The sequence below is a fragment of the Toxotes jaculatrix genome, chromosome 1 (genome assembly GCF_017976425.1).
Source record: "Toxotes jaculatrix isolate fToxJac2 chromosome 1, fToxJac2.pri, whole genome shotgun sequence".
NCBI classification, from domain to species: domain Eukaryota; kingdom Metazoa; phylum Chordata; class Actinopteri; family Toxotidae; genus Toxotes; species Toxotes jaculatrix.
The window spans coordinates 18,279,009-18,351,097 of record NC_054394.1 but is presented as its reverse complement, the minus strand read 5'-3'; the positions used below and the strand labels follow the sequence as shown (position 1 = coordinate 18,351,097).

The window sequence follows — 72,089 nt, the reverse complement described above, 5'->3', positions numbered from 1 at the left end:
CTACATGTGCTCTTTGTCTGGTAGTTCTTCCTGACCTACAGGTCAATTTTCAATGTTGGCATGAACCACCAAGTTCCTCCAACTATTTTCCAGTCATCTTCTCAAATGAATACAGATTAGAGTTATGAACCAAAATGGGTGTTTCAGCATTCAGTGCCACCAATTATGCAGTGTTGAGACCCTCAGGATCTCTCTATGACCTTAACCACCTTGCTGACTTGAACAGATCAATTTGCTGCTGAGCAAGCTCATAGATTTTCAAAATAATGGCCACTAACTTCATCCATTCTGTCTCCAGTTATTATGTCAAACACACAGGAATTTAACTTAGAATAAGTAAGCCATAATTTTCTACTGTTACAACTGACAATTTTTTATGTTTATCATCTTTAACCTTTAAACTTTAATTTAATGCAAATCTAATTTGCATAATTCTCTAGGTCTAGAAACCAATAGCATCTTACACCACTGACAGTATATTAGCTCTGATGGCAGCAGCTGGAAAAATCTTTGAGACACTATTTTGTGAGCAATAAAAGCTGTATTGTCTGACAACACCATTATAGAGTCTTGACAATGACTGGAACCATACTATCAGGTAATAAAGCAAATAACATTTCTCCTTCTGAGCCTGCAGATGAAGCCTGAAGATGACACTTATCACAGTCTGGTGCTGAAGACTCAGGCAGCAGATGAGCATCCCTCTGTTCATTCAGTGGTCTTTTAAATGCGGTTTTGTTTCCCACAGCAATATTTCATCCATAGCAGCAAGAATCAGATTTTCTGTTAGCATGGTAAATAAAGTGATTTTACCCAACTGACGTATTTAATAAGTGTGCATTATTAAGCTTGACAGCAGTCCTGAGGCTAGAGATATGAAGTTGACGGTGCGTGCATTACATTGATTCTACTTTTGATCTTTTTATGTGGTCCTCAAAATGTGAGATAAACCATTCTATAACTGCCACTTCAACACGTTTTGTGCAGAGCCTGTGAAATGTTGTGCATGTGTGTGCGTGCATTGGTGTGTGTGTCTTTCTCAGGGGGATACATTATGGGAGGGCAATGCCACAAAACAATACAATTAATACTGTACATTGTACACATACTCCACAGTATGCCTTCTATAGCATTTATGCATAAATTAATATTGGACCTAGTTTAATTGGATTATAAAACCCTTATGTTTTGATTTTCTACCAGCTGAGTTCCACTGTTAATTTAGCTACACTAGCAGCGTGGCAATATCAGTCAGTTGGTCAGTCTGGATATTTTGTCTAGCTATTCATGGAGAATGTGGATTTATTCTAGGGATTTTACTGATCACATTTTTCCATTTGTGCCACCTTGAAGTTGACATTTTTATTTGTCCAGTACTATGGTTTATGGCCAAATACTTAAAAAATGATTGTATTCCCTTCAGCCACAATTTAACATTTAGCTCAAAGCAACCCTGTACAAAGCCTAGCCTTGTTTGTATTTTTCTCCATCTACAGCTCTTCTTTTACATCCCATTGTCAAAATAAGAAGATCTGTTTTTTCTAAGGTTGCCTCTCTGTGTTTTACTTGTGTGCTATGTTTTTTTCTTTTGTTGAGTTTTTACTTGTCTTATTACAGGACTCGGTTTGGGTGTGAAGAACAACATGTTAGGCTGCTAACCAACTCTCAGTTTTCTGAGGTAAGTACAGCTGCATCACTGCCATACATGTAATGGGAAACCTTTTCTGGCACAATTTTCACTCAGTGGGCTCATTGTCATTCACTGCTTGTTACTCAGCATCAAAGGTTTGACGCACACATGGATGACGTCACATAATAAACATTTCTCTGCACACATCAACGGGAACCAACTGATGAAAGAGAAAAGTGACCAGCTGTGCTTGCAGAGAAGGCAATCACAAAGGAGACTTTAACCGATGCAGGCCAGTATTGTCATCTGTTTTGTGAACTGGTCTTACAACAGTATTAAGTAAAGATGTTCAGTTTGTATTTACTATTTGCAGGGTGCCTTACCTAACATTGCTGGAGGAGTGCTGTAAACAATGTTTTCCTCTCCTCTTGTCCATACCCTGACATGATGACAGAGGCCTGTATGGTGTATAGTCAAACAAGGATACACAAATAAAACAGTTTGAAGAAGGTAAAAAAAATTCCTGTTTTTCCCATTCACATTTCCAACCAGTCTGCCACACACTAAGTTTATATTAAAACATGTGGTAGCTTATTTGCCCTCACAAATGAAATCCATCATCTCACTGTCGACCTTTACCAAAATAAATTTTATAGATTAAATAATTTGTGAAGATATGGTCAAGGATGTGCTCTACATGAAGATAAAATACAATAAATTAAAAAACTGCAGATCAAAATTATTTGTTTGTAGAACGTACCTGGATTTGATTTGCTCGTCTGCTGCAAGGACTAAAGTCTGTGCACAATCTTAAAATGATGAAATGGCATAGTTGGTTCATCATCAGGATCTATTTTGTTATCTTATCTTGTTTAAGCCGAGGAATGGCAAATGGCAGTTCAGATAAATTGCACAGAAAAGTTAACATTTTGGTCCTAAGTTAAATATGAGTAAAATGCAAAATTATTTAAATACTTTACAGTTTGTCTTCTACCCACTATTAAACTGTAGAAAGTGTCCAGGAGAGTTCAAAGAAGAGTTACAGTAGCCTATGATGCACTGTCACTAAAAGTTGCAGTACAACAATCAACTCGAAGTATTTTGCGATCTTCACATGACAGAATCCATTCATTTCAGGTCAGTGGGGAAAAACTGGCCTCAAAATAAAGCTGCTGTGCTGCTGACCAGCAAGGTTACCTGTGGTTTCCTTGCTTGCATGACTGAGTGGAAGTTGCAAACACTGGCAAAAAATGGAAGGTCAGATCGATAGGTCCAGCTTTTCTGGCAGTGAAACAGCTTATGGTTTTCCATTGTAGAAAGTCTTGAGAATGAAAACATATTACCACACATTATTCTTTGTACAATATTTAATGATGGAACATTTAACAGGGTTCCTTCGCACATTTATTCATTTATTCATTCATTCATTTAGTGTGTGCTATGATAAATATATATATATATATAAAGAAGGACTGGACTTTTGGCTGATCACTTTTTCACTGTCCAGCAAGTCTTTTTTGAGAAGAAATGTTAGAGAATGAGACCCTTGTTGCATAACACTGACTATAGAGAGGCACATTAGTAGAATTAAGTGGTGATTCAGTGAAAAAAGTAAAAAGATCTTCAATGATATTTAATACCCAGGCTTTTTAAATGAGAGGGGAATTGCTCTTATGCAAGGCTGAAATTCTAGCCTCAGTTTAGGTATTTTTGTACAAGGGAGAAAAGCAGAGGCACTGTGACATACAAACATTGTGTAACAGGGTCAGTATGCGCTGCTTAAATTACCCAGGATTTTTTTTTTAGGAATGTGGAGCACCAGATTGCTGTCGTCTTTCGGTCCACACACAGTATTTAGGAATAGAGCATCTTTCTCTGCAAATCCTTGAGATAAGCTTGTTTTAACTGACTGAACTTAATCAATACACTCCCACCGTTGTCCTGTTGCTTCTGTCTCACCTCTGGTGTAGATTTTTTCTTATTTCTTTAAAGCATTTTGTCCAAGAATGGGAGGATTATGCAGCAGCAGAGCCATAGGAATGCAAGAAATAGAAATTTGTATGGAACTGTTCAGTTAAATCTGAATAAGATTCATCCATATTTCTCCTGTCTTTGATATGCAATACATGATTATGTATAAGCAGTCCGCTTAAAGTACTTTCACCATTCAGTTTCTGCACTTATCTCTGCACACAGCATGGGATGGACTTACACGCTGGTGCAAGCACAAAGAGGATATATGTTAGACACCACTTTAATAACTTCCAACCTGCCAGGCTGGTTTTGTCTGTGCTGGCAGAGGCCTGTTATCAGTTGGACAGACTGTCAAGACAGACATCAAGTTTTCACACAATCAAACCTCCCCACTATACTATCTCTCCTAAACATCATGCACCAACCCTCACCGGTAGAATTAGATAGTGTTGCTGCCTACACAAACACTGACACACACACACCAGCACACATGCACAGAGAGATCAAATCAATGGCTACCTTCCTCCACACCAGGAAATGTTTTACAGTAGGTGGCCAATGGAGGAGTCCTCCCACTCACAGGATATTCAATTGCAAGCATGTGCAAATTCATCCTCTCTCTATCTCACTCATGTTCACATCAACTGCATTTACACACGCACCTTTGGGCAAATACTGCTTGTGTGCGCACACCCACACATGTCGACCCAACATAGAAACAGACACACAAACACTCCCTCTCTGTCACATAAAAACGCCTCATGGTTTGAGCCACACAGAAATACTCTAAAACCAGCTGGATTTATGAATGAACTGAGATGATATGAAAATGAGTAGACTTCCATTTTTTTTTTTTTTTTTAGTTTTCAAGATGTGCATTAAGTTACTCTTTAAAATACATCCAGATATATTTGCTTTACATCAGCTGACAAACCATTTATTAGTTGTGAGTCTGTCATGTCTTGAGGACAAGCAGTGAGTATTTTACAGTTAATGGAGCAAAACTGGAACATTTTTAGGGGAAGAAATAAATGGATTTTGTATTGGCAGTGATGGAGAGAAAGTAAACATATTTACTCAAGTGCCATACTTTTTTGTACCATTGTACCATTTTATGTTACTTTATACTTCTGCTCCACTACATTTCAGAGGCAAATACTATACTTTTTACTCCACTATGTTTATTTAATGGCAGTAGTTATAAACTGTGGTAGTGCTATTTCTGCTTAGGTAAAAATTCAGTGTATTTGTTCCACCAGTGGGTATTGGCATTCCTAATGAGATGAAAAAGGCAACTATAAACCATTTATACTTTAATATAAGATGTAGCATCTTGTGCTATATCTGTGACTGTCTACTGCTCCACATCCTTTCAAAATGAGACAGAATCAGGTAAGAAGCATGCAATTGACTGTGCAGTGAACATGAAGGAGTGCAACTGGGGGAGGGGGACAGAGAATATTAACCCAATAGCCTGAGTCCATCCCCTCCTCCAGGCCTCGTGCTAGACATCACCCAGAGAAATCTGCTCATTAGGACAGTGGGAAACACATATATCAAATGCAGATAGCTGTCAGTTCTCCTCTGGGAGAGTTCTCCGGCTGTGGTAGCAGAACAGAAAAGCTATGTGTCTTAGGGCCCTATGCTGTATATACATATTTACAGTCTATCCTATCTCTGTGCTGCACACCTTTTATAGGAAAAGTTTCTCCCATGGGTACAGGGTAGCTACACTGTATACTGCTACACCGCTGTTAAAACATTAATTTTATTAGCATTGGATTCTTAGGAGAGAGGGAAGATTGATGACTTTGAAGACACTATATTACTCTGTTGGGAAAGGTCATCATTGAATTTAAAAATGCTGTATTTCCTGAAGTCTACATTGCAAATCTTACATTTTTCATCACTCTAAATGTTTTCTGCCAAATGTAAAACTATGTTTTTTTCATTCTGGTGATGAACATGTAATGTAAGTGATGTCCATAAAGGCAATTTTTCAAGGTCATGGGATGAATTATTGTAACATCAAGGGTTAAAATCTTCTTCATCATCTTATAAATGACAGACACTCAGACTGTAAAATTGTTTGACTGTCTCCTAGAGATATAATAAATCATAGGCGGTATTAGTGTCCCTGGGGATGCAGGAAGTGGGTGACTATCCCTGGGAAGAGTGTGTTTGTGTGTGCTGTTTAATGGACTGACTGTCACACAGAAGAATACCTCTGAAACAGATGGTTACCTGAGTGGGAAAGGTCGGTGACAATCTTTCCTGCCCTTTTCTTTGCCCTTGTGTCATGTAGTTTTTTGAAGGGGGGAAGTTGGCAGCTACCACTCAGCAGTGCAGACAAAAACACTTAAGCTTGTCAGTGGAACAGGAGGTGGAAGAAAGCCTGACACTGATGGTGTGAGATCGTGGAAATTGGACCATGATTGGTTGTGAGACGTCAGGCTGACAGAGCATACATCTTCTGTGGGACCTTTTTGGGAGTGATGAATTGTTGACTGACTCATTGTTATTGCTGGCGATGAAACCTGCCACGGAGGGGTAGCCTGCAAGCTTGGAGCTTAATGGAATGGGTGGCTGTGAAAACAGTCAGAAGTGACATTTTCACTTGCTTCCACCTTCATTTTCAACAAATAGAAACATTTTAAAACAGTGATTTTTATTGAAAACCTGTAAGGATCTCTCCTATCTCTCCTAAGTATTTTGTCCTACAATGTTCCTGTTAAATTAATTATTCATGGGACACATTGGATATATTTAGTTCTTAATAGTATGTACTTTAGAGGCCACACTTTACACTTACACAGCACCTTTGTTAATGCCAATTAGTGAGACAGCCTTACTGCATGTGATGAAAGCCCTGCAGGTCTGAAACTGCCTTGCTAAATGTAATTAATAAAGCAAAAGAGAGAGCATACAGGTCAGCTTCATTACTTACTGAAGTGTAGTTTATCCCAGCACCTACGTTTAATGTGATAATGGATAAAACATAATTTCGCAGATTTCTGTTGTCTCTAAAAATCCTGATACCCACAGGCAACTGCAATAGCATGTCACAGAAAGAGAATCCAACTGTGTGTGCATATTTACTACCATAAAAGATAGGTTCAATTTTTTTCCTGTATGTTTTCACTATTAAATACAATACTCAACACATGCCATAATAATTGGTTGATTGATTTGGATAATTCAGACTGTTAATTAGCTTTGGATTAACTTGGAACAAGGACTGTGAATTTTGTTATTTACAGAGTAGTCATACGAGGAAGAAGACCCTTCACAGCTACTAAGGACAGCAATAATGATCACAGTGAAAAATACAAATCTTTCCTTTATACCAAACGGTCACACTGATCCTCCCTGCTCCTCCCTGAGAGAGCACTTACTATGAAACCTCCCTTTTTTGAAGCTCAAGCTATTTCCTGGTACATTGGCCAAACAACAAAATGCCACAGAAATATCTCGAATAGGTTGCATATCAAACTCAATATGTGCAAACAAACAAACATGTGCACATGTACATTCTGAGTATCTTAAAAGTGAGGATACAGTTAATGAAGTTTTCACTATTTTGGACCGATGAAAGACTGTGTGATTTTCAGTTCATGTTCTGAATTATTTCTTTGGGATGTTTTTCAAGTTTTTAGTTTGAATGAAATATATTCCTCAGGTCAGTATAACTAATTGGAAAAAAAAATCTATGTTTTGGAAGATTTTTAAAAGTTGGACTGTCAGTGTGTTATAGAATATATCACTATGTCAAGTATATCTTGTATTTTAGAAACATAATGAGCTGACTGAATTGTCTATTCTTTCAATAAATTATACAATTTACACAATTTCAATTACAGAATTAGTTAAAATTATGTATGAATTATTTTTTGATGAGTAAAATAAACCGAATCTGCTGCAGTGAATTTTTGGAGAGTGGGTCGTTGCAGTCGTTACCACCCAACACTAATTGCTCCAGGTGCGTTGCTGATTGTTGCGCCAGTAGTGCAAGGCTACACGAAGCTGCTTTCTAATGTAACCCCACATCTTCTGCTTACTTTAACTGTCTTTCAACCATTTTTTGTGCCTCATGTGACTTACAACTTGCTTGCATGTCACTGTGAAGAAACATGTATGCAGCACTTAACCTCTCAACTTCTGACGACTCCAACCTGTCAAGTGTTGACCCTCAGAGACTGCAGGAGCTGACTCACCGGTCCGTCAAAGTAAGCATAATAATCGTTTTGGGCGTGATGATCACTTTGGGAAATGTTGCAGTTCTCCTGGTTATCACTTCTTCCGTGGCTGGTTGGTCAAGAAACTCTCGGTACTTTCTCCTCTCTCTCACTGCTGCAGACTCTGCATTTGGACTGCTGGTCATGCCCTTGAACCTTTGGGTGAGTCTGTTAAAGGACTACACTGAAGGGCCAGATGCTCTTTGTCATGTCGTGGCTTTTTGCAATGCTACCGTTTACTCCACCTGCATGTACACATTGGCTACAATAAGCCTGGAGAGGTACATTGCAGTGTTTTACCCGCTCCAATACTCATCTCTGATGACAAGAAAAAGGACGCTGCTCCTGATTGCTTTTGCCTGGTGCTTCCCTCCCTTTTTACTGTCGCCGATATCATTTCCAGATGGCATTATCGAGGTTCATTTTTCTACGGCATCACTGGTCTGCAATCCATCCTACTCTACAAATGTCGGATACTCCCTAAGTTTGACCTGCTTTATATTTTTCCCCTGCTCCATCATCATGACATACGCAAACCTGAGAGTGTGGTGCGCTGCCAAGAGGCAGAGATTGAAACTGCGCAAATACGATTGTGCGCGTCGTAACAGACACAATGTGGCGTCCAGGGTGCTTGTGCCTGTGATGGCAGCCTACTACACATGTTGGACACCATGCATGGCAGCCATGATCTACAATGGTAAGCAAAGCCAACGGCAGGCTCGTTCATGTCTTTTTAAGTATACCCCTTATACTGTTCATACACACCTGTTGATATATTGCTTGGAATATTTAGATGACTCCCTGCTACTCTTTACTATCATGCTAAAAGTTCAAATTTACCTGCATAGTTCAGAGTGAGAACTTCTTGTTTGGTTCCAGTCTGTGTATTCAACACATTTTGCTTTATCTCTATATATTTACCAACAGAATGTCACTAAGAAAACAAAGATGTTCAGCTTTCATTAAGTCCATACAATGAGCATAACCTCCAATTGAAACTCTAAATACATACATATACATATTGACTATAAAATTCCCAAGTAGATGAACAGAAAGGTGACAGATTAAAGGAAAAAAACAACATAAAGTGTCTTAGTAAGATCATTTGGTATTTTGTTGGTGGTGGTGAGCGCTGTGAAACACGTCAGTCCAAAATCTTCCATGTTCAGTTGGGTTGTGATGGCCATAGTGTATGGTTCACATCATTTTCTTACTCATCAAACCATTCAGTGTACCCTTGTGACCTGTGGATGGAGGTGTTGTCTCAGTCACCTGTATATGTCTTGCCCATAGATCTAAATGCACATGGCCTTTAGTCACTGTTTGTACTGAAACACTAGCCAGTTGAGCAGTTTTTGTGATTAGAACACCTGCCATTTCCCATCAATTAACCCTCTTTCAAAGTCACAGATCTTTTTCTTTTATCACAGGGCATGACTGGATGTTAATTGCTTAATTGTACCAGTGCAGCTGTGTGGAAGATTCTGCATTTGTTGTGTTTCCCAGCTAATTTATTCAGGTTTTTCCTTTAATTTGTCATTATGTATGTATGTATGTATGGGTGTTGCTTCTCCTGCATCAGTGTAACCAGCGAAGATTCATCTGGGTAATGTCAAAACAGGATAAATTAGCTACAAAAGTTGTAGCTAAAATCATTCTGTTGTTGTGTATCTAGACGACATAGCACTGACTTTTGTGAAATAACTGCTCTTGCAACACACTTCTTGTGTGTTTTTTTTTTGTTCTTTTTTTTTTTTTTTAATAATACTGTGTAGTTTAGGGTTTTAGAACTAAAGCTCCTGATGTGGACCCAGTGACTTAAGAAGTGCAAAATTACTGTGCAGTGGCTGCTTAGGCATAAAGGAAATGACATGTCATCATTTTTAGCTTTAAGCTGTTTTGGTCTGTTTTTAAATCTAACTGAAAACATAAGTCAAAGTTCAACCGGGCTTTATTGACATGCCAATATTTTTTAAGCTTAAGTCAAATTTCTGGTTTCAAAGGTAGCAAGAGAACTTAAAAGTAGGTATTTGAGGATTATCTAAGATTAAATTGCTTTTGAGAAATGTACATTTAATGGATTTCTCCCTTTACAAATTCCTCCATCAATTTCAGCTGGGATTGTGCTGAGAGAAATAACTGTCAAAGTTATTTATGTACTGCCGGGCATGAATATACTGATTCAAGGCCAAATTTATGACTCAGACCTTTTTTGACTTTTTCTCATTTACCCCAACTATGTGCTGTCTTGGAGTAATCCAGACTGAAAGTAGATTCACAGCTGAATATTTTTAGAAGTGAAGACCTTTTCCAAAGATGGCTGTAATTCATCTGATATGGATGAAAATCCCTGCAAAATGAAGCTGATAGTCTTAACTTAAACTTCAAAGTGTGCTGCTGTCCAAATGACACTCTAAAATGGCTGCTTCCACTCCACCAAATGAATCAGTTAATTTTGTACTTTTCGATCTAGACTATAAATGTTAAATTGATAGTTTCACAACATTGCCCTCAAGGAAAAGACTCTCATCTCCAAGGATGATTTGATGTGCCTTGATATCAGTTGATGAATTACGTATTCATCTATGGTTTTATAGATCAATTAATTTATATATATTTATATAATCATAGACCGGTCATAGCTAGACTGTTTGTTTCATTTGCGATCTTTAATTAAAAAGGTCAACAAAAGGTGACCCACTTTTATTGTTATGCGCTGTCTTGCGTTAACTCTGTTGTTTTTACACTGTGCATACTTGCCTAACTTTGCCCTAACTTGCCCTATGTTGTCTGGCCCACAGCAGTCTCAGGTAGCAGCGTACCAGAGTGGATTGAGTTTGTGGTGGTATGGCTGCCAACTTCCAATGGTTTCCTCAACTGCATCTTCTACTTCTGGATAAACCGAAGCTTCCGCAGGAAATTCCACCTCATCATCCAGAGGCTGACTCTGGCCCTTTGCCCCAAACTGGCTGACACCCTTGGGTGCTGCAGCACTCCAGAGACCCAGTTTGTGTCAGGAATTCTGGATAATAACAACACTGTCCATGAGCGATCTTCCAGTGTATCCTCCACTTGCACCCTGTTAACCTTAGCTTAGGATGTCTGCACATGAAGAACACCACTGGAGTAGTGAAACACATTGTCAGTGACCTCTGTAGTTTCTTATATTGTCTGGCTGGTCTGGTCAACTGAAGCCAAGTTATTGATATATTCTTACATAAGGTATCAAGAGTAAGAAGTAGAGCAGCGGTTCAAATGGGTAAAGGCTATGATGCCAAGTATTTGAAATAATAATTGTACAGTCTCTAATTTGAGTTATATTGATTATTGTATATTTTTTCTTATTTTTATTTTTTATCCATTTTCAGTCTAAGCATAGTGTCCAGTTGACGGGAACACAGGCTTTATAACTTATTTGGATTTTTTGTTTTACTCATGCAAACAGTGTTGCCAAGATTTGATTTACAGTCAGACATGGCCTCTTAAACCACCTTTTAGTTGTTTTATAGTTAGCAATCAACCTTGTCTGTGCCCCAGAAATGCCTACCATTATTCTGCGTCCAGCTATATAATCAGTCTTTTAATAGTGTCAGCTGTTGCGCATTTAGACTTGTTGCTTAGGTCAACATATTACACTTCAAACATTAGAGGTTAGTCTATTAGTTCATCACAAGAAACTGATATTTAGACTTCTATTCATGTGAGGCATTTGTGAACTAACATCTCTATCTGATAACAAGCACTTTGAAGGATTGAGGCCATCTACTTCTTCTTCAATTTAAACTGTGTGTCGAAGACCTCGGCATATAACAGCTGGGGGAAGTTAACCTTTAAGTCACGTCATTTCGGTGTATGCAAGGAGAAAAGCAATTAAGCAGCTACACTGTAGAAAGGTCACCAGATTTGTGCCAGCAAGAGATAACTTGGGTAACTTCTGAGGCAGTGGTTGTTTATTTAGAGATATTAAGCCCATGATCTTGCCCTCAGTATCGTCTACTACATTATGCGTTGAACTTGGCAATGCCCACATCACCTTTGTCTGAATAGAGCTCACTGTCATGGTGAAGGTTGGTTCAGATTTAAAGTTGATCAAGAGTATAATTTTCCAGAAAAAATCAAAGGAACAGAAATTCAGAACTATTTTATGGAAATTATTTTAGCCTTTATGTTGCTGCTTGGTGTCACATCATTAAAGGCTGGGCAAATGCTTGCCCTAAGAGCTTGCAGACATTAGCAAAATTTGTCAACCAGATAATATGCCACTAAATTATGTGAGGAAAATGACTGACTTAATAATGACTTTTGTATACATTTTGTTATGTTTCTACATTTCTAATATTATAAAGAATGAACAAATCATGTTTGATAATGTATTGGTTTATGAATCTATGAAATAAAGTATATGTATGTATATGTTAATATGCCTTTGAAATGTGTTTTCATTTAGTGCAGTATTTAACCTGACTTCTCAAAGGAACCGTGAGGAGCAGTGTAATTTACTTATTGTACCCAAGTCTCATACAGTTCTGTACAGTGCTCTGACTGTCACTTATGGCATGAGCTACTCTAACATATAAGAGAAAATTTTCTTCCACTGAGCAACACTGCTTTACTATGCTGTGCATATGTTTCCAAAACCTGGGGCCAGGTATTAAGTAGAACTGCAAAGAATTCCTCAACACTAGTAGATGCTGTTGAATTTGTTTCTCCTATTGATAATACATTTTCTTTTCATTGCAAGAATTGGAAGTGGAAAGCACAATTCCTGGCATTTCATTCATGCATTGTTTCCAACAGAAATTGAATTCAAGGTTTTGTAATTGCCTAATCAAGAAACAGAAGTTCAGTTTGTTTCATATAAAGTACTTGTGCTGTTTCGTGGTAGACTGTGTGTGTGTTAATGGGGGAGAAAGAAGAATTTCAGTTGAATTTATTGCTTTTGTATTATTGCAATACAAACAAAAACAGCATGCAGCTCAGAGATTAGATGACAAACCTAAGTGGAAGTTTCTTGTCTGTTTAGGGTTGTGCAGTTGGTACAGTTCATAATTACAGAAGACTGCCTTATTTTGATACGATAAAAGTCTCAAAAATTGTATGCATTGTCAGAGGTGTTGGTGACCATTATATGAACTGGAGAAATGTTCTCCAAAGAGTCTCCTGAGTCTGATATGGAGTGTAACCTCATATAAACAAATGCCATCATTAAGTTAGTCAATGCATAAAGACTGGCACTTATTGTTCATTTTCTTAAATTTTATATCTAATGAAATGTCTTATGATGAATAATTTCAATTGGATTATGCTAATTACTACCTACCAGTGCCACATTAGATAACAGGTTGAGCCAGGGGTATGGAGTCAAAGAACATTATCGAACATAATCAGAGGATGATGCTTCTGCATAATGGATGGGTACAAATTTGACTGATTGCGTGCCCGGGGTTGTTCCCGCCGAAGGATGAACAACAACAGAACAACAGGTCCACGTACTGCATATATACAAGGCCAACAACTTGTTTGTGAAGCAACAACCAAGTAGTTTCAACTAGTTAAGAAACAATGAGGTTAGATATAAACAGTAACAGACACACTTCCTTCATACAAGTGATGTGATGCCTGCATGGTTTGCAAACTAAATTTCTTGAGGTTCAAAATTTCATAGCTTTTCACTTTAGATTATTTGCAACAAAACTGCTTTATTGAAGATATTTTATTAACTCATTTTGAGGTGGTGTGATGCAAAGACCAAGGATCATGTACATGACTTAGCAGGAAAGAAATTCTGACTTCATTTCTTGAGCGGATTTAATGCTTTCAGCTGGGAATGTTTATATTGTGAGAGGTGTGGGTTTTAAGTGAACCTTTTAGGCAGTTGTCAAAAGTGCAGAATGCACGAGGGATTCCCTTCTGCAGTCAGTAAATTTGACACTGTTTCTGATGCAAGTGTATCTCTGCTACCATAGTGGTTGTACATGGCTAAAAACAAAAAACAAATTTGATTTTAACATTATCCCATGTAAAACAAATATTGAATATGTATTCCAGGAGTAGGTGACCTTTTCAGCTATCTCAAACCATTTGTCAGAGATTATGTTTATTCCTGCTGCATCCACAAGTGTTTTTCCAGCCGTTTGAGATTTTTGCCCAGCAGGTCTCCCAGGACACTGGAGTGCTGTGCATTAGCAGCCTCAGCTCTCCTTGAGGATGACTGCTGATAGAAATGACAGGCGATTCAGTCGTGGTGAATGATGTCTGTCTGAGGGCTTCATGTACTCCCACAGATACAATATGCCATCTCAGAAGAGCTCATTATTCTGTCTGGTCATAATTGCTGCCACGTCAGGCAGACATGGATGTAAAATGGCTAGAGGCTGTAATGCTCTTCGGGTCAAAAACTGGGAAAAAAGCCTTCTATTGTAAAATACTGTTGCTCACATTACTTCCAAACTAGTGCAAAGCTGTTTTAGACAGTGGTGGGAGTACAAAGAAAAAAAATAGTAGTGCAGATATTAGCAAAAACCAGCCTCATGTCAGTTTGGTAAGTAAATTGTCTTTAGCTTTATCGTCTCTTTGCACTTGGTCTTTATCAGTATCACACTATCACAGTAATAATGTGGTAGCTTTTTGTTTTTCATCATTGCGTAACATTTTCCCACCATGTGTGACAGCATTGTGTTTATTGTGTTTACTGCTGTTTCATGCCCATGAAAACCTGGAGGTAAACTCTTCTGAATTCTGTGATGAATATATTAGAGTGGGTGCAGAAATCAGATTATCCAGTTTAATATATATTTTTCTGGTAAAGGCCAAGTTAAAAAACTGATACAGTAACATCTTGAGGTTATAGTGCCACCTTGTGTTTATATTAAGTATGGCATGGCAAAAGAAAAACTAAACTTAATTACTAAACTGAATTTATACTAAAATTTCTGTCTGGTTGTGGTGGAATGAATGAATGAATTGCTGTCATTTTATAGTATTAAGTGTGTTTTTTTTTTTTTTTTACCCAATTTAAAATTGAGGTTGTTCCATGTTGTTTGTTGGTTGCTAAAATTGTGGCACTGCAGTACATTTAACATGCCCCTTACATGGAGTAAATACAGAATTGGAGTCTTTTCCAGAAAAACTAAAATTCTTTTTTTCCCCCATTATTCTTAAATGTATATAACAGGAGGGCATCTGGTTCTTGAAATGTCCCACCTGATTAAAAAGGATGAATCAATGGGTGTTGATTTGTGCTTTCTGTGGTGTGCTGGTCATGGGCACTCTGCACTGTGAGGGCTCTTGTGGAGGTTGCAGATGGAAAGGCTTTAATTTCAATCACTGCTTCCTGCTCCTCTCCACAGGAAAAATAGCTGAGGGGAGCAGGCATACGCAGGACTCAAGTATTATTCAGTTTGTGCTAGTATTGCACTATGAAATGGTTACCTAAGAAAAACAAATCAGAGTATAAATACATAACCACACAATTGGCTATGTTAATGCATTTTTACATTAACTGACAACAATGGCACAATGATTACATTTTTAACAAAAGGATACCAGAGTATGCAGATTATTCAATCATTTCCCCCTGTGACTAAGACCAGGGTCACAGAGTGAAATTAAACCCAACTGTTAAATTTTTCATATCTGTATTCCATTTCAAATTAGTATAGCAATGTCATGACATACTATCCATTTATTGGGTTAATGTATTTTTAAAGGAACAGGAGAACAACATGATAGTGGATATTTACCAATACAGATAATATGTCATTTTAGTCATAATTGTCTGAGACAGTATTTATACAACAGTGGTCAGATGTTTAAGGAATAATATACCATCTCAGCTGTGAAGACCACACAGGGTACAAGGCTGTAACACAGGAGCAGCAGCTCCATCCACTATGGCTGCTTCATCTAATGGCAAAGTGATGGGCATGTGAGTGGTGGTGTCTTCTGGGCTGCTGCCATTTCAGGTGTCAGTTGAAGTGGACCTCCAGACAGCTTAACACCAGCAGCTGCCCCAACAACCCTGCGCTTGTGTTTTTGCATTTTTAAATTAGCGAATGGCCTCAACAATAATTGAGGTCAGACTTTTGGCTTGACAGATCCCACTGCTAAGTTCAGACGATGGTTTTCAGCAATTACAGGTGTATCAAGAGCAGATGTTAGTTCATGTCTGTCCTCTCTAGTTAACATACCAATCTTTTTTTCTAGATTTTTTTTAGGTTGTAATTATTTTGTCCATCCTTTGCAAGCACATTAACCTCATTCTATAACCATCTGTCATATTTAAATTATTCATGAACAGTGTCAGATCCTATATTGCTTTGTTAGCGATTTTTAAAGCAACTTATTAGAAGTATCTCTAAACTGTACTCACCTGCAGTACTTCCCTCTGCGTCGCATAAAAGGCTGTTTACATTCAGTATAAAGTGTTCCACACAAACAGGTTTTCTTGCTCTGTATGCACTGTTTTTTTACTGTTTATGTTTGCATGTTTAGTTGTATTTGTCTAACAATTGCCAAAGGCACAGAACAAATTTCCAAAATGACAGTTAACTGAACAAACGTATTGTTATCAATGAGAATCTTCATCCCCTACTGTTTACATATATATAAAACAAAGTATACATATATATTTATATACATAAATATTTATATATGTGATTAGCCCAGTATTTCAATGACTTGTCACACTTTTTGAAAGATTCATTTTATTCAGAGTTTTAATGACAAGAAATGGCAGTTGAAATGCAAAGAGATGGCAAATGTTTACAGTCAACAAACTAACTTTTGACATCCTCAAATAATATTGTAGTCAAATGTAAAAATAGCAGCAAGTTATATTCAGAAATTTTGAACTTTTGTGAACTGACAGGTGATAAATGGATTTCAAACTGTTATGGTTCAATTGTAATATTAAATAGTAATATTAAATAAAATGTCTATTTCAGAATATTCAATAAACGTGATTTTAGAAATGCTATGCAAAGCTTACCTACACCAAATCCTATTCAACATTGCCAAAATCTGAACAGCAACCTTGAAAGTTAAAAAACACTAGTAACTAAAATTGATTATTGAATATGTGCAGTAATCAACTGCTCATCTATGGCTCCAACGAGAACTGGTAAGTCTGCCAATTTACCAACAGCGGCCAAACAATAAACACACACCAGACTTCACTGAATATAATTCAAACCCTTCAGTGACAGTTGCCAGTACCATTCATCCAAAATGTTCAATTAGGATGCATTATAATGAAACAAGGTCGTGAAAAAGCATCAGTTAAATAACAAATGGCATAGTGAGAAAAAAAAAAAACATTTTAAACAGCACAAATACTTCTTTTCTCTTAAGGGAATTCACTCATTCACTGCCAGCTATTATATCTGGGTAGTAAAATATTATTCTATTATTACATACTACACAAATTTATATTCATTTATGGATCAGGTATTTTGAACATTTACACAAATTCCTGATAACACATCTGTAGAAAAACCAGCAAAGTCAGAACACATTCTACCTTTAAATAATCACTGATACAATATAATTCACCACTATTTTCAAAAAGGAACAGACACAAAAATCTGACATTGCATTTACATAATTGGAAAGATTATGTGTTTACAACCAAGTGATGCAAACAAGCATTGTTTAACAGCAGAACTGTGCAGTAAGGAGTGAATGGAACAAACTTATGATTACTATTGAAAGTTAGGTAGTGGTGACATTTCTCACTTTATTAAAACTAAAAAAAAATGCATCAGAAGTTATAAGTCAATGTAAAAAAATAGAATGGTCACTGTCATCACCAGTCTGCATACTTAACATCATCTCCCTAAATCTTTCCACTTTATCTCCCTGTGTAATGACGGTGCATGTATACCAGGCTGTTAGCAAAACCTTTCTCTGAGCACAAAAATGGGTAATGACCATACAGAGACAAAACAGGGTCAAATGCATATGAAAGTTTAAGTTAAAGACAACATTTAACATTAATGACAACAGGCATAGTGACAATGAAACACAAAGAAACTGAAGGCAGACAATTTAATAAAGTCTCTGCCCAACTGTCGATTTGGTGCCCTCTATGTAGACGGACAAGGACAAAAGTACTTTATCAAACTGCTCCCCTCCTTTTCTTGTTGCAGAGGATGCAGACACTCCTAATTGTGTGCATTCAGTGTGAGGAGGTTTTGGTCAAACATTTCAAGGCCTCCAGATGAAAAGAATGAGATGAAAACAAGACGCCAGCACTCAAGAGGACTTGTGTTCAAACATGTAGTAGCGATACATGACACCAACAACACCTGCAACGATTGCAGGTATCAACCATGTGGTCCAGGAGCTGTTGGGGGGAAGAAAAAAAAAAATCAAGTATTAATTTTTTTAAGCCACAGCAATTACAATGGAGGATAAAGGCAACAATAAGATAAAGATATGAATTACAAATGGTTATGGCTCACCGCTTCTTTTATGTGAATTTATCAGTGTTTATGTTAATTATTTAAAAGAAATCAGTGAAAATCATATTTAACCACTTGGAGAAAAAAAATATTACATTAAATAAATAATATTTAGTTTAGATTTTTTTAAAAAAACATTTACCGGGATTCATACATGTACAGCAAATCATTTGCACTTTAACCCTGTTTTTCTTCTAACATTTTCTGAGCTGCCAACATTGCAAGAGGACTTTGTTCATTACAAAGTACAGTGATTAATGTTCAAGACACTTGGCTTTGTGGTATATGAATGCAAATGTGAAAACTGTAACCAATGAGCCTGACACGTGGTGTTCATGATAATGTCTCACCCGGATTCTCCTGAATTTGTGGCATGCACCTCCTGCAGTAGAGAAAAGAATACAAATTTAAATCAGATATTGTATGATTTAGGCAAACCAGAAACTTTGTATTATTGTTAAAAATTCTGTTCCAGTGACTTTTCTATTGTAGTTAAGAGAAAGAGATAAACAGACATTGGAGCTTACCTTTGGTTTCTCCTTTTTCCTGTCATCCTACAAAGAAATGTAATAAATTAATATTAATGTCTTCATGTGATGGCCAATACTCATAGAACAAGAATACAATTTAAGTCTGTTTCGCAGGTAGTCCATAGCATAACTTTCATATTTCATGTACACATCATGTAAAGATATTACAGGTAGGAGACCAGGTCTGTTCCTCTTACCATGTGAAGTTCCCCAATGTAGTACTGCTGGAGCATCTCTCTGGCATCTGTGGAATGACCCACATCCTCAAAGCTTTCTGTGGCATCTGCACCTGCCTGCTCCAGCAAAACCTCCTCACCTCCCGGATGCTGAAATCATAATGGGTAGACAGAGTCACTCAAAAGACACACTCAAAATGTGATATAGTTCATTTCTATGCTTGATTAAGTTTGAACGCAGTGAAAACTCTATAAGTCACAGGCCAATTAGTGAAAAGCACCAAGACAGTCTTTCAGTTCAGTTTATTACATTTAGTATATGTAAGAGAAAGGAAGTTTTTGCATCGGTACATATGACTACTTTCTATACGTTGTGTAAGTTACATTTTTGTTCATAATACGTCCGCAAACTTACTTTTAAGGTTGTGAATGTGGATTTTCTGCGTATAACAGTTATTTTTTGTTTGTTTTTAACTCTGTGGTATTTCTGATTTTACTTTATTTAAGTTAAAGGACCGGAATACTTTCAGCACTGTTGTTTTCAATGACCGTATCACTTACTACGTTATCTTACAGAGCTGTGCCAGGTGAGTTAAACCTATGAAACAAGATCACCAACATGCAATTTTCACAGTAAGCCTAAGTTACTGGTAGTAGATACAATTAATGCTAGATTGTCAAATATGCTACTGTTAAGGCTAACATTATTCCAGACGTGTGGACGCAACGTTATGAAACGGTGGACAACTTAGTCAACTAGTTATTAGCTAACGTTGACTAACCGTAAACGGTTGCTAAAAATCGTGTCGCTAGAAGTTTTAGCACGTATCGCCTAGCATAACTTTATTTCACCCTGGGTTAACTTGAGATCGGGACTTTATACCGACGGGGTTAGATGTTGGACAGTGACTGCTACTACTGTGAAGACAGTCTGAAAACGTTACACGTCGGTCATAATGCTAACAATACGTTTTGTAATTCCAGGAAGTAGTCTTGGCCGAAATGAGGTAACCACATGATTACAGCAAAAAAGTATGACAGTATTAATGGTTAAGTAGTTTCCTCCAGTTGGAAGAAAATGTTTCTTACCTCTTCAAGGAAACTTGTTATGTCGTATACTTTATCGTGGATGATGAGCCATGTGTCATTGCTCATATTGTGCACTCTTATTTCTTCCAATGTGTAATATTTCACATCACTTCCCACTGTTTCGCCGTTTTCCTCAGCATTGGTGTTGTTAGCAGATCCATTGCCGCTATTAATGAGGTTGTCGTTTATTTCCTCACCCATTCTAGCGTAAATACGAATAACCTATATGGACTAAGCAGCTAGCTAACGTTAGCTTCTGTTAGCTAGGTACAGATGAATGTAACGCTGTCTACGACTTGATCAGTTTCCACCCAGTTTGAGTACGGCTAGTTGTTCTCAAAAAACTCCTAATTGCACAGCAAAAGAGATGGCATAAACAGCACTCAAACGCTAAACATTGTTGTGTTACGAAATAAGTAACAGCCTAACCCGGCACATCAGCAGACATGTGAAACAGACCAATGACATACGTGTTATTTTACCACAGAGCGCAAACACGACAAATGACCAATCGAAATGAGACTTTCAGAGTGGTGACCAATCAGAATCGACCACTTGATGATCATGAGACGGTGAAATTTGCAAAGGTGGTCAACTGTGCGCTGCCAGTGCGCATTTTTTCGTTTCCACTGACTTGAATCATCTTGTATGTGAGCTTATTTAACATTTTGTTTGTTTTGAGTATGTTAAAAAGCATTTCATTATTTTTTTTTCTCTTTCAACTGCCAAGTAATAAATTAATTCAACTACAACTCTAAGTCTAATTTGGGTTGGCAAATTGTATTGCTGGCTTGCAATAACTGCTGACAGGGTGCAGAATATATTTTAAAATTGTATGTTGTGTTAATATATTGTATTACATACCACATTCTGGAACAGCAGAGTCACTAGCGAACACAATAAAACAACTTATCTACATATCAACTAATGTATGCATGGTAGAAATGCTCCAATAAAGTTACATAGAAAAATTAACTTGTTTCTACAGTGCTTCGCAATTTATAGAGCTTGCTATGTAGTGGGAAGCCAAATTTGAGAATTGGAACCACTGCAACAGAAAATTACTTTGGTTGTAGGTCCTGGGCACTGCTTCCTAGTTTTTGGGATTCAATTGAATTAATGCATCACATCAAATTTTATTTCATTTACTCAAAGGATATACATTTAAACCATACATTTTTACACATTGGAATAATTTGAAGTGATGCCCTTTGCTGGTGTGCTACAAAACAGGATAGTGCCTCTTTCTGTGCTGATAGGGGGCCTGTGAAGCATATGTTTGTTACTGATAGGTCAGGTTGCCAACCACAGGGAGATAGTGGCAGATATGTACTTTGCCAATTCTTCACCAGATACTTCACATGGAAAAATCTGGATTTCATCCTCTGCAGCTACATTCTTATACACGTATATTTGGCAAAGTCTTTTAGGAGACTTGTCTTAATACACACTAAAACAGAAAAGATACTTTTTTCAGTACACAGCATAACTTGTGGTCCAACTAACCCACCGGATAAAATATCTACTTGTGCAACAAGAGCAAGAACACTTGCTGCATGAGGCACAAACCTTGTCACTAACCCCACCCCCATCCCAACAGATTACCCAAATACCTCTGCACACATTCCTAAAGTTGTAACATTATTTTCTTTACTATAACCACTCTGCATAAAATACTGTGCCAAGGAGAGACTGATAAGTTCGTACAACATTCAGGGATAAATAAGTTCCAAATATACAATAGTACATTAGTAAAAATATCACTGGTTGTGACATCCATCCCTATTCTTTTGCCAAAGAAAAAAACTTGCGCAACATTTTAAGAAGATTATCTGAAAAGTACTTGCCCCCAATAGTGCTCTATTAATTAACACAACAAATGGAGTACTGTGCAAGTGTTAAGTCAGTTAGTGTAACTTTATCCATTTAGATATCCAGGTTATGTTTTGTAGTGGTCATTATGTTATGTTAAGGTTTTTATAAAAATGCATTAACTTGATGTGACCATCAAAATGTTCAGTCTAAAATGTTGCCAGTTAGTGTCACAACATCCTGGCTTTTTATGTTCTTTTTTCTTTTTTTGTTTAATCAGTTTACAACTCAGTACTTTGCACAAACATAAGACAGAGATGCCACACATTCTCCAGTTTTCTGTGGCCGCTGGTACGTTTTCTTTGTGATTTCAAATTCTAAGATGTGATGTCCTTTTTGTCTCAGCTACAATTCCTTTTAATGAAGATTTTATTAGTTTACTTTCCAATATACAACATTTCAAGTTTAAAATCAGAGATCATATAGTTCTTTCACCTACTTATTTGGAAAGTATTCTCCAGGCAAGGCTGTATTAGTATTATATGGTAGTATTTATAAATCATAAAGAAAAACAAAGAAAAGGCAAATAATAAAAAGGTATTTACTTCTATTGGGGAAATAATCCATATTATTTCTAATGATGCACTGAATAAAAACCGTTTAAAGAGGAGTAGCCAACTGTTTTAATTCCTGTTGTCTATTATTGTCTGACAGAGGTAAGATAATAGGTCTTTTGGATGCTGTGTGGAAAACTTTAAAGTTTTTTTTTTTTAAGCTTGAAGGAGTCTCATGCTCTATGTTCTTCCCTCAGTCCTCTCCCTCTGTTAACACAACCAGTTTCAATAAAGTTTTACATTTTGTTTTTCTGCCAGCCCAGGGACTTGTGGGATTGCAATGGCTGCCGTCTTGCCTGTAAACATACGCACCGTATTTACGAAAGCCGCAGTATAATATTTTCCAGTGACAGCCTTAAATCCCCCATTTTCTGGACTGCTTACCCATCCATTACCTGACCTCAAGTCTTCGACTTTATTCGAGAGTTTCTGGTTTTGACACCCAAAGAAAAAGGCGGCATTTTCCCGCTGTTTGCCACCGGCCTTGGTCCAGCTAACGTTAGCTGCTCCGTCTGAGGTACGTAATTTTACTTAAAGGTTCTTCGATGAGTTACGGTGAGCTGCCCTCGTGTTTTCACCAGTAACAAAACCAACTCCTGCGGAAAACATGACAGTTTGAAACAGTATTACCGTGAACGTAAAACAAAAGACCTGAAAGCTTCGTTAGAGCCTAGCCCCATGTGTGATTTTGGAGCAATGTACGTAGTGTTAAGGTCCCAGATGGGGCTAAGGTTAGCCAAAAAGACGCTGGTAGTGTGCTTGTCATATGAGGAATAACTACGACTTATCTAAGTTATCTATGGATTATTGTTTGTTGGGTTGTTACGTATTGTTATTCAATAGATTATTATGCGTTGCCCCTTTGAGCTGAAAGTAAAATCAGGTTAAATAATTGTCCTGATGGTAGATGGAAACAAAAGCCTTTAATTTTACAACCAACTTTGTGTCCATGGTGGGGAAACAGACACGAATTGCAGTTCAGTGTAGACTGACGGAAAATTTGAACCCAGTAAATGTTGAAGTGGTTTATGAAGAAAGAATCGTAAACACTCTTGTTCCAGCATCTCATCTAAGTTATTTATAAGGACAAATGCTAAAATTTCACTGTTTCCAAGTTCTCAACTGTGAATGTTTTCTGACTTTCTTAGGCTTCTATGACAGTAATATCTCGAGAAGTGGCATGGATGATAGATGGATTGTCATGAACAACAATTTAGTAGTATTACACATCTTCACCTCTTACACATGTCATTATTTCCCCACAGATAATGGATGATGATGAATCTATACATAGGCTGGAAGGGACCAACCCATCTGCTCAAGTTGGTGGCCTTATCGTAAAGAAAAAAAGTGCTGCTGTAGAAAACCATACTTTTCGGGCACCAACTCCACGCACATCTTTGCTGGGCTTGGATCTGCTGGCAGCCCAGAAAAGGAAGGAGCGTGAGAGTAAGGAACAGGCAGATTCTAGTGGTGAAGACAGAAATAGAAAGAAGTCCAAAGTTTCCTCCTACCAGGACTGGGAGGAAGGTAAAAGTGACTCTGGCTCTGATGAAGAAGATGATGATGATAAGAACAGAGGTGCTAAGAAGGAAAGGTAAGTGTCAGTGCTTCACACGGAATAAAATTTTGTTGATAATTATGGATAATTTATAATCAGACAAGCAACACCCATCCCTCATGTCTGTGGAGACCCAAAGTTTTCAAATAAACAAGACATTATGAAAGAAAACAAAAAAGATTATTTTATTTCATAATATCACACAGCCAAGACTTTGAGATCAAAAGTGACATTATGAAATCTAACAGTAATTGGGGAAATAAGCTTTGTGAAATAAAAACAGACATTTTTAAAATAAACACTGCTAGAATGAAATAACACAATAAACTGTGAGAAGTAGGATAATTTTATAATATTGGGCTGAATTTTAAGAACTACTTGCATTTTCATAACTTCATGGTTATATATTTTGGTTTTGTTATTTAATATGATAATTTGATAGATATTTAATAGTATTTTATTAACTTATTATAGAAAACTTTGGGTCTGTAAACCCCTGGCCCTCCCACTGTCATTTTTTGAAGCAGTTTTTTATAGATTTTAGCTTGTGAATCCTTCCATAGAAAAAGGTACGCTTACTATACCAATGCAAATATTAAACCAGGACTGTCACTGTGACTCATTGAAAAACATTACACCCCTTTTTCTTTTAATGTCTATGCATTACTAGAATATTTTTCCACTTTTACTCATTTTTGTAACCTTAGTAGCATGCAAATATATAAAGTATAACTAATGTGTCATATTTTGTTTTTGTCTTGTCAGTAGGAAGTATCGTGTAACTGGCTCAGAGACCCCCTCAAACCCTGGGGGGGTCAGTGATGAGTTCAGACGCAGGCACCAGCAGAGAGAGAAAGACAGACGTGAGCATGGAGTCTACGCCTCCTCCAAAGAGGACAGGAACAGAGAAAGGGACAGAGAAAGGAGCAGAGATAAGGGCAGAGACCGAAGGAGTGAAAGAGGTGATGATGCAGTCATGCAGCAGTAATGGGATTTTAATGCGACTAGACTTTTGGTCGCAGTCCATCATTATTTATCAAATTAAAATTCTAGATGTTTCCTGGTTCTGCTTGCTTTTTTGTGTCATATTATTATAAATGGATGCATTTAGTTTTTTGAGTAATGTCACAACATTTAGAAATTACATTTTGATGATTGTTCATTATTTTGCTTTTCTAAAAGGTTTATTTATTGTAAAACGGATCTAGAGTCTGAAAAATGTAATCAGTAGTTCACTCAATAATGAAAGCAAATGTTTAGTGTAGCCCTGGTCAGCAGTCGAGATTGTTGAGAGTAACTTTCCATTTTCTCTGCCTGCCAGATGAGCGAGACAGTGGCCATACTCGTGGCAGCAGCAGTAGCCGGTCGGAGCGTTGGGAGCGCAGTGAGAGGAGTGAGCGCTCAGAGAGAGATGGCTGGTCCGATCGCATCAGCCGGGGGAGTAAGAGAGATGAACCCCTCACACCACAGCATCGCCCAAGAGGTAGTATTGTTTATTTGATTTACTTCCTTTTATCATTATTGTGCAATTGTATAATCGCAATTGTAAGAAGCACCTTTAATTATACTGTTTGACTAAGCTGTCTTAATTTTAAACAGATGCTTTCACACCCTCACGCTCCAACTGGGATGAGGATGACAGTGGTTATGCCAGTTCAAGGCGTTCCCAGTGGGAGTCTCCATCCCCTGCCCCATCTCACAGAGAGTCGGATCGCTCAGAGCGAAGCCATCGCTCTGGCCGAGAGAGTGAGAGGAGGGACAGGTAAAAGCAAAACAGCCATCATTCATTTTATCTCACATTTTCTTTGCCTCGTCCCCAAAGCCTTAGTTTTCTATTTGAAAAATCTACATAAAGCTGATAGTGGGATTGTGATAGCAAACAATACTTGATGGTTCAGTGCCCGTCAAACACTTCAAATGCCTCGCTGTTGAGAAACTAATGGTTCTTGATGCCTGCATAACTCTCTGCCTGCTGTGTGCTTAGGTCAGTCAGAGGCCGTTACCCTGACGACACACCCCTGCCTACCCCGTCCTATAAGTACAATGAGTGGGCCAACGACAGAAAGCATTTGGGTTCTACCCCTCGTTTATCACAAGGAAAAGGTGCTGTTCTAAAAACAAGCCATTTTATATCTACACAAATGATTTAAATAATGTATGTCTGATACCAATTCTTACTCTGTTTCTTCTTCAGGTAGGAAAGAAGATGGTGAGGGAGGAATTATGTTTGATAATGAGAATGAGAAAGAACAGTGGGAGGAGGACCAGAAGGTGAGTAGTACAGTTATCCCCCATTTATGCCTCATAGAAACTTTTAATTATTTTCTAGTGGTATGTTTTTTTTACAACTTTTAATGTCTCACTGTTTTGCAGCAAGCTGACAGAGATTGGTACATGATGGATGAAGGCTATGATGAGTTCCACAACCCTTTCACTTCCACGTCAGAGGAATATGTAAAGAAGAGAGAACAGATCCTTCAGAAGCAGACCCAGAAAAGAATATCCGCCCAGAAGCGACAGATCAATGAGGTACAGCCACTGTGCTTCATATGAACCTAATCAGATCTGTGTGTCAGCATGCATATATGGTATTTGTATATTTGTCTTGTTAGTGCATCTGTCTGTGTTAGTAGATCTTTTTTAACAAGCTGTGTTTCTTTTCTCAGGATAATGAGCGGTGGGAGACCAACCGTATGCTGACTAGTGGTGTGGTGCAGAGGTTGGAGGTGGATGAAGACTTTGAGGAGGACAATGCTGCCAAGGTTCACCTGCTGGTTCACAACCTGGTTCCTCCTTTCCTGGATGGAAGAATAGTCTTCACTAAACAGGTGACAGAGACTAGAATATTTAATAATAATATTTAATGATTTGGATCATTAGATGTGTCAGAACTATACATGAGGAGTTTGTTTTTGATCTAAATGTTTGTGCACTTGTGTATTTTATTTCCCGCTGCAGCCGGAGCCTGTCATTCCAGTGAAAGATGCAACCTCTGACATGGCCATTATCTCTCGAAAGGGCAGCCAGCTTGTCCGTAAACATCGTGAGCAGAAAGAACGCAAAAAGGTTGGCTGGATTAATAACTGAAAATTAAAGTGATTTGCAATAAATGAGTATTACTTTGAAACTGAAGCAAGGAAGACTTGATGAAATTAAAACTTTTGAATGGGTTTGACCTGGTTTTGCAATCCTGCTCCTGACCAGGGTTTAATTTTAACAAATCATATATTCTTCTGTTGAGAAATGTTAATGGGGTTTGTTGGTGCACACCTGTCCAGTTGAAAATGCCAATGCTGTCAAACTTCATCACTTTAAGTAAATAATTTATTCAAGATTACCTTACCTGATGACATTTTCACTGCCAACAGCCATCAGCAAGGTGAAACAACTTGACAAATGTGACACCAGATCCTTCGTCATCTCTTCTGTGTGTTAAATGTGCACGAAATTGTAATTTGAAGCTATAATCGTCACAATTATATGATATATATATAATTGGAATAATTCTGTTGTCAGGCACAACACAAACACTGGGAACTGGCAGGCACCAAGTTGGGAGATATCATGGGGATCAAGAAGGCGGATGAGGAAGATGTCTCTGGAGGCAAAGTTGTTGGCGAGGACGGCAAAGTAGACTACAGGTGACCAGACTGTCTATGTAAAGTTTGGATCTAGATGACATTTGACATTTTCTTTTAATAATCCAGAGGCTTAACTTGTCTGACTTGCCATATTAACTTTTGGTGTCTTTTCTCTCTCTGCCTTACAGAGCTGAGCAGAAATTTGCAGACCACATGAAAGAAAAGACGGAGGCCAGCAGTGAGTTCGCTAAGAAAAAGAGCCTTCTGGAGCAGAGACAGTACCTGCCTATTTTTGCTGTCAGACAGCAACTTCTTAATATCATAAGGTATTTTTATCCAGATAGAGTGTTTGCATCAAAACTGTGATGAGTTATCTTTGGACTGAGTTATAACTTTGACCGTTTCATTGTCCATCTGCAGGGACAACAGCATAGTGATTGTTGTCGGGGAGACGGGCAGTGGGAAGACCACCCAGCTGACCCAGTACCTGCATGAGGATGGCTACACCAGCTACGGCATGGTGGGTTGTACTCAGCCCCGGAGGGTGGCAGCCATGAGTGTCGCCAAGAGAGTTAGCGAAGAGATTGGCACCAACCTTGGAGAGGAGGTGAGAAAGCTGGCTGGAACAACCAGCCAACCAGTAGTCTGCTTCTGTGTGCTGCTTTATCTCTGACTGACGTGACCATTTAATATGAATTAATTTACTGTGGCTGAAAAGATAATGTTCTAAATATTGATTATCGCATGTAGAAAATCAGTTTAGGAATTCACTGTAGCTATTGGCCATAGCTGATTTTGCAAATTTAATCTATTTTGGCATATGCAGAATTATAAGGAATTATGATTATATTTTTTTAATTACAGTTTTTACCATCTTGGTTGATAATAACGCTCAGTGTCTGTAAACAATTTAATTGTTTAGATCTTGGAACAGACTTACACTGATGGCAACAGTCCAACAGGTTTAAATAAAGTCCCAGTTATCTTAAAAGGCAAGGAGAACTTGAACCAGAGTGCAGCTTCAGCATTGTACAGTTTGGTTTAGTACGTTAACTCTTGTGGACTTGTTTGACTGCTGAGTACAGACAAACACAGCTACTTTGTTCTGTGTTCTTGTATCTCTGCTGTGAAGCTGATTGAAATGACTTGTTCAGTGCAGTATTTAATGTATTGTGTGCCCAGTCTGAGGGGCCCCAGGCAGAAACTCAATATTAAGTCACACCACCATCTAGTGGACAAATTGAATATAACACATGAAGTGAAACACTGGAATCTCTTAAATATTAAGAAGAACTGGTTAGGAAATGGCTCTGTGACCGCAAACACTGATATGAGGTTGCATTTTTGGTTTTAAAATGTGGTATAATATTTCTGTAGTCCACATACATGTCATACAACAGTATTTGATGTAAGAAGGTGTTTTAAAGTCCAGTAATATTTTCAGTTGATTACTGACTGACTGTGTTGCTTACAGGTGGGCTATGCTATCCGTTTTGAGGACTGCACATCAGAGAAAACTCTGATAAAGTACATGACAGACGGTATCCTGCTCAGAGAGTCACTGAGGGAGTCTGACCTGGACCACTACAGTGCTGTTATCATGGACGAGGCTCACGAACGCTCCCTGAATACTGATGTGCTCTTTGGCCTGTTACGTGAGGTCAGCATACAACTACCTAACACCCATTAAAGATTCTTATTGTCATTTTCAAAACATGCAGCTGTGTGTAACTTGTGATTCAGTGCTAAATTTGCGTCATGATGTTCTCGCTTTATAATTTCTGTCTGCTGTTTTCTACCAGGTTGTATCTCGACGCACTGATTTGAAACTCATAGTTACCTCTGCAACTATGGACTCAGACAAGTTTGCAGCATTTTTTGGCAATGTACCCATATTCCATATTCCAGGGAGAACGTTTCCAGTTGACATCTTGTTTAGCAAGGTAAGTTTATGTTTTGATTCTACTTTAAGTTTAGGCATTTACACTGCAGGAACACTCCACTGCATCTCTGCCACTAGATCATTTTGCTAGCTTGAGATCATTACTATTGTTCCATATTTCAGGTGTCACATCTCATATGTAATTTTTCTGAGATCATCTTAATGATATATATTTTTTAAGGAACATTCATAGATTGAAATGAATTTCTAAACTTTTAAAATATGTGTTTAACCTTAAGACACATATAAATATGTCTTAAAAAATATGTATCACTGTTTAATCATATTTCATTTCAGTACACAGCTTTCTATAGAAATAACTCACAGAAAATACATATCTTGGTCAAAATGAAACTTTTGGCATGTAACTGTAAAAAAGTTGTCCACTGTAGTGACACTGTAGTTTCAAAACTCTAAGAATTGTGACCTTTCAAGAGTTATTTCAGTGCTTTTGTTAATATACTTTGTGGTATTGTATGTGTAGACACCTCAGGAGGACTACGTGGAGGCAGCAGTGAAGCAGGCCCTGCAGATCCACCTCAGCGGGTTGGTGGGAGACATCCTCATCTTCATGCCTGGTCAGGAGGATATCGAGGTGAGACACATGGCTGGTATTGTCAGTCAAGTGGTTGTTATGCATTAACTTGTTGCACGAAGAACTGTAATTTAAATTTCATGTGCAAGGTGAAATTAATTTTTCTCTACAACTTTCCTCAAAACATAAAATGTTGGTTGGTCAATATGCCAAGCTCCAGCAAAGTTGTTGGAGCTTGTCTCCCCAACCATGGGCATCTATAGTGTTTCTACCTTTTAATTTTCTTTTTAATTTTTTTTTTTTACATAATACTACAGTACAACTGCCTTGCATGCTGGACACATCTTGCTTATCTTGTAGTTTATATTCATTTTGTCTGTTGCCACAGAACATGAGATATTGTCCATCTTGTGGTCTGAAGGGAATTAAAATATTCACTTGTCCCTGCAGGTGACATCAGATCAGATTGTGGAGCGGTTGGAAGACTTGGAGAATGCTCCACCTCTGGCTGTGCTGCCCATTTACTCCCAGCTGCCATCTGACCTCCAGGCCAAGATCTTCCAGAAGGTTTCTATCAGTCTCTTCTCATAATATTTCTTTTTTTGGACTTGTGAATGGATTTCCCTCATTTCATTTGCATTTCTACACTTAGTATCTTCGAGGGCTTGTAATGAACACAAAAGAGAAAACAAACATAGCTGATTGCCTTTACTTTATTCTGTGCTAGGCTCCAGATGGTGTGAGGAAATGCATTGTTGCTACAAACATTGCTGAAACTTCCCTTACTGTGGATGGAATCATGTTTGTTGTGGATTCAGGATACTGCAAACTCAAGGTACTCCAAGGCCTCAGTCACATTTTAAATAAATTGTACACATATATTTTCATGTTGAAGTTTATAATAGCAAAAAGATAACAGCAAAAGCAAACTGACATTTCTTATATTTTCCTCACTTCTTTTTTTTCCCTCTCAACAGGTTTTCAATCCTCGCATAGGAATGGATGCACTGCAGGTTTATCCCATCAGTCAGGCTAATGCTAACCAGCGTTCTGGCAGAGCAGGACGTACAGGACCAGGGCAGTGTTACAGGTAATAGTTGGCTCCTGTCTGCTGTCAGCATACACTTGCAGATACAAACACATGCACACAGTTGCATGCCAAGAGTGCTGAGCTGGAAATAGTGCATAGTTCATATTTTGCCATATTTGGGTTTCTGCAAGGCTGTTGCTAACTTTGGCTTTTAGCTGTCAATACTGAGAGTCCCCTGATCCAAAGGAAGGAAGCATATTCTTATTTTGTCATTCTCCTTACAGCCTCCTGGGAGAAGGAACATACATTTCTACATCATACATACATCTCTGGTGTCTAACTTAGTTCAAGTTCTTTACATGGCATACACAGCTTTACACCAAGTTCATTTAAGGCGTTTGAGTTGAGTGTGTGTGTGTGTGTTTGTTATAGGCTGCACAGAGTGAGTCATTCTGGTTTGCTCCACTCGCATGGAGAATTCCCCACTCAAAGACCCTTTTAGCTGTGAATACAGGGCGCTCTCACACACAAGCTCGAAGCCTCCATATACATTCTGCAATTATAAGCTCCTACATCAGACAGCTGTAATTGTTGAGAAGGCTTTAAGCCAGGTCCTTTACTTTAACTCTGGCTCTGGATGTTTCCCTTCACTGCTGACTCTATATTTCCTTAAATAAATTGTAGCTTCCTGAATTTTCCTATGCAGCTGATCTTAATCTGATCCTTACTTCTTAGTTAGAATCCCACTGACATGTCTGCACATATTATAGAACAAAATCATTTACATTACTGTCACATAACGAGATGGCCCACAGAAGCATATTCTCTGTCCCTGTTTGCACAGTGTTTCATCAAAAATAAAAAAGAATATACAAACATTTAACTTGTTTTAGAATAAACTGATTTTAGTATCATTCTTGGTGGCTTACATTTCACACTCTTATCTTACTTTTATCTATGTGTTTCTCTGTGCCCTCCAGGCTTTATACTCAGAGTGCTTTTAAGAATGAGATGCTGACTACCACCATACCAGAGATCCAAAGGACCAACCTGGCCAATGTAGTCCTGCTGTTGAAGTCTCTGGGTGTTCAGGACTTGCTCCTCTTCCACTTCATGGATCCGCCACCTGAGGACAACATGCTCAACTCCATGTACCAGCTCTGGATTTTGGGAGCTCTGGACAACACAGGTGGGTGGGGAACGGGTTGGAATTACCAGTGGCATCATAATTTGATGTTATCATGATACATACATCTACAGTGTATGGGTTTCATTGGTTTTCAGTATGTTGAATATTTCAATATATTGCCGTTTCATAGCTTTGTGACTACTAATTAAACATATTATTTTGATAAGTGATGAATCATTATGCTTTTTTCAAGCATTCCCTACTATTTTTTTTAATTGTGAGGATTTCATACTTTTCTTTGTCTTACATGAGAGTAAATTTAATATCTTTGGGATTTTGACTGTTCATAGAATAAAACAAGCAATTTGAAAACATCACTCAGATTTTAGAAAGTTACGATGTGATGTGCTTTATTTACACTATATTCATATGACATTTTATACACCAAACAATTAATCAATTAACCGGTACAATAGTTGGCAGATTAATCATTAATGGAAATGAACAGTACTACACAAACTAATGATGCCCCCAAAGGAAGACTTTGTTAAATTCAATACAACTTAATTAGATAAAGTTTTAAATCAGGTCAGTTCAGCTTTGTCTTTTTGCCACTAAATGGTATCATAAAGTAGCCAGGCCGAAAACAGTCACATAAATAACAAACATTAAATTTCTTATGTATCAATATGCAGCCTGATTTGGTTATGTTAATTTCCACATACTCTCTATACTATTCTCACTGAAAGCAGATGAGAATAAAGTAATTTTGTTCTATGAAACCCTTTTGTATTTTGCACACCATTTCGTACATTTAAATAAGTAAAAATCAAACAAATACTGGACTATAACATTTTAAAATTGTCACTAAAAATTTTATGCTATATCCCTTTTTGTATTCCTAATTGTAGCACGCAATACCTGGCCTAGAACGGTCTTATACAGTACATAAAGTACTTATATACAGCAGGGACAAACAGCATAAATCATCCTCCTTTTGAGATGAAGATGTGACAGAATATTGTGGATCTCAGGAATGTATTTCCCCCTCAGCGCGGCTTTGAGATACTACATATTGATGCTGACACCACAAACACAGGCAGGAGACTAGCTTCTGTAAAGGATGCTGCAGTGATGATGCAGACACTGCAAACAGGCCTGGAGGAGTTAGTTGTGAGGTTTAGGCAGTGGAGTAATTGCCTAGTAACTGATCCTGTGTTTGATTTGACTGGTCGGGTCTCATTTCTGTCTCATCCTTAGCCAGATTCCATGGGATTTAGGGATTTGGGGATAAGGGGGGACTTTTGATGATTCCCTGTATGGTGTGTTAACAGCAGATTATCTCTGATTAAGGCTTACCTGCCCCAAACTGGCTGCTCTGCTTCTCTGCTTTTCCTCCTCATAAGCTTCTTAGACTCTGTCGTCTAATCATTTAAATCAGAACTGGCAAAGTTTTTGATCTCACTCTCCTTTATTCTCTACAAGTATTCTCAACTGTCAGCAGTTCATCCTCCTCTGTCACGGAGATAGACAAATAAGTGTCACATTATACTTGCTTCACCCTCATGCCAGCAGGCTTTTGATGGAAAAGAAGCTTATCACTCGGCTTGTGCTTGTCCTTCCTCCATTTTTCAAATCTCATGCTCTTGTATGACCTTGTAACTCTCTTTTGCCCTTTCAGGTGCTTTGACACCGACGGGACGTATGATGGTGGAGTTTCCCCTCGACCCTGCCCTCTCCAAGATGCTGATTGTGTCCTGCGACATGGGCTGCAGTGCTGACATCCTCATCATCGTCTCCATGTTGTCTGTGCCGGCCATCTTCTACAGACCTAAGGTACATCAGTCACTGCATAACCGAAATACATACTGTTCATTATCCACTTACTCGGAAGCGCCAGTGCAAAATAGATGGGAGTCTGCCAGCCTTATTGTTCAGAGAATTATCACCTGATTCTGCAGTTTTTCTCAGCTCTGTGGCACTTTATAACATTTTTTAGCTGATTGTTTGGGTTTTCCTGCCCACAAATTTTCTGTTCTGGTTCACTCTCTTTGCTCTAATAACATTTTTTTTAGCCATAGTTAGGAAAAGGCACTGAAAGGTCAAACTGTACACTACCTGCTCAGTTAGCACTGGACAGCAGACAGACACAGTTAGAGACTAGCTGGTGAACATAGTTGTTATATAGCGTAAATATTGCACTGAAATTTGCCAGGTGCGCAAGAAACATGACTCCCAATGAATGCTAATGTTGCTACCTATCCAGCACATCTGCTGGATAGGTACATATGCTCATAAATTTGCTGTGTCACCTTAAAAGGTGACATCTCTGTCTATATTGAGTTCACAGCCTGTTTCTGCTGTGTATTTACACTTTTAAATAAGTAAAATATTTTGTTTGTATAGAAATATAACCTTAAATGATCAAAAAAAGAAACAAAAAAATAAATGTAGTTATATGTGGAAAATTACCTGTGTCTCTGCAGGGTCGTGAGGAAGAGAGTGACCAGGTGAGGGAGAAGTTCTCAGTCCCAGAGAGTGACCACCTCACCTACCTCAACGTCTACATGCAGTGGAAGAACAATAATTACTCCAGCATCTGGTGCAATGACCACTTCATCCACACCAAGGCCATGCGGAAGGTCAGACTGCTGAATGGATACCCTGTCATTCAGTTTTCACTTGTTAAATTCCAGCACATCAGCATTATCATATGGAAATCACACCATTTAAATTTTGGGTTGTTTCTTTCTTTTAGTTAGTTTGAATGTGTGTAGCTTACAGCACGGGTCCTTTTGAGGCCTGCTCAGTGTAATGGCTGTCAGTCTGCAAGTATGGCAACTTCTGAGAATTCATTCTGTGATACTTAGTGATGCATTTTCCCCTAAAACAACTGATTTGAAGCAAACTGTTTACTCAGGACAACCTTGCAACAGGTAGTGCTTGTTCACCGTATAGTTCCACTTACATTTCCAGTGCTGTTTCTTTAAAGGTGCGTGAGGTGCGCTCCCAGTTAAAGGACATCATGGTGCAGCAGAGGATGAACCTGGTTTCCTGTGGCTCAGACTGGGACATCATCAGAAAGTGCATATGTGCTGCTTACTTCCACCAGGCTGCCAAGCTCAAGGTACTTTCTGCACTCTGGGTTTTCCTCGGTTAATATGTTACGCCTAGTGGCAACTGGTTGTGGCAGATTTATAGCAGCATAATTACAGAGTGGTGAAATATCCCTTCTGGCCTCACATTAATACAGTGCTAAAATCTGAAAGGGAATTTGAAATCATGACTATATAATCAAGGTTCTCAGTTTGACTTATGAGTAGCCGGCTAGCAGTGTTGGATATACTTAAAATTCATTTTCCTGCTGCCTAAGCCAGGTGAAGAAGCCAATTAGCCCAGATGACCTGCTTCGCTCTGACCTTAAAGGGCGCCAATAGATGCAGCTACAAACACACACACTTGGACTAATACACACAGTTAAACTTCAGCACACTAAACCCCACACTCCCATTTTTCTCATCCAGAAATTCTGAGTCGCACATTTGATTTGTTATTTATGCATGTGTTTGCTCCCAGGGCATTGGGGAATATGTGAACGTGAGGACAGGCATGCCATGCCACCTCCACCCTACCAGCTCCCTGTTTGGTATGGGCTACACACCAGACTACATCATCTACCATGAGCTTGTCATGACCACCAAGGTAAAGAGTCTGTTGACTACAGAACTTAGCCAGCATGAAAGCAATAAATGAAATGTGTGTGATGTACCTGTGTATGTGGATTATACATGTGTTGTTGATATTCAACTTGTGCTTTGTGTTGTAGGAGTACATGCAGTGTGTGACTGCAGTGGATGGAGAGTGGCTTGCAGAACTGGGGCCCATGTTCTATAGCATCAAACATGCGGGCAAAAGCAGACAGGTAAGGCGAGACATGGCAGCTACAGCACATTAGGTTTATTTACAAAACAGCTAGGAATGACCACATTTGTGTACTTTTAGTGTGGGATTTCCTTAGTCCTTAGTTCCAATCCAGGGAAACCTTAATATTACAGCATATATGTATATTTTAGACCAGTAGCTTAGTACCATTTTAGCTCGTGACCCCTCGATACTGGTATGAAACCATTTGACTTTTCCGAAATAATTTTTAAGGGCACGAAGAGAAAAAATTGCTCTGTAACTCACAAGGGAAAAAAATGATTATTGGAGTGAAGTTTTACAATACAGTGAATTTTGTGTTGCTTTCCTATCCTGTTAATCCCCTCGCAACCACCCAGGTTTATCTTGCAACCCTTAGTAGGGGTTCTGACCTTTTAGGCTTTTGGACAATACTGTGCTTCAAATCTTGTGGCAACAGTTTGGGGAAAATAATTTCCTGTTTCAACATGACAGTGCCCCTGTGCAGAAAGCCAGACCTGTAAAGAAATTATTTTCCCAGCTTGGTGTGGGAGAATTTGACTGGCTTGCACTTTTGGGATGAACAGGAACACTCACTGTGACACAGACCTTATTGCCCAACTTAAGTGGCTAACATCCCTACAGCTCTTGTGCCTGAATGGGATCAAATCCCTGCAGCCAGGTTCATAAAGCCTTCCCAGAGGAGTGGAGGCTGTTATAGCTGCATATTAATGCCCATGGTTTTGGAATAAGATGCTTAACAATCTGCTGTATTGACTGAAATACACCTTCCTCATTTGTTTGGGTTGCTCTTCCAGGAGAACCGTCGGCGAGCCAAAGAGGAGATCAACAACATGGAGGAGGAGATGTCCCTGGCCGAGGAGCAGCTGAAAGCACGTCGAGAGGAGCAGGAGAAGAAGAGCAACAGCAGCAGTCTTAAGTAAGTCAGCGACCATCTCTCCTCCTTTTGGTCCCTCTTCACACCTGGGGCCACATCCAACAATAGTTTCCCGTGGCCCTCATTTTCCATACACAGTCAAGATAGAAATGTTTAATTTACCTACCTCACTGCCAATCCATATCTTCACCCCTCCATCCCTCTTCCTCCTCTCCCACTCTCTCTACTCCAACTCTCTCACTCTTCATGATGAGCTTTTCTCACCTCTGGTCCCTCCAGACGAGACAAAAAGAAATAATATTGACTCCTGGCTGACCCCCATTACTGCAGCAATTTAAATTGTGCCACAGCAGAGCAGAGAAAGGAGGGGAACGTTCATTTTCAAATTAGACCCAAAAATTAATTTCACACCCATCCACGAGCTTTACACAGAGAAATAATGTTATAAAGACAGATTTAAAAAAGAACTTTTATAGTTAATTAATCAGCTGGTTTATCTGTCTTGAGTTTGTGTGACGAGGTCTGTGACAGATCTTTTGAAAATAATCACTCTCGAGGTATGGGATTAAGAATTAGATTTAAGCAGGGGGAAGTTGAATGTGTGATAGTGAACGCTGAAGGCTCTCCTGGGCTCTTGGCTTGCTTTGTCCTCCGGCAGGCCTCACAAGCATCTCCTCCATGAGTTCATTGTGACCAGGATGAAATAGTTTTGTCGGGTACATCTTCATGTGCTGGCTGCTTATCACCTGACTCCCTGCTCACCAGCACAGATCAGTGGTGTGAATTACTAAATGGCCCAGTCATCTGTTTTGTGTATAAATGTAGAAGTGTGTGAGCGAGTGTTTTTAGAATCACATCAGTGGTAAGATCGGGAAGTGGGCGGGGTTGTTGTTCCATATGAATCACTTACAGTACAACGCCACAAGTTTTAGCTCCTTAGCATATAAGTAGGGCCCCTTAATGCTGTTTTTCTTTGTCGTATATGGCTGTCAGTTGATTTGAGCTTTGGACAGTGAAGTGTGATGACATTATTCACCATTTCCTGACATTTTATAGATCAAACAAGTCGTCTGTTACTCAAGAAAATAATTTGCAGATGAATTGATTTTTTTAAAAAATGATTAGTTGCAGCCCTTCTGTCAAGTACTGAAAGTTGGCACCAAATACTCTTAACTTATTGAGGCCGTTTCTAATTAAAATTATAACTGTCCTAATTTTAGACTGCAGCTGCATGAGAACTAAGTTTGAACTCTTAAAAAAACATTGTTTTGTAGAAAAACCTGTTTATACTTCTCAAGCCCAACACCGAAACTTTGGTATCACATCTTCACTAATATCAAACAAATTTTCAAGTAATACAAAGGCCTGTGTATCCTTCATGTTTTTGCTGACCATTTTAAACTGAAAGCTATATAGGTGTAGATTTATGGATGTAATTATTCCTACCATTCCAGGCAGCCATAGGTTCCTGTTCAGCTCTGCATGCATTGAAAATCAATTAGAGTTGTGTAATCCATCACAGTGTGCATCAAGTCTGCCTTAATATTTGTCAAAGTTAGACTGTTGTTGTGTGGTAATGCAGTTTTAGTTACATATTAATATGAGACATCTATATTTTGACTGTGTTATGAAAACCAATGCAGTGTGTAGGGATAACTGTATATTGCAGTTGCTAAATTGTAATAAAAAATATGCATAATTTTTAGTAAATAGTCTAAAACATCTGAATCTTAGTACTACGTGTACATAAACTCTTTATGTCTACATGCGTGCACTGCTGTTATGAAACCAGTGGAAGCTTGTGTATGGAGAGAAACAACTGTTTCTCCTGTAGTGAACAGAGAGAGGGGGACACAGTGACAGAAGGGGGTTATGGCCTGATGGTTGTAATTGCTGCAGGTGTCTGTGTGTGTGTGTGTGAGGAAGAGAGAGAGAGAGAGAGATGAGGAAAGTGTGGGCAGTGTGAGGGTGTCACGATGCTGTAATTAAAGATGATAGATTGTGCTGTCAGAGGCGTCAGGCTCTACGTCCCAACACTCTTCACAGAGACACCAGCCTGTCTTTTCCCTCTCCTCCAGTCCTGCTGCTTTCATGTTCATATTCAGCCACACAGGCCAGTCCTCCCCTCACCTTTAGTCTTTTTTTTTTTTTTTTTATAAAAGAAAGACAACTGCTTACCTAATGTAAGCGATGATTTGTTCACAGCAAATAAAACGTCTTGTTTCTGACTTCTCTCTACCTCAGGGCAGTAAAAATCTGCACACCAGGAAGAAGAGAGCAGACCCCCATGACACCCAGGCGTACCCCTGCCCGCTTTGGACTGTAAAATTCCTCCTGGAAGTTAAAGGCCCATCAACCATGTGGGCTCCTTAGAACTCATCGTCATCCAGACTTGGACCACACCAGCACACTACCATTTGGCTCTCTTTCCCAGCATGGCCAGAATCAACTGCAGTTCACGTACAGACCACTAGAGTGAGAACTTGTATAAGGCACAGGACTCAAAGATGCACCAGGACCATCAAAATGCCTCCCTCCACCTTCGTTCGTCAGCCAGCTGTTTCCATAATACGGTTTAAGGTGTTCTAAGGTTTGTATATACTGTATTTATATGTGGTCATTTCTTTCTTTCTTTCTTTCTTTCTTTTTTTTTTTTTACAGAAGTCTCTATAATGATTTTACCTGACCTAGAATTTTCTATGTTCGTTTGCATTTTTTTTCCTCCAACCTGAGTATATTATCAGAGGGACACTGATAAATAGTGATCTAATTTCAGTGTTACCTGTCTTTTGTGTCCTTGCATTTACTAGTTCTTGTACTGTTGGCGGCTTGAACAGTGTGTGTGCCACCATGAAGTGCTCCTTGACAGACTGAAGCACTGTTCAAACTGTACTTGTGGCACGAGTGTCTTCACTCTCTAGATTTGTATTGTAATACCCCCTAATACACACACACACGCACACACACTCATGCAGGCTTAGGCAATTGACCTTTTTGTACTTTCAGTTACCCTTGTTCCAATAATGTAATGTACCACAGCTTTGCTTCATACAAAACATCACCACACTGGATTAAACATGTCAACAGTTTTATTTTCATGGTCCTTGTGTTCAAAATAGCACACAGTTTCCTTTGTGGTTTTTACTCTGAACAAATGTTTGCAAACATATCTTTTAAATGGGAAGACAATGTGCTTTTTTTGATGTTCGCCCTCTTCCGCTCTCTCAGCTGATCAGAATATCGTGCAGCTTCAGATAGACTGGTCTGTAACAGAACACTTTAGTGAAGGCCATGTTTGGATAGTGACGGGTCTGTTTTGTCTTTTCTACATGGGACTCAGACAGCAGGGGGACAGTTAATGGAATTTTTTTTTCTCAACATTTTTTGTAAATGGAAAAAAAATAAATAAATGTTAGCTATTTTTTCTAAATCTGAGGTGATTTCATTTAATATCGTAGTGACTAACGTCTTTTTTTGTGCACTGCATGTGCCTGAAGTAATGATGTCATTTCAAAACACTTTAAGTTAATTTTGCAGTGGCATGGAGGACGGCTCAGTAAGTGAAGGTGACGCAAAAAAATTTTAGGCTTCAAATTCTCTATGTGGCAGGGATCCCTTCAGTGTAAAAAGAAAACAGTGATGAATGGTTCATTTTGAGATTCTGAGCTGTGCACATACATTATGTTTACAAATCAAACCTCTACAGCCAGAGATTTAATCAGTCACTGCAAAAGACTGACAAACAACACTTCATGGATGCAACAAACAATTATTTTCATTATCTGCTAATCTGCCGATTACTTCTGGACAAACAGGTTTTTCAACAACATTTCAAAAACTAGAAAAATGCCAATTATAATTTCTTAGCCCAAAGGGATGTCCTCAAATTAGGGCTGCAACTAATTATCACTTCGAGTATTGATTTATTGTGAGAAAACAGTGAAATCACAATTTTCTAAAGCCCAACATGTTAAACGTGCTAGTTTTTGTCAGACCAACAGTACGAAAGATATTTACTTTGCAATCACAAAGAGACAAAAGCTTCAGATTCTCACAACTGAGAAGCTGAAACCACAAACTGACTTTTCAGGTTAAACAATGATCAAATACTTGATTAACTTTCCATTGACTGACAAGTTGTGTCAGATCTATTTCAAATTGACTGTTGGATCAACAATACAAGACATCAAAAGATCTTTTGTTTACCACCATATGACAAAGTAAAGCAGCTTAAACAATCAGCTTTAACGATTAATGGCTTGTCAAAATAGTTGCTGGGTAATTTTCTGTCTATTAAATGATTAATTGTTTCAGCTCTGCTTTAAAATACCCTTTTTGTTCTACCAGCAAATCCAAAACCAAAGATATACAGTTAACTATCATTTGACAAAAACAAGTGCAACTTAATATTTTAGAAGCTGGAGTCAGGTAATGTTTGGCTTTTTTTTTCTCGACAGAAACAGTTAATTGATTATAAAATATAGTTGCTAATTAATTTTCTATCAATCAACAAGCTGCTTAGCTCTACAAAACTTGCTCATCCAAATTAGTCTACATGATGAGGGCACTGATGATCATCCTAAGCGTCCTGACAGTCAACTGTCGCGCATGATGAACTTCTTCTTACAACTAATTTGTGGTCATAGGCCTTGGTTGCACAATATGTAAATACAAATATGAAATAGCCTAAACGCGGCAACGTCCTGTGAGCTGCACAAATGAAATTCCCAGAGTGGCTGTTTTCATTGTCAGCTTCACAATTGTGAGCTGAGGCGAGTGAGACTGATCAGAGAGAGACAAAAAGCTTGGGTCCATCCCTCCCTCACTCAGGCACTCGCACCCACAGATGTCACACATCTACATGAGTGATCCCGGGGCTTTGAAACCCCTCAACTGTAAAGATGTTGATATGCTTTAGATGAAGAGCAAGGCTATATGTGGGTGGATCTTGGGTCTGGCTTTATTGAAGCTGTATGTAAATCTTCAGGTCACGAGACTGTTGAACAAAAGCCTGGATGGCGTTGTAGTGTCTTCATCACGGTTACGCTGACATTTCTTGATGTCTCTCAGCTGAAAACAGTCTTACTAGCTCGCATCAATTTGGAGGAGAAAAGACAAAAAGAAGCTGGCCTGCCTGTGACTTCTTCAAATGTAGTGTGCAACAACTAGCAGTGTTTTTCTCTTAGCTGAATCCCTCTGCTACTGTCCTTTCTTGTTGGTCAGTCTGTCTCACTGTAGCCCTTATGCAAATAAGCATGATTATGAGCGTTCCCTCAACCCCTTCAATTCGCCAACTTGTCTTGATTGAGTGTGGCAGGCGGAGGAGGGGATGGATATAATGGACTCCACCAACTTTAATGAGACAAATCTCAGCCATGGGCTGACATTTTGAAATAGTCCTTGTGAATGACAGTGTCAGCAGTCACCTTTACCAAAGCTTTCCAGGGAAGGTCCCTGTAATGATGGAGGGAATTAAAATGGCCTCCAAGGCGGTGGAGATAGGAGCCACAGGATTAGGGTGCAAAGCCACACCTCTTAAATGGGCTCTTCTGCCACACCCCAAATAAAGAACCTGCCTTTTCATAAGTACAACTGTCCTCTACCGACTACATGTCGTCACCCTGAGATTTGATTGAGGGATTACGGTGAATGTTAGTTGTTGACCACTGTGAGATTTTTTTAGATGAGCTGTCCCTCACATTAACGGCCCCACCCTTCCCTTCATCTCATTCCTCCCCCTTGTTTTTGTGTCTGGTGGCAGACAGGGACAAGCTCTGCTGTCATTACAAACTTAATAAGAGCAGAAGTGAGATTGATGAGAAAAACAGAGGCATCAACTGCTCTTTTAATTAACTCTTGTCCCATAACGGTGCTGGGACAGAGGCACTGAGCAAAGAATGAGACATTTTCTTTCTCTTTCCACCCCGTTCTGTTTTGTTGCCTCGCTCACCCCCGATAATGAACAGCCTTCTGGGACCCAATTACATCCAAGGCTGCATTAAGAGCACAGCAGGCCCAGTGGAAACTTCAGCTGAGTTTCCCCCCCCTCCACTCCCTGTTACCCTGCTGGAGATGGCCTTCACTTGATTGAATTTTGAATGTTACACCCCCCACCCCTGCCACACACACACACACACACATCTTCTGTAGTCCCTTACCTTCACCAGTTCTGAACCCACATGTGGTTTATGATGGAAGCAGGAAGCAATGTATGCTTGTTGTTAGCCGTCCTTGACTTGAGAACTGCTTGTACTGATTGAGTGGCTTTGTATACAATATGTAGGTGGCAAAAATTGGTGCACTGAAGTCTGTTTGTGTGTTGTGTTGCTGCAAACGTAGGGATTTGTGTAAGAATAATTTCAAATCAGTCAACTGAATAAATGCTGTTGGGATGTGGTTTAGAAGACGATTCAAGTGTGGTAATTATGCAAAGCTAATTCTGAAAGTGATTTTTTTTTGTTGCAATTTAAAAAAATAAAAAACTCAACAGTAAACTGAATCTGAATGCTAACAGTATTTTTCATAGCACTTTCTTGATTAGAAAGAGAATCAATTTGTAAAAACGCAAAAATATTTGTTTCTTTTTGCTGTGAAAAATTCTTTGTCAAGGACACGTGAAACTTCGGTAAACAAGTAACAACCAACGCAATCTACAAAAAAGCACCTTGTCTGTGTGTGTACAACAAGTACAACATGAGTCTATATCCATGGCTGTAGGCTGCCAAAGTACTGAGGAACACTGGTGCTTCGAGCTAAATGCTAATATCAGCATGCCCAAACGCTAGCAAAGACAATGTTAACATGCTGATCTTTAGCAAGTATAAGGTTTACGCATAGACTGTATAAAACATGAACGTAGCACCCGTGACGTCACCCATTGGTTTCGGGGAGTCGGTTTTGTGACCAAGCCATGGGCATTTGAACTGCACCATCTTGGATTTTAGTGGGAGTGTACTTTCCATATTTGACGAAGAGGCGGTTACTCTACGGGTCAGCCGGCCGAGAACCCGGCCACTTAGCTCAGAGCAACAGAGCTAGCCTAAGGCTAATCAGCTAATTAGCTAGGTTAACAAGCTAAGCGGCAGCTACACGCAGCTACATCCACCACACGAAAGTCCCACAATAAATGGACTAATGAAGGGAATTCTGGCTCTTTTTAGAGAACCGGCTCTTTTGGCTCGGCTCACTAAAAAGAGCCGGCTCAAGCGGCTCTTCAGGTTGTTTTGTTGATTAAATTGAATGACATTTTGATTTTTTGGCCTATTTTGAAGCCTTTTTTTTGGCACATTTTGAGGTCATACTAAAGTATGACATTTGTTTGCCGATTTTGATGCCTTACTATATTATGACGTTTTTTATGACGTTTTAAGGTCATCCTAAAGTATGACTTTTCTTGGTCGATTTTGACGTCTTACTAAAGTATGACGTTTTTTGGCACATTTTGAGGCCGTTTTAAAAAATGACTTTTTTTGGCCGATTTTGACGCCTTACTATACTATGACCATTTTTATGACATTTTGAGGCTAAAAAAAATTTTGACTTTTTTTGGCCGATTTTGACGACTTACTATACTATGACCATTTTTATGACATTTTGAGGCTGTTTTAAAATATGACTTTTTTTGTCCGATTTTGACGCCTTACTATACTACGTTTTTTATGACATTTTGAGGTCAAAAAAAATTTTGACTTTTTTTGTCCGATTTTGACGCCTTACTATACTACAACGTTTCTTATGACATTTTGAGGTCAAAAAAAATTTTGACTTTTTTTGTCCGATTTTGACGCCTTACTATACTACGATGTTTCTTATGACATTTTGAGGTAAAAAAAAAAAATTGACTTTTTTTGTCCGATTTTGACGCCTTACTATACTATGACGTTTTTTATGACATTTTGAGGTCAAAAATTTTTTTGACTTTTTTTGTCCGATTTTGACGCCTTACTATACTATGACGTTTTTTATGACATTTTGAGGTCAAAAAAATGTTTGACTTTTTTTGTCCGATTTTGACGCCTTACTATACTGTGACCTTTTTTATGATATTTTGAGGTCAAATTTTTTTTTGACTTTTTTTGTCCGATTTTGACGCCTTATTATACTATGACGTTTTTTATGACATTTTGAGGTAAAAAAAAATGTGACTTTTTTTGTCCGATTTTGACGCCTTACTATACTATGATGTTTTTTATGACATTTTGAGGTAAAAAAAAATGTGACTTTTTTTGTCCGATTTTGACGCCTTACTATACTACGACGTTTTTTATGACATTTTGAGGTAAAAAAAAAATTGACTTTTTTTGTCCGATTTTGACGCCTTACTATACTATGACGTTTTTTATGACATTTTGAGGTCAAAAATTTTTTTGACTTTTTTTGTCCGATTTTGACGCCTTACTATACTATGACGTTTTTTATGACATTTTGAGGTCAAAAAATTTTTTGACTATTTTTGTCCGATTTTGACGCCTTACTATACTGTGACGTTTTTTATGGCATTTTGAGGTCAAATTTTTTTTTGACTTTTTTTGTCCGATTTTGACGCCTTACTATACTATGACGTTTTTTATGACATTTTGAGGTAAAAAAAAATGTGACTTTTTTTGTCCGATTTTGACGCCTTACTATACTATGATGTTTTTTATGACATTTTGAGGTCAAAAAAATGTGACTTTTTTTGTCCGATTTTGACGCCTTACTATACTACGATGTTTTTTTATGACATTTTGAGGTAAAAAAAAAAAGTGACTTTTTTTGTCCGATTTTGACGCCTTACTATACTATGACGTTTTTTATGACATTTTGAGGTCAAAAATTTTTTTGAATTTTTTTGTCCGATTTTGACGCCTTACTTTACTATGACGTTTTTTATGACATTTTGAGGTCAAAAAATTTTTTGACTTTTTTTGTCCGATTTTGACGCCTTACTATACTGTGACATTTTTTATGACATTTTGAGGTCAAAAAAAATTTTGACTTTTTTTGTCCGATTTTGACGCCTTACTATACTATGACGTTTTTTATGACATTTTGAGGTCAAAAATTTTTTTGACTTTTTTTGTCCGATTTTGACGCCTTACTATACTATGATGTTTTTTATGACATTTTGAGGTCAAAAAAAAGTGACTTTTTTTGTCCGATTTTGATGCCTTACTATACTACGACGTTTTTTTATGACATTTTGAGGTAAAAAAAAAGTGACTTTTTTTGTCCGATTTTGACGCCTTACTATACTATGACGTTTTTTATGACATTTTGAGGTCAAAAATTTTTTTGAATTTTTTTGTCCGATTTTGACGCCTTACTATACTGTGACATTTTTTATGACATTTTGAGGTCAAATTTTTTTTTGACTTTTTTTGTCCGATTTTGACGCCTTACTTTACTATGACGTTTTTTATGACATTTTGAGGTCAAAAAAAAAATTGACTTTTTTTGTCCGATTTTAACGCCTTACTATACTATGACGTTTTTTATGACATTTTGAGGTCAAAAATTTTTTGGACTTTTTTTGTCCGATTTTGACGCCTTACTATACTATGACGTTTTTTATGACATTTTGAGGTCAAACATTTTTTTGACTTTTTTTGTCCGATTTTGACGCCTTACTATACTGTGACCTTTTTTATGACATTTTGAGGTCAAATTTTTTTTTGACTTTTTTTGTCCGATTTTGACGCCTTACTATACTATGACGTTTTTTATGACATTTTGAGGTCAAAAAAGAATTGACTTTTTTTGCCCGAAAAAAAACGCCATACTATACTATGACGTTTTTTATGACTTTTTGAGGCCGAAAAAAATTTTGACTTTTTTTGCCCGAAAAAAACGCCATACTATACTATGACGTTTTTTATGACTTTTTGAGCTAAAAAAAATTTTTGACTTTTTTTGCCCGAAAAAAACGCCATACTATACTATGACGTTTTTTATGACTTTTTGAGGCCGAAAAATTTTGTGACTTTTTTTGCCCGAAAAAAACGCCATACTATACTATGACGTTTTTTATGACTTTTTGAGGCCGAAAAATGTTTTGACTTTTTTTGCCCGAAAAAAACGCCATACTATACTATGACGTTTTTTATGACTTTTTGAGCTAAAAAAAAATTTAGACTTTTTTTGCCCGAAAAAAACGCCATACTATACTATGACGTTTTTTATGACTTTTTGAGGCCGAAAAATTTTTTGACTTTTTTTGCCCGAAAAAAACGCCATACTATACTATGACGTTTTTTATGACTTTTTGAGCTAAAAAATATTTGACTTTTTTTGCCCGAAAAAAACGCCATACTATACTATGACGTTTTTTATGACTTTTTGAGCTAAAAAAATTTTTTGACTTTTTTTGCCCGAAAAAAACGCCATACTATACTATGACGTTTTTTATGACTTTTTGAGGCCGAAAATTTTTTTGACTTTTTTTGCCCGAAAAAAACGGCATACTATACTATGACGTTTTTTATGACTTTTTGAGGCCGAAATTTTTTTTTTACTTTTTTTGCCCGAAAAAAACGGCATACTATACTATGACGTTTTTTATGACTTTTTGAGGCCGAAAAATTTTGTGACTTTTTTTGCCCGAAAAAAACGCCATACTATACTATGACGTTTTTTATGACTTTTTGAGCTAAAAAAAATTTGGACTTTTTTTGCCCGAAAACAACGCCATACTATACTATGACGTTTTTTATGACTTTTTGAGGCCGAAAAATGTTTGGACTTTTTTTGCCCGAAAAAAACGCAATACGACGTTTTTTTTATGACATTTTTTATGACTTTTTGAGCTAAAAAAAATTTTTGACTTTTTTTGCCCGATAAAAACGCCATACTACACTATGACGTTTTTTATGACTTTTTGAGGCCGAAAAATTTTTTGACTTTTTTTGCCCGAAAAAAACGCCATACTATACTATGACGTTTTTTATGACTTTTTGAGCCCGAAAAAAATTTTGATTTTTTTTGACCGAAAAAAACGCTATACTATACTATGACGTTTTTTATGACTTTTTGAGGCCGAAAAATTTTTTTGACTTTTTTTGCCCGAAAAAAACGCCATACTATACTATGACGTTTTTTATGACTTTTTGAGCTAAAAAAAAATTTTGACTTTTTTTGCCCGAAATAAACGCCATACTATACTATGACATTTTTTATGACATTTTGAGGCCGAAAATTTTTTTGACTTTTTTTGCCCGAAAAAAACGGCATACTATACTATGACGTTTTTTATGACTTTTTGAGCTAAAAAAAAATGTGGATGTTTTTTTGCCCGAAAAAAACGCCATACTATACTATGACGTTTTTTATGACTTTTTGAGGCCGAAAATTTTTTTGACTTTTTTTGCCCGAAAAAAGCGCCATACTATACTATGACGTTTTTTATGACTTTTTGAGGCCGAAAATTTTTTTGCCTTTTTTTGCCCGAAAAAACGGCATACTATACTATGACGTTTTTTATGACTTTTTGAGCTAAAAAAAATTTGAACTTTTTTTGCCCGAAAAAAACGCCATACTATACTATGATGTTTTTTATGACCTTTTGAGCTAAAAAAATTTTTTGACTTTTTTTGCCCGAAAAAAACGGCATACTATACTATGACGTTTTTTATGACTTTTTGAAGACGAAAATTTTTTTGACTTTTTTTGCCCGAAAAAAACGCCATACTATACTATGACGTTTTGTTTTTGACTTTTTTTGCCCGAAAAAAACGCCATACTATACTATGACGTTTTTTATGACTTTTTGAGCTAAAAAAAATTTTGGACTTTTTTTGCCCGAAAAAAACGCCATACTACTATGACGTTTTTTATGACTTTTTGAGGCCGAAAAAAATTTTGACTTTTTTTGCCCGAAAAAAACGCCATACTATACTATGACGTTTTTTATGACTTTTTGAGGCCGAAAATTTTTTTGACTTTTTTTGCCCGAAAAAAACGCCATACTATACTATGACGTTTTTTATGACTTTTTGAGCTAAAAAAAATTTTTGACTTTTTTTGCCCGAAAAAAACGCCATACTATACTATGACGTTTTTTATGACTTTTTGAGGCCGAAAAATTTTGTGACTTTTTTTGCCCGAAAAAAACGCCATACTATACTATGACGTTTTTTATGACTTTTTGAGATAAAAAAAAATTTAGACTTTTTTTGCCCGAAAAAAACGCCATACTATACTATGACGTTTTTTATGACTTTTTGAGGCCGAAAATTTTTTTGACTTTTTTTGCCTGAAAAAAACGCCATACTATACTGACGTTTTTTATGACTTTTTGAGCTAAAAAATATTTTTGACTTTTTTTGCCCGAAAAAGACGCCATACTATACTATGACGTTTTTTATGACTTTTTGAGCTAAAAAAATTTTTTGACTTTTTTTGCCCGAAAAAAACGCCATACTATACTATGACGTTTTTTATGACTTTTTGAGGCCGAAAATTTTTTTGACTTTTTTTGCCCGAAAAAAACGGCATACTATACTATGACATTTTTTATGACTTTTTGAGGCCGAAATTTTTTTTTTACTTTTTTTGCCCGAAAAAAACGGCATACTATACTATGACGTTTTTTATGACTTTTTGAGCTAAAAATTTTTTTGACTTTTTTTGCCCGAAAAAAGCGCCATACTATACTATGACGTTTTTTATGACTTTTTGAGCTAAAAAAAATTTGGACTTTTTTTGCCCGAAAACAACGCCATACTATACTATGACGTTTTTTATGACTTTTTGAGGCCGAAAAATGTTTTGACTTTTTTTGCCCGAAAAAAACGCAATACGACGTTTTTTTATGACGTTTTTTATGACTTTTTGAGCTAAAAAATTTTTTTGACTTTTTTTGCTCGATAAAAACGCCATACTATACTATGACGTTTTTTATGACTTTTTGAGGCCGAAAAATTTTTTGACTTTTTTTGCCCGAAAAAAACGCCATACTATACTATGACGTTTTTTATGACTTTTTGAGCCCGAAAAAAATTTTGATTTTTTTTGACCAAAAAAAACGCTATACTATACTATGACGTTTTTTATGACTTTTTGAGGCCGAAAAATTTTTTGGACTTTTTTTGCCCGAAAAAAACGCCATACTATACTATGACGTTTTTTATGACTTTTTGAGCTAAAAAAAATTTGGACTTTTTTTGCCCGAAAACAACGCCATACTATACTATGACGTTTTTTATGACTTTTTGAGGCCGAAAAATGTTTTGACTTTTTTTGCCCGAAAAAAACGCAATACGACGTTTTTTTATGACGTTTTTTATGACTTTTTGAGCTAAAAAATTTTTTTGACTTTTTTTGCTCGATAAAAACGCCATACTATACTATGACGTTTTTTATGACTTTTTGAGGCCGAAAAATTTTTTGACTTTTTTTGCCCGAAAAAAACGCCATACTATACTATGACGTTTTTTATGACTTTTTGAGCCCGAAAAAAATTTTGATTTTTTTTGACCGAAAAAAACGCTATACTATACTATGACGTTTTTTATGACTTTTTGAGGCCGAAAAATTTTTTGGACTTTTTTTGCCCGAAAAAAACGCCATACTATACTATGACGTTTTTTATGACTTTTTGAGCTAAAAAAAAATGTGGACTTTTTTTGCCCGAAATAAACGCCATACTATACTATGACATTTTTTATGACATTTTGAGGCCGAAAATTTTTTTGACTTTTTTTGCTCGAAAAAAACGGCATACTATACTATGACGTTTTTTATGACTTTTTGAGCTAAAAAAAAATTTTGACTTTTTTTGCCCGAAAAAACGCCATACTATACTATGACGTTTTTTATGACTTTTTGAGGCCGAAAATTTTTTTGACTTTTTTTGCCCGAAAAAAACGGCATACTATACTATGACGTTTTTTATGACTTTTTGAGCTAAAAAAAATTTGAACTTTTTTTGCCCGAAAAAAACGCCATACTATACTATGATGTTTTTTATGACCTTTTGAGCTAAAAAAATTTTTTGACTTTTTTTGCCCGAAAAAAACGGCATACTATACTATGACGTTTTTTATGACTTTTTGAAGACGAAAATTTTTTTGACTTTTTTTGCCCGAAAAAAACGCCATACTATACTATGACGTTTTGTTTTTGACTTTTTTTGCCCGAAAAAAACGCCATACTATACTATGACGTTTTTTATGACTTTTTGAGCTAAAAAAAATTTTGGACTTTTTTTGCCCGAAAAAAACGCCATACTACTATGACGTTTTTTATGACTTTTTGAGGCCGAAAAAAATTTTGACTTTTTTTGCCCGAAAAAAACGCCATACTATACTATGACGTTTTTTATGACTTTTTGAGGCCGAAAATTTTTTTGACTTTTTTTGCCCGAAAAAAACGCCATACTATACTATGACGTTTTTTATGACTTTTTGAGCTAAAAAAAATTTTTGACTTTTTTTGCCCGAAAAAAACGCCATACTATACTATGACGTTTTTTATGACTTTTTGAGGCCGAAAAATTTTGTGACTTTTTTTGCCCGAAAAAAACGCCATACTATACTATGACGTTTTTTATGACTTTTTGAGATAAAAAAAAATTTAGACTTTTTTTGCCCGAAAAAAACGCCATACTATACTATGACGTTTTTTATGACTTTTTGAGGCCGAAAATTTTTTTGACTTTTTTTGCCTGAAAAAAACGCCATACTATACTGACGTTTTTTATGACTTTTTGAGCTAAAAAATATTTTTGACTTTTTTTGCCCGAAAAAGACGCCATACTATACTATGACGTTTTTTATGACTTTTTGAGCTAAAAAAATTTTTTGACTTTTTTTGCCCGAAAAAAACGCCATACTATACTATGACGTTTTTTATGACTTTTTGAGGCCGAAAATTTTTTTGACTTTTTTTGCCCGAAAAAAACGGCATACTATACTATGACATTTTTTATGACTTTTTGAGGCCGAAATTTTTTTTTTACTTTTTTTGCCCGAAAAAAACGGCATACTATACTATGACGTTTTTTATGACTTTTTGAGCTAAAAATTTTTTTGACTTTTTTTGCCCGAAAAAAGCGCCATACTATACTATGACGTTTTTTATGACTTTTTGAGCTAAAAAAAATTTGGACTTTTTTTGCCCGAAAACAACGCCATACTATACTATGACGTTTTTTATGACTTTTTGAGGCCGAAAAATGTTTTGACTTTTTTTGCCCGAAAAAAACGCAATACGACGTTTTTTTATGACGTTTTTTATGACTTTTTGAGCTAAAAAATTTTTTTGACTTTTTTTGCTCGATAAAAACGCCATACTATACTATGACGTTTTTTATGACTTTTTGAGGCCGAAAAATTTTTTGACTTTTTTTGCCCGAAAAAAACGCCATACTATACTATGACGTTTTTTATGACTTTTTGAGCCCGAAAAAAATTTTGATTTTTTTTGACCGAAAAAAACGCTATACTATACTATGACGTTTTTTATGACTTTTTGAGGCCGAAAAATTTTTTGGACTTTTTTTGCCCGAAAAAAACGCCATACTATACTATGACGTTTTTTATGACTTTTTGAGCTAAAAAAAAATGTGGACTTTTTTTGCCCGAAATAAACGCCATACTATACTATGACATTTTTTATGACATTTTGAGGCCGAAAATTTTTTTGACTTTTTTTGCTCGAAAAAAACGGCATACTATACTATGACGTTTTTTATGACTTTTTGAGCTAAAAAAAAATTTTGACTTTTTTTGCCCGAAAAAACGCCATACTATACTATGACGTTTTTTATGACTTTTTGAGGCCGAAAATTTTTTTGACTTTTTTTGCCCGAAAAAAACGGCATACTATACTATGACGTTTTTTATGACTTTTTGAGCTAAAAAAAATTTGAACTTTTTTTGCCCGAAAAAAACGCCATACTATACTATGATGTTTTTTATGACCTTTTGAGCTAAAAAAAATTTTTGACTTTTTTTGCCCGAAAAAAACGGCATACTATACTATGACGTTTTTTATGACTTTTTGAGCTAAAAAAAAATTTTGACTTTTTTTGCCCGAAAAAAACGCCATACTATACTATGACGTTTTTTATGACTTTTTGAGCTAAAAAAAAATTTGGACTTTTTTTGCCCGAAAAAAACGGCATACTATACTATGACGTTTTTTATGACTTTTTGAGCTAAAAAAAAATTTGGACTTTTTTTGCCCGAAAAAAAACCGCCATACTATACTATGACGTTTTTTATGACTTTTTGAGGCCGAAAAATTTTTTGACTTTTTTTGCCCGAAAAAAACGGCATACTATACTATGACGTTTTTTATGACTTTTTGAGCTAAAAAAAAATTTGGACTTTTTTTGCCCGAAAAAAACGCCATACTATACTATGACGTTTTTTATGACTTTTTGAGGACGAAAAATTTTTTGACTTTTTTTGCCCGAAAAAAACGCCGTACTATACTATGAAGTTTTTTATGACTTTTTGAGCTAAAAAAAAAGTTGGACTTTTTATGCCCGAAAAAAACGCCATACTATACTATGACGTTTTTTATGACTTTTTGAGCTAAAAAATTTTTTTGACTTTTTTTGCCCGAAAAAAACGCCATACTATACTATGACGTTTTTTATGACTTTTTGAGACCAAAAAATTTTTTGACTTTTTATGCCCGAAAAAAACGGCATACTATACTATGAAGTTTTTTATGACTTTTTGAGGCCGAAAATTTTTTTGACTTTTTTTGCCCGAAAAAAGCGCCATACTATACTATGACGTTTTTTATGACTTTTTGAGGCCGAAAATTTTTTTGACTTTTTTTGCCCGAAAAAACGGCATACTATACTATGACGTTTTTTATGACTTTTTGAGCTAAAAAAAATTTGAACTTTTTTTGCCCGAAAAAAACGCCATACTATACTATGATGTTTTTTATGACCTTTTGAGCTAAAAAAAATTTTTGACTTTTTTTGCCCGAAAAAAACGGCTTACTATACTATGATGTTTTTTATGACTTTTTGAGCTAAAAAAAAATTTGGACTTTTTTTGCCCGAAAAAAACAGCATACTATACTATGACGTTTTTTATGACTTTTTGAGCTAAAAAAAAATTTTGACTTTTTTTGCCCGAAAAAAACGCCATACTATACTATGACGTTTTTTATGACTTTTTGAGCTAAAAAAAAATTTGGACTTTTTTTGCCCGAAAAAAACGCCATACTATACTATGACGTTTTTTATGACTTTTTGAGCTAAAAAAAAATTTGGACTTTTTTTGCCCGAAAAAAAAACGCCATACTATACTATGACGTTTTTTATGACTTTTTGAGGCCGAAAATTTTTTTGACTTTTTTTGCCCGAAAAAAACGCCATACTATACTATGACGTTTTTTATGACTTTTTGAGGCCGAAAAATTTTGTGACTTTTTTTGCCCGAAAAAAAACACCATACTATACTATGACGTTTTTTATGACTTTTTGAGCTAAAAATTTTTTTTGACTTTTTTTGCCCGAAAAAAACGCCATACTATACTATGACGTTTTTTTATGACTTTTTGAGCTAAAAAAATTTTTTGACTTTTTTTGCCCGAAAAAAACGCCATACTATACTATGACGTTTTTTATGACTTTTTGAGACCAAAAAATTTTTTGACTTTTTTTGCCCGAAAAAAACGGCATACTATACTATGAAGTTTTTTATGACTTTTTGAGCTAAAAAAAATTTTTGACTTTTTTTGCCCGAAAAAAACGGCATACTATACTATGATGTTTTTTATGACTTTTTGAGCTAAAAAAAAATGTGGACTTTTTTTGCCCGAAAAAAACGCCATACTATACTATGACGTTTTGTTTTTGTCTTTTTTTGCCCGAAAAAAACGCCATACTATACTATGACGTTTTTTTTTTGACTTTTTTTGCCCGAAAAAAACGCCATACTATACTATGACGTTTTTTATGACTTTTTGAGCTAAAAAAAATTTTGGACTTTTTTTGCCCGAAAAAAAACGCCATACTATACTATGACGTTTTTTATGACTTTTTGAGGCCGAAAAAATTTTTGACTTTTTTTGCCCGAAAAAAACGCCATACTATACTATGACGTTTTTTATGACTTTTTGAGGCCGAAAATTTTTTTGACTTTTTTTGCCCGAAAAAAACGCCATACTATACTATGACGTTTTTTATGACTTTTTGAGCTAAAAAAAATTTTGGACTTTTTTTGCCCGAAAAAAACGCCATACTACTATGACGTTTTTTATGACTTTTTGAGGCCGAAAAAAATTTTGACTTTTTTTGCCCGAAAAAAACGCCATACTATACTATGACGTTTTTTATGACTTTTTGAGGCCGAAAATTTTTTTGACTTTTTTTGCCCGAAAAAAACGGCATACTATACTATGAAGTTTTTTATGACTTTTTGAGCTAAAAATTTTTTTTGACTTTTTATGCCCGAAAAAAACGCCATACTATACTATGACGTTTTTTATGACTTTTTGAGCTAAAAATTTTTTTTACTTTTTTTGCCCGAAAAAAACGCCATACTATACTATGACGTTTTTTATGACTTTTTGAGCTAAAAAAAAATTTGGACTTTTTTTGCCCGAAAAAAACGCCATACTATACTATGACGTTTTTTATGACTTTTTGAGCTAAAAAAAATTTTGACTTTTTTTGCCCGAAAAAAACGCCATACTATACTATGACGTTTTTTATGACTTTTTGAGGCCGAAAATTATTTTGACTTTTTTTGCCCGAAAAAAACGGCATACTATACTATGACGTTTTTTATGACTTTTTGAGCTAAAAAAAAATGTGGACTTTTTTTGCCCGAAAAAAAACGCCATACTATACTATGACGTTTTTTATGACTTTTTGAGGCCGAAAATTTTTTTGACTTTTTTTGCCCGAAAAAAACGGCATACTATACTATGACGTTTTTTATGACTTTTTGAGCTAAAAATTTTTTTTACTTTTTTTGCCCGAAAAAAACGCCATACTATACTATGACGTTTTTTATGACTTTTTGAGCTAAAAAAAAATTTGGACTTTTTTTGCCCGAAAAAAACGGCATACTATACTATGACGTTTTTTATGACTTTTTGAGCTAAAAAATTTTTTTGACTTTTTTTGCCCGAAAAAAACGCCATACTATACTATGACGTTTTTTATGACTTTTTGAGCTAAAAAAAAATGTGGACTTTTTTTGCCCGAAAAAAACGCCATACTATACTATGATGTTTTTTATGACCTTTTGAGCTAAAAAAAATTTTTGACTTTTTTTGCCCGAAAAAAACGGCATACTATACTATGACGTTTTTTATGACTTTTTGAGCTAAAAAAAAATTTGGACTTTTTTTGCCCGAAAAAAACGGCATACTATACTATGACGTTTTTTATGACTTTTTGAGCTAAAAAAAAATTTGGACTTTTTTTGCCCGAAAAAAAACGCCATACTATACTATGACGTTTTTTATGACTTTTTGAGGCCGAAAAATTTTTTGACTTTTTTTGCCCGAAAAAAACGGCATACTATACTATGACGTTTTTTATGACTTTTTGAGCTAAAAAAAAATTTGGACTTTTTTTGCCCGAAAAAAACGCCATACTATACTATGACGTTTTTTATGACTTTTTGAGGACGAAAAACTTTTTTGACTTTTTTTGCCCGAAAAAAACGCCATACTATACTATGACGTTTTTTATGACTTTTTGAGGCCGAAAAATTTTTTGACTTTTTTTGCCCGAAAAAAACGGCATACTATACTATGACGTTTTTTATGACTTTTTGAGCTAAAAAAAAATTTGGACTTTTTTTGCCCGAAAAAAAACGCCATACTATACTATGACGTTTTTTATGACTTTTTGAGGCCGAAAAATTTTTTGACTTTTTTTGCCCGAAAAAAACGGCATACTATACTATGACGTTTTTTATGACTTTTTGAGCTAAAAAAAAATGTGGACTTTTTTTGCCCGAAAAAAACGCCATACTATACTATGACGTTTTTTATGACTTTTTGAGGACGAAAAACTTTTTTGACTTTTTTTGCCCGAAAAAAACGCCATACTATACTATGACGTTTTTTATGACTTTTTGAGCTAAAAATTTTTTTTGACTTTTTATGCCCGAAAAAAACGCCATACTATACTATGACGTTTTTTATGACTTTTTGAGGCCGAAAATTTTTTTGACTTTTTTTGCCCGAAAAAAACGCCATACTATACTATGACGTTTTTTATGACTTTTTGAGGCCGAAAAATTTTTTGGACTTTTTTTGCCCGAAAAAAACGCCATACTATACTATGACGTTTTTTATGACTTTTTGAGCTAAAAAAAAATGTGGACTTTTTTTGCCCGAAATAAACGCCATACTATACTATGACATTTTTTATGACATTTTGAGGCCGAAAATTTTTTTGACTTTTTTTGCTCGAAAAAAACGGCATACTATACTATGACGTTTTTTATGACTTTTTGAGCTAAAAAAAAATTTTGACTTTTTTTGCCCGAAAAAAACGCCATACTATACTATGACGTTTTTTATGACTTTTTGAGGCCGAAAATTTTTTTGACTTTTTTTTCCCGAAAAAAGCGCCATACTATACTATGACGTTTTTTATGACTTTTTGAGGCCGAAAATTTTTTTGACTTTTTTTGCCCGAAAAAAACGCCATACTATACTATGACGTTTTTTATGACTTTTTGAGGCCGAAAAATTTTTTGGACTTTTTTTGCCCGAAAAAAACGCCATACTATACTATGACGTTTTTTATGACTTTTTGAGCTAAAAAAAAATTTGGACTTTTTTTGCCCGAAAAAAAACGCCATACTATACTATGACGTTTTTTATGACTTTTTGAGGCCGAAAAATTTTTTGACTTTTTTTGCCCGAAAAAAACGGCATACTATACTATGACGTTTTTTATGACTTTTTGAGCTAAAAAAAAATTTGGACTTTTTTTGCCCGAAAAAAACGCCATACTATACTATGACGTTTTTTATGACTTTTTGAGGCCGAAAATTTTTTTGACTTTTTTTGCCCGAAAAAAACGCCATACTATACTATGACGTTTTTTATGACTTTTTGAGCTAAAAAAAAATGTGGACTTTTTTTGCCCGAAAAAAACGCCATACTATACTATGACGTTTTTTATGACTTTTTGAGGCCGAAAATTATTTTGACTTTTTTTGCCCGAAAAAAACGGCATACTATACTATGACGTTTTTTATGACTTTTTGAGCTAAAAAAAAATTTGGACTTTTTTTGCCCGAAAAAAACGGCATACTATACTATGACGTTTTTTATGACTTTTTGAGCTAAAAAAAAATTTGGACTTTTTTTGCCCGAAAAAAAACGCCATACTATACTATGACGTTTTTTATGACTTTTTGAGGCCGAAAAATTTTTTGACTTTTTTTGCCCGAAAAAAACGGCATACTATACTATGACGTTTTTTATGACTTTTTGAGCTAAAAAAAAATTTGGACTTTTTTTGCCCGAAAAAAACGCCATACTATACTATGACGTTTTTTATGACTTTTTGAGGACGAAAAACTTTTTTGACTTTTTTTGCCCGAAAAAAACGCCATACTATACTATGATGTTTTTTATGACTTTTTGAGCTAAAAAATTTTTTTGACTTTTTATGCCCGAAAAAAACGCCATACTATACTATGACGTTTTTTATGACTTTTTGAGGCCGAAAAATGTTTTGACTTTTTTTGCCCGAAAAAAACGCAATACGACGTTTTTTTTATGACGTTTTTTATGACTTTTTGAGCTAAAAAAAAATGTGGACTTTTTATGCCCGAAAAAAACGCCATACTATACTATGAAGTTTTTTATGACTTTTTGAGTTAAAAAAAAATTTGGACTTTTTATGCCCGAAAAAAACGCCATACTATAGTATGACGTTTTTTATGACTTTTTGAGCTAAAAAAATTTTTTGACTTTTTTTGCCCGAAAAAAACGCCATACTATACTATGACGTTTTTTATGACTTTTTGAGACCAAAAAATTTTTTGACTTTTTTTGCCCGAAAAAAACGGCATACTATACTATGAAGTTTTTTATGACTTTTTGAGCTAAAAATTTTTTTTGACTTTTTATGCCCGAAAAAAACGCCATACTATACTATGACGTTTTTTATGACTTTTTGAGCTAAAATTTTTTTTGACTTTTTTTGCCCGAAAAAAACGCCATACTATACTATGACGTTTTTTATGACTTTTTGAGCTAAAAAAAAATTTGGACTTTTTTTGCCCGAAAAAAACGGCATACTATACTATGACGTTTTTTATGACTTTTTGAGCTAAAAAAATTTTTTGACTTTTTTTGCCCGAAAAAAACGCCATACTATACTATGACGTTTTTTATGACTTTTTGAGCTAAAAAAAAATGTGGACTTTTTTTGCCCGAAAAAAACGCCATACTATACTATGACGTTTTTTATTACTTTTTGAGGCCGAAAATTTTTTGACTTTTTTTGCCCGAAAAAAACGGCATACTATACTATGACGTTTTTTATGACTTTTTGAGCTAAAAAAAAATGTGGACTTTTTTTGCCCGAAAAAAACGGCATACTATACTATGACGTTTTGTTTTTTGACTTTTTTTGCCCGAAAAAAACGCCATACTATACTATGACATTTTTTATGACTTTTTGAGCTAAAAAAAAATTTGGACTTTTTTTGCCCAAAAAAAACGGCATACTATACTATGACGTTTTTTTTTTTTGACTTTTTTTGCCCGAAAAAAACGCCATACTATACTATGACGTTTTTTATTACTTTTTGAGGCCGAAAATTTTTTTGACTTTTTTTGCCCGTAAAAAACGCCATACTATACTATGACGTTTTTTATGACTTTTTGAGCCCGAAAAAATTTTTGACTTTTTTTGACCGAAAAAAACGGCATACTATACTATGAAGTTTTTTATGACTTTTTGAGCTAAAAAAAAATTTGGACTTTTTATGCCCGAAAAAAACGCCATACTATACTATGACGTTTTTTATGACTTTTTGAGACCAAAAAATTTTTTGACTTTTTTTGCCCGAAAAAAACGCCATACTATACTATGACGTTTTTTATGACTTTTTGAGGCCGAAAATTTTTTTGACTTTTTTTGCCCGAAAAAAACGCCATACTATACTATGACGTTTTTTATGACTTTTTGAGCTAAAAAAAAATTTGGACTTTTTTTGCCCGAAAAAAACGGCATACTATACTATGACGTTTTTTTTTTTACTTTTTTTGCCCGAAAAAAACGCCATACTATACTATGACGTTTTTTATGACTTTTTGAGGCCGAAAATTTTTTTGACTTTTTTTGCCCGAAAAAAATGCCATACTATACTATGACGTTTTTTATGACTTTTTGAGCAAAAAAAATTTTTGACTTTTTTTACCCGAAAAAAACGCCATACTATACTATGACGTTTTTTATGACTTTTTGAGCTAAAAATTTTTTTTTACTTTTTTTGCCCGAAAAAAACGCCATACTATACTATGACCTTTTTTTATGACTTTTTGAGGCCGAAAATTTTTTTGACTTTTTTTGCCCGAAAAAAACGGCATACTATACTATGACGTTTTTTATGACTTTTTGAGCTATAAAAATAATTTGGAGTTTTTTTGCCCGAAAAAAACGCCATACTATACTATGACGTTTTTTATGACTTTTTGAGCTAAAAAAAATTTTGGACTTTTTTTGCCCGTAAAAAACGCCATACTATACTATGACGTTTTTTATGACTTTTTGAGCCCGAAAATTTTTTTGACTTTTTTTGCCCGAAAAAAACGGCATACTATACTATGAAGTTTTTTATGACTTTTTGAGCTAAAAAAAAATTTGGACTTTTTATGCCCGAAAAAAACGCCATACTATACTATGACGTTTTTTATGACTTTTTGAGACCAAAAAATTTTTTGACTTTTTTTGCCCGAAAAAAACGCCATACTATACTATGACGTTTTTTATGACTTTTTGAGCTATAAAAATAATTTGGAGTTTTTTTGCCCGAAAAAAACGCCATACTATACTATGACGTTTTTTATGACTTTTTGAGCTAAAAAAATTTTTTGACTTTTTTTGCCCGTAAAAAACGCCATACTATACTATGACGTTTTTTATGACTTTTTGAGTCCGAAAAAAATTTTGACTTTTTTTGACCGAAAAAAACGCTATACTATACTATGACGTTTTTTATGACTTTTTGAGCTAAAAATTTTTTTGACTTTTTTTGCCCGAAAAAAACGCCATACTATACTATGACGTTTTTTTATGACTTTTTGAGCTAAAAAAATTTTTTGAATTTTTTTGCCCGAAAAAAACGCCATACTATACTATGACGTTTTTTATGACTTTTTGAGCTAAAAAATTTTTTGACTTTTTTTGCCCGAAAAAAATGGCATACTATACTATGACGTTTTTTATGACTTTTTGAGCTAAAAAAATTTTTTGACTTTTTTTGCCCGAAAAAAACGCCATACTATACTATGACGTTTTTTATGACTTTTTGAGCTAAAAAAAAATTTGGACTTTTTTTGCCCGAAAAAAACGGCATACTATACTATGACGTTTTTTATGACTTTTTGAGCTAAAAAAATTTTTTGACTTTTTTTGCCCGAAAAAAACGCCATACTATACTATGACGTTTTTTATGACATTTTGAGCTAAAAAAAGAATTTGGACTTTTTTTGCCCGAAAAAAACGGCATACTATACTATGACGTTTTTTATGACTTTTTGAGCTAAAAAAAAATTTGGACTTTTTTTGCCCGAAAAAAACGCCATACTATACTATGACCTTTTTTTATGACTTTTTGAGGCCGAAAATTTTTTTGACTTTTTTTGCCCGAAAAAAACGGCATACTATACTATGACGTTTTTTATGACTTTTTGAGCTATAAAAATAATTTGGAGTTTTTTTGCCCGAAAAAAACGCCATACTATACTATGACGTTTTTTATGACTTTTTGAGCTAAAAAAAATTTTGGACTTTTTTTGCCCGTAAAAAACGCCATACTATACTATGACGTTTTTTATGACTTTTTGAGCCCGAAAATTTTTTTGACTTTTTTTGCCCGAAAAAAACGGCATACTATACTATGAAGTTTTTTATGACTTTTTGAGCTAAAAAAAAATTTGGACTTTTTATGCCCGAAAAAAACGCCATACTATACTATGACGTTTTTTATGACTTTTTGAGACCAAAAAATTTTTTGACTTTTTTTGCCCGAAAAAAACGCCATACTATACTATGACGTTTTTTATGACTTTTTGAGCTATAAAAATAATTTGGAGTTTTTTTGCCCGAAAAAAACGCCATACTATACTATGACGTTTTTTATGACTTTTTGAGCTAAAAAAATTTTTTGACTTTTTTTGCCCGTAAAAAACGCCATACTATACTATGACGTTTTTTATGACTTTTTGAGTCCGAAAAAAATTTTGACTTTTTTTGACCGAAAAAAACGCTATACTATACTATGACGTTTTTTATGACTTTTTGAGCTAAAAATTTTTTTGACTTTTTTTGCCCGAAAAAAACGCCATACTATACTATGACGTTTTTTTATGACTTTTTGAGCTAAAAAAATTTTTTGAATTTTTTTGCCCGAAAAAAACGCCATACTATACTATGACGTTTTTTATGACTTTTTGAGCTAAAAAATTTTTTGACTTTTTTTGCCCGAAAAAAACGGCATACTATACTATGACGTTTTTTATGACTTTTTGAGCTAAAAAAATTTTTTGACTTTTTTTGCCCGAAAAAAACGCCATACTATACTATGACGTTTTTTATGACTTTTTGAGCTAAAAAAAAATTTGGACTTTTTTTGCCCGAAAAAAACGGCATACTATACTATGACGTTTTTTATGACTTTTTGAGCTAAAAAAATTTTTTGACTTTTTTTGCCCGAAAAAAACGCCATACTATACTATGACGTTTTTTATGACATTTTGAGCTAAAAAAAGAATTTGGACTTTTTTTGCCCGAAAAAAACGGCATACTATACTATGACGTTTTTTATGACTTTTTGAGCTAAAAAAAAATTTGGACTTTTTTTGCCCGAAAAAAACGCCATACTATACTATGACGTTTTTTATGACTTTTTGAGGCCGAAAAATTTTTTGACTTTTTTTGCCCGAAAAAAACGCCATACTATACTATGACATTTTTTATGACTTTTTGAGATAAAAAAAAATTTGGACTTTTTTTGCCCGAAAAAAACGCCATACTATACTATGACGTTTTTTATGTTTTTTTGAGGCCGAAAAATTTTTTGACTTTTTTTGCCCGAAAAAAACGCCATACTATACTATGACCTTTTTTATGATTTTTTGAGCTAAAAAAAAATTTGGACTTTTTTTGCCCGAAAAAAACGCCATACTACTATGACGTTTTTTATGACTTTTTGAGGCCGAAAAAAATTTTGACTTTTTTTGCCCGAAAAAAAAGCCATACTATACTATGACGTTTTTTTTTTTGACTTTTTTTGCCCGAAAAAAACGCCATACTATACTATGATGTTTTTTATGACTTTTTGAGCTAAAAAAAATTTTGGACTTTTTTTGCCCGAAAAAAAAACGCCATACTATACTATGACGTTTTTTATGACTTTTTGAGGCCGAAAAAATTTTTGACTTTTTTTGCCCGAAAAAAACGCCATACTATACTATGACGTTTTTTATGACTTTTTGAGGCCGAAAATTTTTTTGACTTTTTTTGCCCGAAAAAAACGCCATACTATACTATGACGTTTTTTATGACTTTTTGAGCTAAAAAAAATTTTGGACTTTTTTTGCCCGAAAAAAACGCCATACTATACTATGACGTTTTTTATGACTTTTTGAGGCCGAAAATTTTTTTGACTTTTTTTGCCCGAAAAAAACGCCATACTATACTATGACGTTTTTTTTTTGACTTTTTTTGCCCGAAAAAAACGCCATACTATACTATGACGTTTTTTATGACTTTTTGAGGCCGAAAATTTTTTTGACTTTTTTTGCCCGAAAAAAACGCCATACTATACTATGACGTTTTTTATGACTTTTTGAGCTAAAAAAAATTTTGGACTTTTTTTGCCCGAAAAAAACGCCATACTATACTATGACGTTTTTTATGACTTTTTGAGGCCGAAATTTTTTTTGACTTTTTTTGCCCGAAAAAACGGCATACTATACTATGACTTTTTGAGGCCGAAAATTTTTTTGACTTTTTTTGCCCGAAAAAAACGCCATACTATACTATGACGTTTTTTATGACTTTTTGAGGCCGAAAATTTTTTTGACTTTTTTTGCCCGAAAAAAACGCCATACTATACTATGACGTTTTTTATGACTTTTTGAGGCCGAAAAATTTTTTGACTTTTTTTGCCCGAAAAAAACGCCATACTATACTATGACGTTTTTTATGACTTTTTGAGCTAAAAAAAAATTTGGACTTTTTTTGCCCGAAAAAAACGGCAAACTATACTATGACATTTTTTATGACTTTTTGAGCTAAAAAAAAATTTGGACTTTTTTTGCCCGAAAAAAACGCCATACTATACTATGACATTTTTTATGACTTTTTGAGGCCGAAAATTTTTTTGACATTTTTTGCCCGAAAAAAACGCCATACTATACTATGACGTTTTTTATGACTTTTTGAGGCCGAAAAATTTTTTGACTTTTTTTGCCCGAAAAAAACGCCATACTATACTATGACGTTTTTTATGACTTTTTGAGCTAAAAAATTTTTTTGACTTTTTTTGCCCGAAAAAAACGCCATACTATACGATGACGTTTTTTTATGACTTTTTGAGCTAAAAAATTTTTTTGACTTTTTTTGCCCGAAAAAAACGCCATACTATACTATGACGTTTTTTATGACTTTTTGAGCTAAAAAATTTTTTGACTTTTTTTGCCCGAAAAAAACGGCATACTATACTATGACGTTTTTTATGACTTTTTGAGCTAAAAAAATTTTTTGACATTTTTTGCCCGAAAAAAACGCCATACTATACTATGACGTTTTTTATGACTTTTTGAGGCCGAAAAATTTTTTGACTTTTTTTGCCCGAAAAAAACGCCATACTATACTATGACGTTTTTTATGACTTTTTGAGCTAAAAAATTTTTTTGACTTTTTTTGCCTGAAAAAAACGCCATACTATACTATGACGTTTTTTTATGACTTTTTGAGCTAAAAAATTTTTTTGACTTTTTTTGCCCGAAAAAAACGCCATACTATACTATGACGTTTTTTATGACTTTTTGAGCTAAAAAATTTTTTGACTTTTTTTGCCCGAAAAAAACGGCATACTATACTATGACGTTTTTTATGACTTTTTGAGCTAAAAAAATTTTTTGACTTTTTTTGCCCGAAAAAAACGCCATACTATACTATGACGTTTTTTATGACTTTTTGAGCTAAAAAAAAATTTGGACTTTTTTTGCCCGAAAAAAACGCCATACTATACTATGACGTTTTTTATGACTTTTTGAGCTAAAAAATTTTTTTGACTTTTTTTTGCCCGAAAAAAACGCCATACTATACTATGACGTTTTTTATGACATTTTGAGCTAAAAAAAAATTTGGACTTTTTTTGCCCGAAAAAAACGGCATACTATACTATGACGTTTTTTATGACTTTTTGAGCTAAAAAAAAATTTGGACTTTTTTTGCCCGAAAAAAACGCCATACTATACTATGACGTTTTTTATGACTTTTTGAGGCCGAAAATTTTTTTGACTTTTTTTGCCCGAAAAAAACGCCATACTATACTATGACGTTTTTTATGACTTTTTGAGCTAAAAAAAATTTTGGACTTTTTTTGCCCGAAAAAAACGCCATACTATACTATGACGTTTTTTATGACTTTTTGAGGCCGAAAATTTTTTTGACTTTTTTTGCCCGAAAAAACGCCATACTATACTATGACGTTTTTTATGACATTTTGAGCTAAAAAAAAATTTGGACTTTTTTTGCCCGAAAAAAACGGCATACTATACTATGACGTTTTTTATGACTTTTTGAGCTAAAAAAAAATTTGGACTTTTTTTGCCCGAAAAAAACGCCATACTATACTATGACGTTTTTTATGACTTTTTGAGGCCGAAAAATTTTTTGACTTTTTTTGCCCGAAAAAAACGCCATACTATACTATGACATTTTTTATGACTTTTTGAGATAAAAAAAAATTTGGACTTTTTTTGCCCGAAAAAAACGGCATACTATACTATGACGTTTTTTATGACTTTTTGAGGCCGAAAAATTTTTTGACTTTTTTTGCCCGAAAAAAACGCCATACTATACTATGACGTTTTTTATGACTTTTTGAGCTAAAAAAAAATTTGGACTTTTTTTGCCCGAAAAAAACGGCATACTATACTATGACGTTTTTTATGACTTTTTGAGCTAAAAAAATTTTTTGACTTTTTTTGCCCGAAAAAAACGCCATACTATACTATGACGTTTTTTATGACATTTTGAGCTAAAAAAAGAATTTGGACTTTTTTTGCCCGAAAAAAACGGCATACTATACTATGACGTTTTTTATGACTTTTTGAGCTAAAAAAAAATTTGGACTTTTTTTGCCCGAAAAAAACGCCATACTATACTATGACGTTTTTTATGACTTTTTGAGGCCGAAAAATTTTTTGACTTTTTTTGCCCGAAAAAAACGCCATACTATACTATGACATTTTTTATGACTTTTTGAGATAAAAAAAAATTTGGACTTTTTTTGCCCGAAAAAAACGCCATACTATACTATGACGTTTTTTATGTTTTTTTGAGGCCGAAAAATTTTTTGACTTTTTTTGCCCGAAAAAAACGCCATACTATACTATGACCTTTTTTATGATTTTTTGAGCTAAAAAAAAATTTGGACTTTTTTTGCCCGAAAAAAACGCCATACTACTATGACGTTTTTTATGACTTTTTGAGGCCGAAAAAAATTTTGACTTTTTTTGCCCGAAAAAAAAGCCATACTATACTATGACGTTTTTTTTTTTGACTTTTTTTGCCCGAAAAAAACGCCATACTATACTATGATGTTTTTTATGACTTTTTGAGCTAAAAAAAATTTTGGACTTTTTTTGCCCGAAAAAAAAACGCCATACTATACTATGACGTTTTTTATGACTTTTTGAGGCCGAAAAAATTTTTGACTTTTTTTGCCCGAAAAAAACGCCATACTATACTATGACGTTTTTTATGACTTTTTGAGGCCGAAAATTTTTTTGACTTTTTTTGCCCGAAAAAAACGGCATACTATACTATGACGTTTTTTATGACTTTTTGAGCTAAAAAAAATTTTGGACTTTTTTTGCCCGAAAAAAACGCCATACTATACTATGACGTTTTTTATGACTTTTTGAGGCCGAAAATTTTTTTGACTTTTTTTGCCCGAAAAAAACGCCATACTATACTATGACGTTTTTTTTTTGACTTTTTTTGCCCGAAAAAAACGCCATACTATACTATGACGTTTTTTATGACTTTTTGAGGCCGAAAATTTTTTTGACTTTTTTTGCCCGAAAAAAACGCCATACTATACTATGACGTTTTTTATGACTTTTTGAGCTAAAAAAAATTTTGGACTTTTTTTGCCCGAAAAAAACGCCATACTATACTATGACGTTTTTTATGACTTTTTGAGGCCGAAATTTTTTTTGACTTTTTTTGCCCGAAAAAACGGCATACTATACTATGACTTTTTGAGGCCGAAAATTTTTTTGACTTTTTTTGCCCGAAAAAAACGCCATACTATACTATGACGTTTTTTATGACTTTTTGAGGCCGAAAATTTTTTTGACTTTTTTTGCCCGAAAAAAACGCCATACTATACTATGACGTTTTTTATGACTTTTTGAGGCCGAAAAATTTTTTGACTTTTTTTGCCCGAAAAAAACGCCATACTATACTATGACGTTTTTTATGACTTTTTGAGCTAAAAAAAAATTTGGACTTTTTTTGCCCGAAAAAAACGGCAAACTATACTATGACATTTTTTATGACTTTTTGAGCTAAAAAAAAATTTGGACTTTTTTTGCCCGAAAAAAACGCCATACTATACTATGACATTTTTTATGACTTTTTGAGGCCGAAAATTTTTTTGACATTTTTTGCCCGAAAAAAACGCCATACTATACTATGACGTTTTTTATGACTTTTTGAGGCCGAAAAATTTTTTGACTTTTTTTGCCCGAAAAAAACGCCATACTATACTATGACGTTTTTTATGACTTTTTGAGCTAAAAAATTTTTTTGACTTTTTTTGCCCGAAAAAAACGCCATACTATACGATGACGTTTTTTTATGACTTTTTGAGCTAAAAAATTTTTTTGACTTTTTTTGCCCGAAAAAAACGCCATACTATACTATGACGTTTTTTATGACTTTTTGAGCTAAAAAATTTTTTGACTTTTTTTGCCCGAAAAAAACGGCATACTATACTATGACGTTTTTTATGACTTTTTGAGCTAAAAAAATTTTTTGACATTTTTTGCCCGAAAAAAACGCCATACTATACTATGACGTTTTTTATGACTTTTTGAGGCCGAAAAATTTTTTGACTTTTTTTGCCCGAAAAAAACGCCATACTATACTATGACGTTTTTTATGACTTTTTGAGCTAAAAAATTTTTTTGACTTTTTTTGCCTGAAAAAAACGCCATACTATACTATGACGTTTTTTTATGACTTTTTGAGCTAAAAAATTTTTTTGACTTTTTTTGCCCGAAAAAAACGCCATACTATACTATGACGTTTTTTATGACTTTTTGAGCTAAAAAATTTTTTGACTTTTTTTGCCCGAAAAAAACGGCATACTATACTATGACGTTTTTTATGACTTTTTGAGCTAAAAAAATTTTTTGACTTTTTTTGCCCGAAAAAAACGCCATACTATACTATGACGTTTTTTATGACTTTTTGAGCTAAAAAAAAATTTGGACTTTTTTTGCCCGAAAAAAACGCCATACTATACTATGACGTTTTTTATGACTTTTTGAGCTAAAAAATTTTTTTGACTTTTTTTTGCCCGAAAAAAACGCCATACTATACTATGACGTTTTTTATGACATTTTGAGCTAAAAAAAAATTTGGACTTTTTTTGCCCGAAAAAAACGGCATACTATACTATGACGTTTTTTATGACTTTTTGAGCTAAAAAAAAATTTGGACTTTTTTTGCCCGAAAAAAACGCCATACTATACTATGACGTTTTTTATGACTTTTTGAGGCCGAAATTTTTTTTGACTTTTTTTGCCCGAAAAAAACGCCATACTATACTATGACGTTTTTTATGACTTTTTGAGCTAAAAAAAATTTTGGACTTTTTTTGCCCGAAAAAAACGCCATACTATACTATGACGTTTTTTATGACTTTTTGAGGCCGAAAATTTTTTTGACTTTTTTTGCCCGAAAAAACGCCATACTATACTATGACGTTTTTTATGACATTTTGAGCTAAAAAAAAATTTGGACTTTTTTTGCCCGAAAAAAACGGCATACTATACTATGACGTTTTTTATGACTTTTTGAGCTAAAAAAAAATTTGGACTTTTTTTGCCCGAAAAAAACGCCATACTATACTATGACGTTTTTTATGACTTTTTGAGGCCGAAAAATTTTTTGACTTTTTTTGCCCGAAAAAAACGCCATACTATACTATGACATTTTTTATGACTTTTTGAGATAAAAAAAAATTTGGACTTTTTTTGCCCGAAAAAAACGCCATACTATACTATGACGTTTTTTATGTTTTTTTGAGGCCGAAAAATTTTTTGACTTTTTTTGCCCGAAAAAAACGCCATACTATACTATGACCTTTTTTATGATTTTTTGAGCTAAAAAAAAATTTGGACTTTTTTTGCCCGAAAAAAACGCCATACTACTATGACGTTTTTTATGACTTTTTGAGGCCGAAAAAAATTTTGACTTTTTTTGCCCGAAAAAAAAGCCATACTATACTATGACGTTTTTTTTTTTGACTTTTTTTGCCCGAAAAAAACGCCATACTATACTATGATGTTTTTTATGACTTTTTGAGCTAAAAAAAATTTTGGACTTTTTTTGCCCGAAAAAAAAACGCCATACTATACTATGACGTTTTTTATGACTTTTTGAGGCCGAAAAAAATTTTGACTTTTTTTGCCCGAAAAAAACGCCATACTATACTATGACGTTTTTTATGACTTTTTGAGGCCGAAAATTTTTTTGACTTTTTTTGCCCGAAAAAAACGCCATACTATACTATGACGTTTTTTATGACTTTTTGAGCTAAAAAAAATTTTGGACTTTTTTTGCCCGAAAAAAACGCCATACTATACTATGACGTTTTTTATGACTTTTTGAGGCCGAAAATTTTTTTGACTTTTTTTGCCCGAAAAAAACGCCATACTATACTATGACGTTTTTTTTTTGACTTTTTTTGCCCGAAAAAAACGCCATACTATACTATGACGTTTTTTATGACTTTTTGAGGCCGAAAATTTTTTTGACTTTTTTTGCCCGAAAAAAACGCCATACTATACTATGACGTTTTTTATGACTTTTTGAGCTAAAAAAAATTTTGGACTTTTTTTGCCCGAAAAAAACGCCATACTATACTATGACGTTTTTTATGACTTTTTGAGGCCGAAATTTTTTTTGACTTTTTTTGCCCGAAAAAACGGCATACTATACTATGACTTTTTGAGGCCGAAAATTTTTTTGACTTTTTTTGCCCGAAAAAAACGCCATACTATACTATGACGTTTTTTATGACTTTTTGAGGCCGAAAATTTTTTTGACTTTTTTTGCCCGAAAAAAACGCCATACTATACTATGACGTTTTTTATGACTTTTTGAGGCCGAAAAATTTTTTGACTTTTTTTGCCCGAAAAAAACGCCATACTATACTATGACGTTTTTTATGACTTTTTGAGCTAAAAAAAAATTTGGACTTTTTTTGCCCGAAAAAAACGGCAAACTATACTATGACATTTTTTATGACTTTTTGAGCTAAAAAAAAATTTGGACTTTTTTTGCCCGAAAAAAACTCCATACTATACTATGACATTTTTTATGACTTTTTGAGGCCGAAAATTTTTTTGACATTTTTTGCCCGAAAAAAACGCCATACTATACTATGACGTTTTTTATGACTTTTTGAGGCCGAAAAATTTTTTGACTTTTTTTGCCCGAAAAAAACGCCATACTATACTATGACGTTTTTTATGACTTTTTGAGCTAAAAAATTTTTTTGACTTTTTTTGCCCGAAAAAAACGCCATACTATACTATGACGTTTTTTTATGACTTTTTGAGCTAAAAAATTTTTTTGACTTTTGCCCGAAAAAAACGCCATACTATACTATGACGTTTTTTATGACTTTTTGAGCTAAAAAATTTTTTGACTTTTTTTGCCCGAAAAAAACGGCATACTATACTATGACGTTTTTTATGACTTTTTGAGCTAAAAAAATTTTTTGACTTTTTTTGCCCGAAAAAAACGCCATACTATACTATGACGTTTTTTATGACTTTTTGAGGCCGAAAATTTTTTTGACATTTTTTGCCCGAAAAAAACGCCATACTATACTATGACGTTTTTTATGACTTTTTGAGGCCGAAAAATTTTTTGACTTTTTTTGCCCGAAAAAAACGCCATACTATACTATGACGTTTTTTATGACTTTTTGAGCTAAAAAATTTTTTTGACTTTTTTTGCCCGAAAAAAACGCCATACTATACTATGACGTTTTTTTATGACTTTTTGAGCTAAAAAATTTTTTTGACTTTTTTTGCCCGAAAAAAACGCCATACTATACTATGACGTTTTTTATGACTTTTTGAGCTAAAAAATTTTTTGACTTTTTTTGCCCGAAAAAAACGGCATACTATACTATGACGTTTTTTATGACTTTTTGAGCTAAAAAAATTTTTTGACTTTTTTTGCCCGAAAAAAACACCATACTATACTATGACGTTTTTTATGACTTTTTGAGCTAAAAAAAAATTTGGACTTTTTTTGCCCGAAAAAAACGCCATACTATACTATGACGTT

General features: G+C 35.2%; 3 protein-coding genes across 4 annotated transcripts; 2 read left to right on the top strand and 1 right to left on the bottom strand.

Annotated features, from left to right (window-relative positions):
- The first annotated feature begins 7,734 nt into the window (after nt 1-7,734).
- On the top strand, nt 7,735-10,936 carry zgc:162592 (uncharacterized protein LOC561993 homolog). The gene is made up of 2 exons (XM_041041488.1): nt 7,735-8,536; nt 10,641-10,936. The coding sequence occupies exons 1-2, from the start codon at nt 7,735-7,737 to the stop codon at nt 10,934-10,936; spliced, it is 1,098 nt and encodes a 365-aa protein (XP_040897422.1).
- Nucleotides 10,937-16,534: 5,598 nt separating this feature from the next.
- Nucleotides 16,535-20,565, bottom strand: LOC121185930 (cytochrome b5). Its single transcript, XM_041044460.1, has 5 exons — nt 20,098-20,565; nt 19,030-19,158; nt 18,830-18,856; nt 18,653-18,684; nt 16,535-18,184 (listed from the first exon to the last, which is right to left on the bottom strand). The coding sequence occupies exons 1-5, from the start codon at nt 20,296-20,298 to the stop codon at nt 18,094-18,096; spliced, it is 480 nt and encodes a 159-aa protein (XP_040900394.1). The 5' UTR covers nt 20,299-20,565; the 3' UTR covers nt 16,535-18,093.
- A 2,244-nt stretch (nt 20,566-22,809) lies between these two features.
- Nucleotides 22,810-40,188, top strand: dhx38 (DEAH (Asp-Glu-Ala-His) box polypeptide 38). Of its 2 annotated transcripts, none has more exons than XM_041036439.1 (27): nt 22,810-23,040; nt 23,789-24,120; nt 24,853-25,046; nt 25,406-25,567; nt 25,684-25,846; nt 26,069-26,187; nt 26,279-26,355; nt 26,458-26,613; nt 26,751-26,912; nt 27,043-27,150; nt 27,601-27,725; nt 27,854-27,991; nt 28,086-28,272; nt 29,140-29,325; nt 29,468-29,608; nt 30,092-30,202; nt 30,593-30,709; nt 30,870-30,977; nt 31,120-31,232; nt 32,153-32,361; nt 33,983-34,137; nt 34,788-34,943; nt 35,294-35,428; nt 35,878-36,003; nt 36,128-36,223; nt 37,020-37,141; nt 39,344-40,188. In XM_041036439.1, the coding sequence occupies exons 2-27, from the start codon at nt 23,792-23,794 to the stop codon at nt 39,423-39,425; spliced, it is 3,777 nt and encodes a 1,258-aa protein (XP_040892373.1). In that variant the 5' UTR covers nt 22,810-23,040; nt 23,789-23,791; the 3' UTR covers nt 39,426-40,188. The 2 variants fall into 2 exon arrangements, with proteins under 2 accessions (XP_040892373.1, XP_040892366.1); XM_041036432.1 differs by having other exon boundaries at nt 24,850-25,046.
- Nucleotides 40,189-72,089: the final 31,901 nt, after the last annotated feature.

What these genes read in the sequence shown, in the direction of transcription:
- zgc:162592 (XM_041041488.1), top strand. Translation starts at nt 7,735, where the DNA reads ATGTATGCAGCACTTAACCTCTCAACTTCTGACGACTCCAACCTGTCA. An exon ending in GGCAGCCATGATCTACAATG is followed by an intron (nt 8,537 to 10,640) that starts GTAAGCAAAGCC and finishes TCTGGCCCACAG; the next exon opens with CAGTCTCAGGTAGCAGCGTA.
- LOC121185930 (XM_041044460.1), bottom strand. Translation starts at nt 20,298, where the DNA reads ATGGGTGAGGAAATAAACGACAACCTCATTAATAGCGGCAATGGATCT. An exon ending in ACATTGGGGAACTTCACATG is followed by an intron (nt 18,857 to 19,029) that starts GTAAGAGGAACA and finishes ATTTCTTTGTAG; the next exon opens with GATGACAGGAAAAAGGAGAA. An exon ending in GGAAAAAGGAGAAACCAAAG is followed by an intron (nt 18,685 to 18,829) that starts GTAAGCTCCAAT and finishes TCTCTACTGCAG; the next exon opens with GAGGTGCATGCCACAAATTC.
- dhx38 (XM_041036432.1), top strand. Translation starts at nt 23,792, where the DNA reads ATGGATGATGATGAATCTATACATAGGCTGGAAGGGACCAACCCATCT. An exon ending in GACGGCAAAGTAGACTACAG is followed by an intron (nt 27,726 to 27,853) that starts GTGACCAGACTG and finishes TCTGCCTTACAG; the next exon opens with AGCTGAGCAGAAATTTGCAG. An exon ending in CAGGATACTGCAAACTCAAG is followed by an intron (nt 30,978 to 31,119) that starts GTACTCCAAGGC and finishes CCCTCTCAACAG; the next exon opens with GTTTTCAATCCTCGCATAGG.